Raw genomic sequence first — 72089 nt, 5'->3', positions numbered from 1 at the left:
TTTATCCTACAGTCTCCTCATGTCTGACTTCTCCCGTGACCCCCATCCCGGCGGCACTCCCACTTTTAACTCCTCTTCAGACTCTTTCTCAGAGACTGTAGACACAATACAGTTCTACAGTTTCTGACCCGCCGCTCTCCACTATTTTTTACTGGAGTCGCTGGGCAGCCGATGGGGCCCCCAGGCAAGTGGGGCCCCCGGGCAACTTCCCAGCGTGCCCAATGGAAAAGACAGCCCTGCAGACCGGATCGAAAAGCCCATGTGAAAGGGACCTTAGAGATTCAGCACCATAAAACTAGTGTAGCACTACCTCCGAAGGAGCTGCTGGTTTGATTTGGGTGGCACGTTACCTCTGTCTTCTAGCCGTCTAGGGTACTGGATGAGAGCTGCAATATGGTCAATGTACACACGACAGATGCCTTTTCTGTGCTTTTATCACCCAGTCGGGTAAAAACGATGAACTTCTTTACCACTCTAGCCAGAGTGGGTATAGTGCACCCGGATAGGCCTCTCTCACCAGCCTAGCAGCCAGAGTGTCACTCGGAAACTTCAGGTTAAAGTCTCTGCCACAGACCCTCCTAAAGGTGGAGACAATCTCGGTCCAAAATCCTTATCAGCAGGATTCAGCACCTGGATCTCCTTCAAACAGCTTTAATTGCACTACGGTACTGATAGGCGACCATCGTCCAGCCTCTCAGGTACGAAGTGTCCTTCGATGAGCAGATAGGCCTCTCCTGCGACACCAGCCTCGTGCTCGGTGTCCCCCAGACAGGTTCTCCATCAACCGGCCTACTCCACTTTGGACGGACAGCACAGGACCACTTGTAAATTTGTAGACTCAGTCTGCTTACTGAGCCTACGAGGTAGATCAATGCCCTGGACCAACGTGGTCCCGGAGCCAGGAACACAGCAACACACACACCCCGGCCGGGAGGGCCACACACGGGGGTGGTGGGACGACCTGCCCAGGTGGAAGGCACGGGGCAGCAACGGCCCCAAGCAATGGTGTCTGCCCTTAAATACCCCTCCCCAGCATGCACAGCGATTCGATCAACCCTCCTGATTGGCTGCCGAGGAGAAGTATCCACACGACCCTGATTCCATTGCTGCCACCTACTGTCTGGGGGTGACTGAAGTCCCCAGACAGCAGCATAGGCCTACAGTACAGCCAGGGCTGGAATTTAAATTTAGCCAAATAAACCTGGACAGAGTTAATTAACTCTCTGATCCCCTTCTAAATTCACAACAGCACCTGCTATAAAAGTAGCCAGGCGTTACACTCTCATTATCAGAAGGGGGTCAACAATGGCAGTCTCCATGTTTGAAAAAACAATAAAAGACAGTCAGTGTACCATGTTGCTGAGATCTGAAGTGTGCTGAAGAGGTCCATTGTTGCATACACTTGTTACAAACCATTGGATCACAATCACAGTTAAATAAATCAATCTTTTTGTGACCTACCTTCCACTATATGGTATAGTGGTAGTAGAAATACAAGTCGGAGTGTGCATATTGGGTATTGTAGTTCAATAAAGCTGGTAACTCCCTCTCTGTCCTTATTTTTCGTATTCGTGTGCTTTGAAAAATGAGAAGATAGCATGAGGGCACATGCTTTCAAGATATTTGCCCTGGGCTCACCAGTTTCTTTAAACAGCCCTGCTGACAACTGTTATGTGATTGCTAGAGAACTATGAAACCTTCCTGCACATAACTACTACACTTGACACTCCTCTGCTGGAGACACTATAAAACTGCAATATCCATATTGTGGTCTAAACTGTATCTTTTTAGATGCAGACTAAACTAATTATACCATGCTACTGATACATTTTAACTTTTGCTAATTTTTATTAATAATTGAAGCATAAGACTGTAAGGCCTCTTTCACACAGCAGGCCTGTCCATTTTTTCAGGCGGATCCAAGCAGGGCCCCCCTGGAGCAGAGAACTGGGGGGGGGGGGCTCCTGATGCAGGATAATAAAAAAAAAAACCCGGAGGGGGGCCAGCTGGGCCTGTAAGTGGCTTTGGGACCATCAGGCCCCTTACAGGTGTAATGCCTGTACCCCCCTGATGGCAGCCCTGCTCCTATGGGGAGACAGATGTCTTCGGAGATGTGTCCGCTAACACCCGTCTGCCATCCGATCTGCTAAAATCTGATGTATGGCGATACGTTCGCCATCCGTCTTGGCAGATCGAATCGGCTGAGATCTGATGAATACGGACATGCTGTCCATTTTCATTTGATCCCTCCAAATAAATCAGTGGAGCTCTGACAGGCCCCTCCCCACTCAGTGAGCAGAGATCTCCTGCTGAGCTGGCGGACTCCGCTGAGCGGATTTGCCTTGTGTGAATGAGGCCTAACAAAGTGTATCATTTTGTTTACTAGTACTTATTGTACCTTTAAAATGTGAAGACCAATTTTTAGTTTTGCATAAAATAGAGATGGTTTAAAAGCCCCGTCAGGCTATCTTTGCTGTTTGTGTACTCTTTGGGAAGATTTTCCTTCACTTCCTGTGCCAGAGACAGAAAAGGAAATATGAAAAGTCACCATCAAGAATAGGTACCCTCACATTTACTGTAAAGAATAGGTACCCTCGTTCCAGAGTTGTTCCAGAGGTTGAATGAATGAATGAATGACTTGTATAGCGCAACGCATGCGAACTGAATCGCCTCTGGGCGCTTTTTCCAGCCAGTATCTGCTTCCGAGGTTCCGAGCAGCCGTGTATTTTTGAAACTGGACTGGGGGGGGCATATAATCTGGTCCGCATTAGAGAGGGGGACGAGTGGAAAACGGCCTTCAGAAAACACTTTGGCCACTTTCAATACTAAATACCTTTTGATGCCCTTTGGACTATGCAATGCGCCCACAACATTTCAACACCTGATCAATAATATCTTACGAGAGTATCTTGACTTATTCCTGATTGTCTACCTGGACGATATCCTGATCTTCTCTGCCTCTCTTGAACTCCATGAGACCACGTCAAGAAGGTATTGAATACCCTCAGCAGGCACGGTTTGTACGCCAAAGCGATTTTGAGAAACAATCCAATTAAATTTTTGGGGCTCATAATCTCAGTTGAACTAATTTCCATGGTTCCCCAGAAGGTTTCAGCAATTCTAGACTGACCTTTAGACAGAAAAGGATACCAAAGATTCATAGGCTTAGCCAACTTTTACCGGAGATTTATTAACCGCTTGCTAATTGCCTCGCGTAGATATACTGTACGTCGGCAGAATGGCACCAAAGCAACGTATATATACGTTGCTTTAACCACTTAAGGACCACCTAACGCCAATATACGTCGGCAGAATGGCACGGCTGGGCACAGGCACGTACCTGTACGTCGCCTTTAAGAGCCCAGCCGTGGGTCGTGCGCGCTACCCGGTCCGAAGCTCCATGACCGCGCCCGCCGGTGCCCCGCGATTGGGTCACAGGAGCTGAAGAACGGGGAGAGGTGTGTGTAAACACACCTTCCCCGTTCTTCTCTGTGGCAGTGACACTGATCGTCTGTTCCCTGATATAGGGAACGATGATCAGTGACGTCACCCCTACAGCCAAGCCCCCCTACAGTAAGAATCACTCCCTTAGGGCACACTTAACCCCTTAGCGCCACCTAGTGGCTAACTCCTTCACTGCCATTGTCATTTTCACAGTAATCAGTGCATTTTTATAGCACTTTTCACTGTGAAAATGACAATGGTACCAAAAATGTGTCAAAAGTGTTCAATGTGTTTGCCATAATGTCGCAGTCATGAAAAGAATCACTGATCGCCACCATTACTAGTAAAAAAAATATTAATAAAAATGCCAAAAAACTATCCCCTACTTTGTAAACGCTATAACTTTTGCGCAAACCAATCAATAAATGCTTATTGCAATTTTTTTTTAAACAAAAATAAGTAGAAGAATACTTATCGGCCTAAACTGAGGAAAAATATTTTTTTATATATATTTTTGGGGGGATGTTTATTATAGTAAAACATATAGAATTTTTTCAAAATTGTCGCTCTATTTTTGTTTATAGCGCAAAAAAATAAAAACCACAGAGGTGATGAAATACCACCAAAAGAAAGCTATATTTGTGGGGAAAAAAGGACGCCAATTTTGTTTGGGAGCCACGTTGCACAACCGCGCAATTGTCAGTTAAAGCGACGCAGTGCCGAATCGCAAAAAGTGCTCTGGTCTTTGGCCAGCCAAATGGTCCGGGGCTGAAGTGGTTAAACCTGCCCCCTAGTGGGCACGCCTGCCGCGGTCTCTGTGACCGTGCCCGTGGGACCCGTGGACTCGATGTCTGCGATCGGGCCACAGAACAGCAGATCGGTGGGATGCCTTTGTAAGCAAGGCATCTCCCTGTTCTGCCTGGTGACATGTCACTGATGGTCTGCTCCCTCTCATCGGGAGCAGCGATCAGTGACGTGTCACAGTAAGCCACGCCCCCTAACAATTAGAATCACTCCCTAGGACACACTTAACCCCTTCCTGCCCCCTAGTGGTTAACCCCTTCACTACCAGTCACATTTATACAGTAATCATGCATTTTTATAGCACTGATCGCTGTATAAATGTGAATGGTCCCAAAATAGTGTCAAAAGTGTCCGATGTGTCCGCCATAATGTCGCAGTCACGGAAAAAAAACGCAGCTCGTCGTCATAACAAGCAAAAAATAATAATAAAAATGCCATAAAACTACCCCCTATTTTGTAGACGCTCTAACTTTTGCACAAACTAATCAATATTATTGCGATTTTTTTTTTTTTTACCAAAAATATGTAGAATACGTATCGGCCTAAACTGAGAAAAAAATTGGTCCGGGGCTGAAGTGGTTAAAGGTTTCTCGACCATCATCACCACAATTACTCAACTCACACGACTCTATACTCGTTTCCTCTGAAATCATGGAAGCCCAAGTAGCCTTTGAACAAATCAAAACCTGGTTTACCTATGCTCCAGTGTTGCAAGACGCTTCTGAAGTGGCAACAGGAGCCGTGCTCGCTCAGCGTCTGGGCCCAAAAGCTCTACCTCACCCAGTAGCCTTCTGCTCTAAGAAATTAAACCAGGGCAAAAAAAAACTATGACGTAGTTGACAGAGCTTCTGGCTATTAAAGTGGCCTTTGAATAGTGGAGGTACAGTATCTATTGGAGGGCAGCAATCACCCAATCATGATCTTTAATAACCACAAAGATGTGGAGTATCTAAGGTCCGCCAACTGTCTAAGACCCCGACAGGCTTGATGGGCGTTATTCTTCTCCAGATTCAACTTTCATTTAGCATACAGACCAGAATACAAGAACGTGAAGGCGAATGTTCCCTGAATGTTCCCTGAATCTATGGATAAACAAAAAAGGGAGTGTTCCACACCGGCCGGCGGGGAACCGGAAGACCAAATGAGAGACACCAGAATCAATGAGTGAGAAGTAGAAAAGAGTATAAATTTATTGATGAATAAAAATATATATATAATATTACACAACCCTCTCAATAGGAGAGAGTGAAAAAATGCTTATGATCTGACACTGATGGAGCATAAAAAACAATCTCCACATGTGGCCACTAATATAGTATGGAGCACAAGACAAAACAACATAAAAACAATAATAAAAAACAATCGTCCGGACGCCAAAGGTCTCTATGTGGATGAGCATGTCATGACAAAAGGTCGTATGAATCTTGTTAAATAATGTAGTAAGACATGGACATAAACTGAGAAAAATTTGCTTTTTTTAAAAAAAAATTGGGGATATTTATTATAGCAAAAAGTACAAAATATTGTGGGTTTTTTTTTCAAAATTGTCGCTACTTTTTTGTTTAAAGCACAAAAAAAAAGCAGAGATGATCAAATATAAGGACGTAAATTTTGTTTGGGTGCAGAATCGCACAACCGCGCAATTGTTAGTTAAAGCGACGCAGTGCCGAATCGCAAAAAATGGTCCGGTCATTGAGCAGCCAATTTTTCCAGGGCTGAATCTAAATCTGACATTCCCGTCGAAGAAGCTGGGGCCAAGAAACATTATGCCATTTCCATTCAAACGTGAGGTAAACCAAGTAGCGTTCAAATTATCTCTGCCTGATTCTTATATGATTCACCCTGTTTTTAATGTCTCTCTCCTTAAATCGGCCATTCCTGAGCCATTCCCAGGGAGAGTGGAACCACTTCCGCCACCCGTAGCTTTTGGAGAAGAAACAAAATATGAGGAGGAGTCAGTATTGGATTGCAGAAAGCAAAGCAGGCAAATTCAATATCTGATCAGGTGAAAGGGGTATTCACCCACAGAAAGCTCCTGGGAACTGAAGATCAACATCCATGCCCCTATACTTCTTTGGGAACTCCATGCCAGATATCCAAGAAAGATGGCCCAGTTGGGCATCTGGAGGCTGCCTGTCGGGGGGGGGGCACTGTCAGGGTGTAGCCTCTCTCTTAAATCCTTTCTGCCGCTCTGTGCTGCTTTTGGTTTCTGGGTTCTCTTTTCCCAGGAACTCTGCTATGCTACGGGACCCTTCGGGGTAAGACCGCGTTATATTAAGACACTTCTCAACTCAACTTAATAGCAGGAGGACTCTAGGTGCCAGCATCTGTCAGGGCAGGAGAATGGCTCTAGGACCCAGCACGTCACATGGGCCTTTATAAGGAAGTCAGTCCTTGGCTGAAGTGCTGTTTGATCTTCAGCTGTTACCAACATTCCTGTGTTTCCAGTGACCCTTGATTATGGACCTGGCTTGTTCCAGACCTGTCTCCTGCCTGCTTTCTGACCTTGACCTCAGCTTTTTTAACGGATCTCCTTTGCCTGCTACTTGTCTTGACCACATCTCTTTTGCTACCCACCTGGCACCGAACCTTGGCTTGAACCGACTACCCTCTGTCTCAGTGACCCTAGTTGCCTGCTACATTTCACAAGAACCGTCTGCTTGCAGCAGCCCCGCAGCACATAAGCGGTGTTAAATCTTTTCTGCAAGCAACTCTGCAGGCAACCTGTGCTACTTTGGGCTTGACTGTTCCTGTCTCACCTCCAGGGGAGTTTGGAACTTAGCAGCAAGGAAAGCCCTCTCTCTCCATTGGCCTCCAGCACTTTGGTACCTGATACAATGCCTTCTCAACTACTTGCCGACCAGCCGCCGTCATTTTATTGGCTCCTGGATTCTCTAATGTCACCAGACTTTTTCAGTTGGGCCAACTGCTCCCGAAGATCTTCAAGGTCACTCAGAGGGATCCGCCAAGCTCTCTCTCTAAAACGCTTGTCTTCGCTAAGTAGAATTCGATTGTGTGCACTTTTAGCACAACCTACATCAAAGTCATTCTTAGAGAACATCTCTTCCTATCTGGCTAGCTGAGCTCTAACCCTCTTTTCCCATCTAGGTGAAAAATTGGGATGTTGAATGTGTGGTTCTCTTCTGGGGTCCTCTTGTACCAATCGTCTGCTGTAACAGGAGTAGCCGCACTCACTTTCCCTATCACCATGCAAGGCTTCAGGCTGACTGGTAATGTTTCAAACATTGACAGGGATTCTCCCCCATTCTCCAGCAACATCCTTGTGGGACCAATTCTATCCCAGGTTCTTCCTCCAATGGGTCAGCTTCCAACACCACAAAGGGACCCGGCTGATCCCAAGATAGCTTGAGGGTGGCTTTCAGACATGCTTTCTCTCCTGGTTGCAATGTTCTCTCTCGAGTGCCCAACCTGCACTACAGTGCTGGAAAGCCTGCCTCAGCCGGTGGTGAATTTTCTCCACAATGGATAACTTCACAGCAGTTCTCTCACAGGGTCCGTGTGTGTCCCTATCAACAAGTAATTCTGTCCCGCCCAGGGGGCCGAGAGCAGACAACTGGCAATGTGTCAAAACTTTCTTGCCTCCCAGCCAATGAATGATCAAATGCTATCTTGATAGGGATATATCTATTGTAAAGGAACTTTTGTGTACCAATACCCCAGATTTCTAGCTCTTCTAGCTTACACAATAGGATATGCTTCAAGTGCTTGTCATAGAAATCCCTATACAGCAGCGTCATATGAGCTCCAGTATAGAATAGTGCTTTGGTATAGATCCATTCTACTTGAAGTGAAACTATTGAAAAAGGTCCTACCAATTTTTTCCTCAAGTCTCTCACTTGGGACTCTATAGTCTTCCTTGGCGGTCGTAAAGTCCTGATGAAGATTTGATTGGGAGGGGGTGCATTGACCTCTTGTGTCCTTCTTCCCCTCCCGAGTGGCTAATTTTTGGGTGCAGGCAAAGAAGAAGATGGGCAAGTGAAAAACCTTGCTCGCCACCTCTGCTTTGACTCTTTGCGAACTTTGGAGCTCTGTTTTTCCCTGGGACGCTCAATTGGCACCTTCACTGAGTACCCAAAAGTTTCCCTCCTTCCTGGAGAAAAGTATCTTCTGTAATCTGTAATGCTTTTAACACTTCTTTGAGCAACTCCGGACTGATCCCTGCTTTGGGACACTTAGCCTTGATGTGCCCAGTTTCCTCACATCCAAAGCATCTCCTTTATTTGGTTTGGGGCAACTTCAACCCTCCTGGGTAAAATCTCTGCTTTTGCATCTTCCCTTGAATTTCCATTACTCGCATCAAAGCCTGATAGATTTGAGTTTGAGTCTGCGCAACTTGAGTCATCAATTCCACTGTCTCTGTCTCGATGTCCTCATCTGAAGAGCTAGGTTTGGCTTGGGCAACATGGGCAGACACTTTCTTTTTCTTTCCTTCACTGGCAACCAACTCTTTCATCCCCTGGCTCTTTTCCTCCAATAAGGCTTCTTCCTCCCGTACTTCTCTCATCTGTTCAGGGTAAGTGGGGACTGTTCGTGCCCCCTTCAACAATAACTTCAGAACAATAGGATGGTTTGGACAGGCCCCTTGTAAGACCTGGTCTAAGCGAGCTTGGTCAACACTCTTTTGGTCAATGGCCTTCTCGAGAATAATCTGGTGTAGCATCCTGTCTACTCGAGAAATATACTCTGAGAGCCTCCCCCCTCTTTGTTGGTGAGTGTGATTGAACTTGTACAAGAGATCGGAGGTCTTCTCCACTCTTCCAAATAAAGCGAGAAAATGATACTAATGTACACAATAACAAACAGTAGCAAATTCATTCCTTAAGAAAGCTATTGGTTGCTACAGAGAATACCTCTGCTTAAAGAGAACCCCAGGCTGGCCTATTATACCTTTAATCCTAATGAGAGAGAAAGTATAATAGGTACCAGTAACGCGTCCCCTTTAAGTGCAATAAAATAGCAATTGCAATTATCTTCATAGACAGTTGGAGCTCAAAGAACAAAAATTTCTTAGTGTGACACACTGATGGAAATCAAGGCAAAACAGTTGGTTCAGACTTATAGCTATCCAGATAAAGGTTGTCTATGCAGTGTTCAGAGAGTGATATTAATAGCTGGTAACATTTGGGACATGTTTGGGTAAAATTTGGGTATTGTTTGGGACAGTGCCTCTCTCACCAATCCTAAGAACGTTCAGAAACCTCCTGATGGATGATCAAACGATTCTCCTTACTGCATGCGGGCAGAGATTGCGATCGGTCTGCAGGATCAGTGAGCTTTCTGATTCTGATGCATTCAGCGATACTGTAGGGACAGGGAAGCTGGTCAAAGTTGATGGGAAGATGGATGGAGTCAAATACAGGGCAATCTTAAAAGAAAACCTGTTATGCCTTGTACACACGATCGGATTTTCAGTTGGAATAAACTGAATTCTGTTCAAGCTGTCTTGCATACACACTGTCACACCAAATTCTGACCGTCAAAAACGCGGTGATGTATTATAACACTACGACGAGCCGAGAAAAATTAAGTTCAATGCTTCCGAGCATGCATCGACTTGATTCTGAACATGGATGTTTTTTTCTCTGTCGGAAAAAGTCCGATAGGGCATACACACGGTCGGAATATCCAAAGAAAAAATTCCATCTGACTTTTTTCCTCGGAAATTCCGATCGTGTGTACAAGGCATTAGGCCCCATACACACCATAGAATCCATCCGCAGATAAATCCCAGCAAATGGGTTTCAGCGGATAGATCCTATGGTGTGTACACGCCAGCGGATCTTTTTCCGCGGATATATCTCCCCTGGGATGGATTCCAACAGATCGGATATTTGCTGACATGCACAACATATCCATCTGCTGGAGTCCATCCCAACGGATGGATCCGCTGGTCTGTACAGACTCACCGAATCCATCCGTCCAAAGGGATCCCCCGCATGCGTCGCAATGATTCAACGCATGCGTGGAATTCCTTATATGACAGCGTCGCGCACGTCGCCGCGTCATAATCGCGGCGACGGCGCGACACGTCATCGCCAGAAGGATTTCGGCACGGATTTCAATGCGATGGTGAGTACACTCCATCGCATTAAAATCTGCTGAAATCCTCGAGAGGATTTATCCGCGGAAACGGTCCGCTGGACCGTATCCGCGGATAAATCCTCCCGTGTGTATGGGGGCTTAGAGTCTGCAAAAGACAAAAGAGTCTGCAATCTACTTGCTGTCACCGAAACTTGGCTTCATGAATCCAACACTCCTTCTCCTGCTTCCCTATCCCATGGTGGCCTTCTCTGGACTCACTCCCCTAGACCTAATGGATGCAAGGGAGGTGGAGTGGGATACCTCCTATCCCAACAGAGCACCTTCCAGGTTCTTTACTTTCCTCCCTTTTTGTCCCTCTCCTCACTTGAAGCTCACTGTATGTCTATTCCCTCCAACTTTGTTAAAGAATTGCTGTGATCTACCGGCCTCCTGAATCATTATCAACTTCCATTGATGACTTTTGTGCCTGGCTACCCTACTTTTTCTCTTCTGAAATTCCCACAATCCTTCTCTCCGACTTCAACATCCGTGTTAATACAAAAACTCCTGCTACTTCTAAACGTATTAGTTTAATTTGACCTGAAGCAATGGGTACAGGCTTCTACTCACTCTGATGGCAACACCCTTGAACTTGTATTCTCCTACCTATGCGCTCCATGCAACCTCTCCAACAATCCTTTTCCTCTCTCTGATTACCACTTTATTAGTTTCTGTCTATCCCTGTCTTCCATCACCTTCCCCTCCAGTCGCCTAACCATCACCCGTAGAAACCTTTGCCACTTCAACCCTTCTCTTCTCTATTCTGCTACTGACCACCTCTATGACAAAATCTCACCCCTGTCCTGCCCCAACCTAGCCAATTCTGTCTACAATAAATTCCTGTCCTCAACCCTGGACAAGCTTGCCCCCTCACTACACACAGAATCAGGCCTCAACCCCTACAACCCTGGCAAACAGATAACACCAGAAATCTCAAAAAACGTAGCCAGGCTCTTGAGCGTCTATTGCCTCGTACACACGACCAGTTTTCCCGTCGGATAAAAAAACAATGGTTTTCTCGACGGAATTCCTCTCAAGCCTGCCTTGCATACACACGGTCACACAAAAGTCCAGTGAACTTTTGACTGCCAAGAACGCAATGACGTAAAAGACTACAATGAGCCGACAAAATGAAGTTCTATACTTCCGAGCATGCGTCGAATTGTTTCCGAGCATGCGCATTTTTTCCCGTCGGAAAAGCGTACAGACGAATGGGAAACGGGAAAAAAGAGATCCTGCTCTCTTTTTTTTTCTGGCAGTTTTCCCGTCTGAAAAACTGCGATGGAGCATACACACGGTCGGAATTCCCGGCCAAAAGCTCTCATTGCAATTTTTCCAATGGGAAAACCGGTCGTATGTACGGGGCATATGGCATAAGACTAAGGCTGGGTTCACACTATTGCGAATTGGATGTGAGATCCCTGCATCCAATTCACAATAGCAGGAGACTGATCGGCTGTCATGGACATGCAATAATGTCTGGCAGCTTACCTTCTCCTCATGTGTTCATTAGAGGCCTGACTCTCTTCTGGCTGCCTTTTTATCATGTCTCCTCCCTGTATGGCCCCACCCCAGGCCATCCCAGGAAGTCTATATTAACTGTTGCACTGCAGGTCTGCTTTGCTGTTCGACTTTGTTTGTTAGCTTGTTCTTGTCTGCCGTGTGCTACGTTTACCTTTCTGTGTACCGATTTTGGCTCGTCTCTGACTACTTCTGTTTGCCTGTGACCATGTCCTTTTGGCCTGTCCCTTGGTTACCCTTGTCTGCCTGTTGCCCCGACCTTGGCTTACCCATCACCATCCCTTGTGTCCTCAGTGACTGCCTCCCCTCTCTCCCTACGGAGCGTGACCTGGGGGACCCCAGGGGCCGCGACCTGGGTTCAGTTGCAGCGAAGGCCATCCTCACCACTAGAGGCTCTGGTGAACACCTGCTGGACCTTAGACTCCGCGCCCTGGGGAATCTTGGGTTTACGTTTCCTCCCCATCCGCAGCAGTCTGCTATTGGGTTCACTACCTTGCCGTGCACCCCTGTCTCCATCGGGGTGCATTTGTCACCTGGCCACAGGTGATCTGACATCGGCTCTCTATAGAGCCGGTTCACATATCTCCACATACAATTCTTGCCTCCACACTGCCAAGCAGACCTATTTTATCACTCTCATTAACACCTTGTCATTCAGTCCCTGTCAACTCTTCTCTACCTTTAACTCTCTACATCGTCCTCCACTGCCTCCACCCACTAACTCAATCAATGCCCAAGAGATTGCCAATCACATCAAAAATAAGATTGATACAATTCGTGATCAGGTACAATCAACACTCCCCTTATTCAACCCTACTACTATAGACAAGGTTGCTAAACATATTACTAATGCCCACCTAACAACATGTCCCCTGGATCCTATTCCCTCTCAAATACTATGGACCTCTGAATCTATCCTACACTCTCTAACCCACATCTTCAATCTCTCCCTCTCTTCTGGCATCTTCCCCAACACTCTAAAACATGCACTGGTCACCCCCATACTTAAAAAGCCATCCTTAGACCCTACTAATCTTAACAATCTATGCCATATCTCCTTGCTCCACTTTTCCTCTAAACGCTGAACGCCTGGTCTATAACCAACTGAGTGACCGCCTCATTAGGAATGATCACCTTCAATCTGGAATTCGCTCTCAACACTTCATAGAAACTGCTCTTCTAAAACTCACAAATGACTCACTAACAGCAAAAACCTATGGGCACTGTTCTGTACTCTTACTCCTGGATCTTTTGGCTGCCTTTGATACGGTTGACCATCCCCTCCTCTTCAAACAACTTTACTCCCTTGGTCTTTGTGACTGTGCTCTTCGCTGGCTCTCATTCTACCTATTCCACCACACCTTCAGTGTCACTTACAATTCTACTTCCTCCTCTCTTCTACCTTTCTCCGTTGAGGTCCCCCAAGATTCTGTTCTTGAACCTCTCCTATTTTCAATCCACACCTCCTCTTGGGTCAGCTGATAGCCTCCAATGGCTTTCAAAATAATTTCTATGCTGATGACTCCCAAATCTATCTCCCCCCCCCCCCCCTCAGCTCACTCCATCAGTCTCCTCAGGCATCACCAACTTACTAACAGACATATCTGTCTGGATGTCACACCACTTCCTTAAACCCAACTTGTCCAAAACCAAGCTCATAATAATTTCTCCCCCACATGCCTTTTCCCCTGACTTCTCTGTCAAGAGCAATGGCACAAGCATCCACCCATCCCCACATGCCAGGGTGCTAGGTGTTATCCTGGACTCTGATCTCTCCTTTTGGTCCCACATCCAATCACTTTCCAAAGCTTGCTGCCTCAACCTCCGTAACATCTCCAAAATAAGTCCCTTCCTAACCAATGAAACTACAAAGCTCCTGATTCACTCCCTGGTTATCTCTCGCCTCGACAACTGCAACTTTCTCCTCATTCGCTCACCTTTAACCACTTAAGGACCGGAAGAATTTGCCCACTTTAATGACCAGGCCATTGTTTGCGATACAGCACTGTGTCAATTTAACAGACAATTGCAGGGTCGTGCGACACTGTACCCAAACAAAATGTATTTCCCTTTTTTCACACAAATATAGCTTTCTTTTGGTGGTATTTGATCACCTCTGCTGTTTTTATTTGTTGCTCTTTAAACAGTATAAGAGCAACAATTAAAAAAAAAAAAAATATATATATATATATATATATATATATATATATATATATATATATATATATATATATATATATACAGTACAGACCAAAAGTTTGGACACACCTTCTCAATCAAAGAGTTTTCTTTATTTTCATAACCTTGAAAATTGTAGATTCACACTGAAGGCATCAAAACTATAAATTAACACATGTGGAATTATACATAACAAAAAAGTGTGAAACAACTGAAATATATATTTCATATTCTAGGTTCTTCTAAGTAGCCACCTTTTGCAGCAGACACATCTCTAGAACTGTTAAGAGGAGACTGTGTGAATCAGGCCTTCATGGTAGAATATCTGCTAGGAAACCACTGCTAAAGAAAGGCAACAAGCAGAAGAGACGTGTTTGGGCTAAAAAACACAAGGAATGGACATTAGACCAGTGGAAATCTGTGCTTTGGTCTGATGAGTCCAAACTTGAGATCTTTAGTTCCAACCCCCGTGTCTTTGTGCGACGCAGAAAAGGTGAACGGATGGACTCTACATGCCTGGTTCCCACCGTGAAGCATGGAGGAGGAGGTGTGATAGTGTGGGGGTGCTTTGCTGGTGACACTGTTTAATCAAAATTGAAGGCATACTGAACCAGCATGGCTACCACAGCATCTTGCAGCGGCATGCTATTCCATCTGGTTTGCCTTTAGTTGGACCATCATTTATTTTTCAACAGGACAATGACCCCAAACACACCTCCAGGCTGTGTAAGGGCTATTTGACCAAGAAGGAGAGAGATGGGGTGCTGCGCCAGGTGACTACCTCTTGAAGCTCATCAAGAGAATGCCAAGAGTGTGCAAAGCAGTAATCAAAGCAAAAGGTGGCTACTTTGAAGAACCTAGAATATGAAATAATATTTTATTTATTTTTATATTTAGTTTTGATGCCTTCAGTGTGAATCTACAATTTTCATAGTCATGAAAATAAAGAAAACTCTTTGAATGAGAAGGTGTGTCCAAACATTTGGTCTGTACTGTATATAGCTTAATGTCATATTATCCCAAAATGTGAAATGCAAAAGTAATTTTTTTGTTTTTATGTCCTACGCTGCAGCTGCAGTCATGGCCCCAGTATAATTTTTTTCAGTTGGTGATGCTGAACAATGTAAAAGTGATCCGAAGGGGCGTGGTCTGGACATGCTGCTGTAAGGACGTGTTTGCCTCGAGCTCCGGCGCTGACACAGCTATTTGCTTGAATTTCATCACTTTAGCGAAAATTTACCCTCGATGTCCATGAGGAAGAAAACGGGAAAGTCCCTTCCCAAAGCGGGAGCGCACTCGGGCTCCATTAAACGCTTCCTAGCCACGGAACCGGAGGAAAGCGAGGTCCTGGATGGCCTAGGCCGCTCTCCTCGTGGTGTTGGAGCCAGCGCTGGCTCCACCCCCGCCGCAAGCCGGAACCAAGACAGCATTCGCCGGCCCCGTCGGCTTGTTCGGACGGAGTGAGCAGCCCTTCTCGCCGGTCGGAGATACGGGTTGATGACTTACCCACCAAGGCAGAACTGACTTCTCTGTTCCAAGGAGCTGTCGGCTGTGCGGGCGGACCTTTCTCAGGTGTTGGGCCGTGTAGAAGAGACTGAGCTTTGCTTGGACCGCCACGTGGTCGCCATCAGGAACTTACAGGCCGCTTCCCGCAAACTTACCTTTTCTCACAGGATGGCCCTATACAAGATCGAGGACCAGGAGAACCGTAACCAGAGGAACAACATCCGTATACGGGGCCTCCCAGAAGCAACTGGTGATGACGACCTCTTACCCTCCGTCCGTGGCGTGTTCAATAGTCTCCTGGGCCTGGCGGCAGATAATCCGCTTAAGATTGATCGGGTCCACAGGGCCTTGCGCCCCCGAGCTCTGCCTTCTGACACTCCGAGAGATGTCATCTGCCGGGTGCACTACTACGAAGAAAAAGAGCGCATTATGCACAAGGCCCGAGAACAGCCTGGTATGGACTTTGATGGAGCGTCTCTCTCGTTCTTCCCTGACCTTGCCAAGGAGACTTTGGATCGTCGCAGGGCCCTGCGACCTCTGACGGCTAAACTACGTGAGATGTCTATATCCTACAGATGGGGTTTTCCAGCGGCCCTGATCGCCAACAAGGATGGCAAGTCGGCTGTTCTGCGGTTCCCTGAGGACTTGGACAAGTTCTGCGCCACCCTTAACATCTCTCCTCCGGATCTCCCCGAGTGGCATGACGCTGTTCCCGACCTCCCAGGATCATCAGATCAACACTGGCAGAAAGTAGGCCGCAAGCAGCGCACTGACACCCCGGGATCCTCTCCCTCGACAGGCTGAATTTTCGCGGGTGTCTTGTGTATCAAACCTGTGATGCCTGCGTTTGATGCTAAACTGTTTGTTCACTTTCCCGTTGCACTTTCTACTTTTTTAGTTTTTTACGTTTTGGCTTTGCCGTTTTATGACTGTTCTGTGCATACGGGGGTCCCGTGGAGTCAGTGCTACTCCCATACTCTACGTTCCCGCTACAATATAGGGGCCGCTTCTTCCCTTTGGCGGGCTAGTTGTGGGACTTTAGGCCTTGATGGCGCGTCTTGGAGATAGAGACTTCCGACGGGGATCTCCCATGTTTAATAGCTGAACGTTGAGGGCTTTGTTCTCATGTGCTCCTCTGGCGATATAGTCAAGGGTTTTTCTAATTTCTAATTTTAGAATGTGTTGGAATTTTATTTTTATTTTCTTTCTCACCTCCGTATGTTTGTTTTTTATTTTCTCTTAATGATATGTGCACTGTGTCGGCGCCGCGGCGAAGGGGCAGTGGTCTCGGTCTTTGCCCGACACCCGCTGCCTGATGCGTGCGGAGTGGCGCCCCCCCCTTTTGGGGTGCCGTGGGGACTTGTGTCTCCGCACTGCTACCTCTCCGGAGGTGGTTCGCGTGGGGATGCGGGTTCGCACGTGTACCCCTTCCCAGCACGGCAGGTATATGCGTGCGAATACTTGTTTTCCCCCCACAGGGGGTAATGTGATGGTTGTTGCTATTTTTTTTCTTTGTTTTAACCCTATGTTTTCTTTTATTTTTCTCCCTTCCTCCCTCTACTTCTTTTCCCATGTCCCACCTATCCTCTCTGATCCGCTCCGCCTCCGGACTGCCACCTGGACTTCCTTCCACGGACCCCAATGGCTACGGTGAACCTGGTCTCCTTTAACGTGCGAGGCTTGCACGCCTCAGGTAAGAGGCATCAGTCATATAGGGAATTGGCTCGACTGAAGGGGGACATTGTTCTCCTTCAGGAGACCCATCTCACACACACTACGTCAGTGAAACTCTCCTCTCCACAATACCCTGTATGGTACTATAGCTTGTCTGATGTGCATAAAGCAAAGGGAGTGGCTATTGGGTTTCGCAGGGATGCTTCTTTTGTGTTGGAAGAGATGCAGAGTGATGCCCTGGGCCGTTTCTTGTTCCTCAAAGGCACTTTGGGCACTATGCCCTGTACAATAGCAACCCTTTATGCCCCTAATCGGGATCAGGCTACTTTTATATCATGAAAAAGTATATATAACGTGTTTAAACCAATAAACCAAAAATTATATATAAAACAGCGCTCAAGTGTGTGTGATCCACACTGTGATGAATAATAAATAATAATAATCCAAATATAAATGCAAATGAGTCAAAAGCCCGTGATAAAAGTGTTCATAGAAAAACATAAAGTTCATGGAAGAGCGGAAAGGAAAAACACTTCTTTCTCTCCTTCAAGGTGTAAAATCTTCAAAACATATTCAAAGAAATCTTCCACCACACCCGATGTGAAAAAATAGTGAATCCTCCACCAATAGAAATGGCCACTCACCGGAACTATATGCCTAGCACTCTCGTGTTTTGGCACAGTAGCTTTGTTATAGTTAGTTTACATCAGCAGGCGAGCTTCCGTTCCCAAACAGGTGGACAAGTAAGATCCTCATAAATGAAGAAAGTGTGACATAGTGTAAAACCGTAAAAGTAATTTAATCACAAACCACAAGCAAAATCTTCAAAAGATGCACTCACACAATGCCAAAATTAAAAAGCGTGATAAATACACAGCAAAGATTCCTCTGTATTGTGCGGCTGAAATGCAACGGTCTCGGCGGACCCAGAAAATAAAACCCAGGCAACTCACACCACTCGATCCCCACACTGTGTTGGAAGTGAAATTGAAGCTGGCGTGAACGAAAAACCGAACGCCGGTCACTGGCGAACAAACACGCAACTGGCCTATCTTTGGGAACGGAAGCTCGCCTGCTGATGTAAACTAACTATAACAAAGCTACTGTGCCAAAACACGAGAGTGCTAGGCATATAGTTCGGGTGAGTGGCCATTTCTATTGGTGGAGGATTCACTATTTTTTCACATCGGGTGTGGTGGAAGATTTCTTTGAATATGTTTTGAAGATTTTACACCTTGAAGGAGAGAAAGAAGTGTTTTTCCTTTTCGCTCTTCCATGAACTTTATGTTTTTCTATGAACACTTTTATCACGGGCTTTTGACTCATTTGCATTTATATTTGGATTATTATTATATATTATTCATCACAGTGTGGATCACACACACTTGAGCGCTGTTTTATATATAATTTTTGGTTTATTGGTTTAAACACGTTATATATACTTTTTCATATTGACACTTTTAGAACAGCAGCTGTGATTTCTACTATTGTTGTTGTCCTGAGCGCAGAGGTGTGAATCAATAGGGCGCCATTGTTTGATCACATTTTTTTTTATATCATGTTCCCTTAGAAAGTTGTCTGATTTTGCGCGTGGGTGTGTTACTTTAATGAGACTTTAATGTCCCGCTGGACCCACCCATCGATACGTCGGTGGGGGGTTCCAGCATTCCACGGAAGCGTTTAGCATCTATTCGCAGACGCCTACACGAGTCCCAGTTGATGGACATTTGGAGGATTGCGCATCCACGCGTGAAAGATTACACTCACTTTTCACAAGTCCATTCTTCATACTCTAGTATTGATTTCTTCCTGATAGACCATCATCATCTTTCCCTGGTCAGGAGTGCGACAATTGCGACTTCTCCCCTATCGGACCATGCCCCAATCACACTTTCCCTGAATATTCCCTCTGTGCCCACCCGTCAAGCTAATTGGAAACTTAATGATAATTTGCTTCTAGATGACATTGACAAGAAGATGATTACAGAGGCTTTGGCACAGTATTTTGCTGAGAATGCTGACCCTGAGATTTCACCTGGTACGCTATGGGAAGCCCATAAGGCTTTCATCAGAGGCAAGTTTATTGAGTTGTGCTCCTGGAAAAAAAAAGAACGCACCCAATTGCTAAAAGAAATTGAGGCCCTGGAACGCCAACACAAAGTAGGACTTCAGCCACTGACTTTCCAAACCCTGACCCAGAAGAGAGAGGAACTAAAGGAACTCTTTCACCTGGACCAGAAACAGCGATCCCGTATGGTAGCTCAGAGTTGGCACGAGTGGGGCAACAAGCCAGGTCGGCTGTTGGCTCCCTCACTCCAGCAGAAAAAATCAGCCTCCTTCGTTGCTAAAATCAAGTCCTCCTCGGATGCTCTGGTCTATGAGACGTCTGCTATAGCTAAAGAGTTTAGATCGTTTTACCAAGCTTTATATCAGGTGCAACACACAATAGCAGATAAAGACACTAGGGTGCAACTTATCCAGACTTATTTACAACAAGCCGACCTACCGTCCCTTCCCGCAGACACCCTGGAGGTTCTGGAGGGGGAGTTCACCGCGTCAGAGTTGCGGGTTGCGCTAAAAGATATGGCTAATGGGAAGGCACCTGGCCCTGATGGCTTCACAGTCGCCTACTATAGAGCCTTTTCGGATCTTTTAATTCCTCGGTTGACTAAGTATGCCAACTCGGTTCCTGAAGGTGGCTCCCTCCGCCCAGAAACGCTCCACGCACACATCACGATCATCCCCAAACCAGGGAAGGATTCGTGTTGTTGCGGGAGCTACCCCCCTATCTCCCTCTTACCTCGGACGCTAAATTGTATTCCAAGGTTATAGCAAATAGGCTCCTTCCTCTCGTCCCGAAGTGGGTGTCCAGGGACCAGACCGGTTTTATTCCTGGCAGGGAGGCACGGGATAATTCCCTTCGCACACTGTCCCTAATTGCACATGTTCGGAGATCCTCCCAGCCCACCCTTTTGTTATCGACTGATGCTGAAAAAGCGTTCGATAGGGTGGACTGGGAGTTTCTTATGGCTACACTCTCCCACCTGGGTATTGGCCATTCTCTTAGATCCCGTATCTCAGCTCTTTACAACTCCCCCACAGCCCAATTACGAGTTAATGGTACGCTGAGCGACTCTTTTACTCTCCATAATGGTACACGACAGGGATGCCCTCTTTCGCCCATTTTATTCGCCCTCTCCCTTGAACCCTTTCTGTCTTCGATTAGGCACAACCCGGACATTCACGGGATTACGGTTGGTAAACACGAACATAAATACGCCGCATATGCGGACGACATTTTGTTTTATGTTCAACGCCCGACGCTGACGCTTCCGGTTCTTATGGCCGCATTTGAAGCTTATGGAGCGGTTTCCAATTTTAAAATAAATCTAAGTAAATCCGAAATTTTTTATTTGACGGTTCCTCCCCGGGTTGTGCCTCATCTGAAAACGTCTTTCCCCTTTAGTTGGCAACCCAAAGCAATAAAGTACTTCCTTACACCTAATCCCGCATCCCTATTCCGCACTAACTTTATCCCTTTATTAAATGTAATTAGATCTGATTTACAGAGATGGTCGCAGCTCGCTCATTCATGGCTGGGAAAGATAAGTATTCTTAAAATGAATGTTCTGCCCAGACTGCTGTTTTTGTTTCAAATGATTCCATATAGAATACCTGTGGGGTACTTCACGCTATTAAGATCACTGTTTGGTCGATTTGTCTGGAGCAAGAGACGGCCCAGAGTTGCAAGATCTTTACTGACTAGGCCCAAAAGAGAGGGGGGCTTGGCACTGCCCGACATTAAACGATACTTCCTAGCTACTGTTCTCACTAGAATTTCTGACTGGAAATACCGTGTTCAGTCTAAGTTGTGGGTGTCACTTGAAGCGTATTTGTGCGGGGTGGATCTATATACCCAAATCTGGATTCCACGTAAATTTCGAACTCTGTCTAATACGACTTTACCATTAACACACTCCACTTTGATGATCTGGGATAGGATAGGTAAAACGTTTGGATGGTTGCATAATTCTCTCTTGATGCCATTGTCAGGACATGATTATTTCCCGCCTGGAAACACACAGCCCCCGCAACGCCCATGGTCTCTGGGTTCCGCTATGTTGCTTCACCACGTAATATCTTCCTTGGGCATCATCCCTTTATCAGACCTGATGAACCCATCTCTCGTCACTCCTATGATGCAATGGAAGTATCGTCAGTTAGTGGCTTTTGTCAGCTCCCTACCGAAACCCCTGAGGGGCTTAGATGACCTAAATTTAATAGAATACGCCTTTGTTGAGGATCAGCAAGAGGACAGGCCTCTCTCATTTTTTTACAAGGCACTATATAACATGTCCATAAGGGGTACCCCAAAATTTCTACTTAAATGGGACAAAGAACTGCAGAGGGACCTGTCTCCATCCCAGAGGGACTCCATTTTATTTTTTGCTCATACATCGTCCATCTCATCTAAAACTGCAGAGGTTACTGCAGAGGTTACTCTTTAAGGAACAAATCCGATTTATTTCGGAAAATATGGTCCGGTTGGTTTGCGTTTAAATACACCTCAACATATGCTGACTTAATGTCTCAAAGTGTGTAAAATCTGCAATTATGTCACGTGGGGTTTCACGTTTTACGCTGCCCCCCAATTGACATGCCATATTTATAAGTAGCTTGTGGGTCTGTTTGTCGTTTTTCTTTTGTATTTCTGATACAGGTCGGCAGACGGAGGTGGAGGATTCCCCCCCCCCCCTCATCTTTCCTCTCTTACTCTGTATTCTCTTTCTCCTTTCTCTTTTTTGCTCTTTCTCCTCTCTCTGGTATTTTTTCATTATTTATTTTGATTATTAGTTATCGCGCTTCTCATGAGCGTGTTTGTTTCCATATGCTTGAGAGGCGTGTGTTGAGGATCAGCCGCCCAATCCGCTCAGTTCGTCGCGGAGCTGGGAGCAGCGGGATCCGGGGGCTCTCGGATCCGCTGCCGCTCCCACCTAATATGCTCATTTCTTGAGCGGTATACCTGTTTTGATGTGTGTATCTTTTGATATATGACCTGTGGTCATGCTGATCCTCTTGATTTTTGTCTGTCAATTGTTTTTTCTTCTTTAATAAAAATATATTGAACAAAAAAAAAAAAAAAAAAACCCCAGTGGTGATTAAATACCACAAACAAAAAAAAAAAGTGATCCGAATGGCTATACAACCACTGCATCACTGTTATATGTACTGTTACATGTAGAAGGTACTGAGCTGCCTGAAGGAAAAAAAATATTCATAAATTAGTATTGTTATGAATCACATACTCCTTCCTAGTGATGTGAAAGATAGAGGGCGCTAAACCACCAAAAATTACTGTGATTTGAAATTATCACATAAGGTTTACACCAGAACAAATAGATAAATTACAAATAAAATCAATAAATTTGCAGAAGAATCTGTAACATGAGTGAACACAATCACTTGAAATCACTGGGCCAGATTCAGGTAGATCCACGCAATATTTGCGTGGGCAAAGGGCAACGATTTTTGCTCTGCGCCCACGCAAATATTTTGAAATGCCCGCGATTCACGGAGCAGTAGCTCCGTAAATTGCGCGGGCGATATGCTAAATAGCCCGGCGTAAGGGCGCCTAATGTAAATGATCCCGCCGGGGGCGGGAATCATTTAAATTAAGCGCGCTCCCGCGCCGAGCTAACAGCGCATGCTCCGTCGGGAAACTTTCCCGACGTGCATTGCGGCAAATGACGTCGCAAGGACGTCATTTGCTTCAAAGTGAACGTGAATGGCTTCCAGCGCCATTCACGATTCACTTACGTAAACAACGTGAAATTTAAATTTCACGAGCGGGAAGGGCGGCTATACTTTAGCATTGGCTGCCCCTGCTACAGCAGGAGCAACCTTGCGCTAAAGTCGCCGTACGGAAACTCCGTACCTTGCGTGCGCAGGGCCCGCGCAACTTTTGTGAATCGGTGGTAGTATGCAATTTGCATACTATACGCCGATCACAATGGCCGCGCCCCCTAGCGGCCAACGCAAGAATGCAGCCTGAGATATGAAGGCATAAGGAGGCTTATGTCTGTCATATCCTAGGCTGCAGTCCGCGTAGCGATGTTCCTGAATCAGGGGCATTCGCTACGCGGGAGCAAAACAGCTATTGCGCCGCGCAACCTATGGTTGCGCGGGCGCAATAGCTTCCTAAATCTGGCCCACTGTGTTAAGGAGAAAAAAATGTAATTTTCCCAATAATGTGCATAGATTTGCAGATGGCTCTGCAACATGAGTAAACACAAACACTAGAGTTCACTGTGTTAAGGAGAAAAATAGTCCCAATATTGTGCATAGAAAACAATGAAATCTTCTTAATTTGCCGTGATCTTCCTAAATGAAGAGAAGTAAAGAGTGCCACCACCACACTTGTATCTTCTTTTACACCCAAGGTGTGTTGTAAATAAAATGCTCTTACCAGAACTAGTTGACCACTTTAATTAAAAAGATAGTCACACAAACTTGAGCAGGATTGTGCCTGCACACCTGATGACATGGAAGAAATAAATACACCTCATCTCCAGGCGTTCCAATTGGGGTATATATGCAAAAAAGAACCAGGAAAATCCAATAGCGTAATATTGTTTAATAAAATTTGACAATAAAAACAGGGAAAGCCAAATGGCCTCTTACTTTAAAAGGTGCCTACCCGGCACTGAGGCTGCAGACTTATTCACCGCCAATCCACGGTTCAAATATCGGTTCAGGGAGTAAGATGCCACCGCCGTAGCTCCACCACGAGATCCTTGCTGACAGCTCACAGGACGGGAGGACGTCACGTGACCAGGACCACCTCCGACGTACGTTTCGTTTGGATGAACGTCTTCAGGGAGGCGCTTTTCCACTAGTAGCACTCAACATCACCCCCGCTTCCCTGCTGGCTTGGCACTCACAAGCTTCACCCCTGCGGACATGCTAGGTCCCTGGCTTGACAGTCCCTGTTGCTCCACAAGTGTCACCTCTGCTGTCCCACTGGGTCCCCGACTTGGCACTTTTTCCACTTATTCAACGTCCCCGGTTGGCGAGAAGTCTGCTCTGATACTGGCCTCAGCTTACTCACGGTGGTCTCTGGTAACAAGGTGGATAGTCCCTTTGTGGCGACAGCTTCCCCTCTACCTCTGACCACAACTGGTTCCCCGGCCGACTGAACCGTTACTTCTGGTTGGACTACAAGCACGCGGGCACAACTCTACGCTGCGCTCCTGCTTTTGGATAGGCCCTCAGACAGCCTAGCAGCCAGATATCCCAGGATAGGCATTAGGTTTCTTGTCTAGCCGCCGGGAGCAATACGACACGTCCACCCAGACAGCCATCCAGAGAACCCTGATCACACGGCCATCTAAGAGGCACATGTCAATTTTTTTTACCGCAGTGGATGGTGTCAGTAGGGCAGCAGATGGTGTCAGTCAGTAGAGCAGAGGTTTTTGTCAGTAGGGCGGCAGACAATGTCAGTAGTTCTTCATTTTTAATATTACATGCCCTGGTGGATTGGTATAGAAGTGGAGGTCGGGACTCAACCTTAACTGTCGGAAATGCTGCACAAGGATTAGACCGCTGGTGTCAGTTAAATATTAACTAGTCCTGTTCCTTTCCCTGGCCCCCAGCTTAGCAGCTGGAGCCCACAGCCACATTCGGTGCTAAATAATGTGTCTGGGTTTTAGGCGGACTGAAACCCAGACATATGATTCGAAATCTGAACTGTCCAGGTGGCAACCCTATCCCCAATGAGTTCCTGCATCCTGAAAAAGAGAAACAGTTCTCCCTTCAGGTCAGTGGACATACCGCATCACTACGACTATCAACACAGTAGAACTTCTCCTGTTTTCAATTATGTAATTCTCAGTATCTAATCTTATACTGTATTTACGAACACTGCATGGTTGCACTTCTCTTGCTGGATGTAATTCTTGGGACCTGATCTTATTTTTATGTATGAACAGTGCATAGTAGCACATGCATTTTGGAATTGATTCTAATTCTGTCACTGCACAACTTCCCATGAATACATTATGGTGCAAATTATAAACCTTGACCCCCTAAATGTACCAATGCCCATAGTTTGCACCAACACACTCTGTAAAACTCTTCCTTGTCAACCTGGGGAAAAGTTTATATGGGGTGATATCTCTGTCAAAGTTGTTTAAAAAAAAAAGATCTTAAAGAGACAGTTAATTCACCCCACCCACTGATATTCGCTGCCTCAGTCCTGTTCCTCTGTCATAGTTGGTTGTCCTAACGCACGGTTAACTTATTCCTTACTGCCAATTGGCTGCATCCTAGGAAAAGATCATATGCTCCCTCATACCCAGAAACACTTGGTATTGGTACCCCTCAAGAGGGATCTGATGTAACGGTAAATTAGCACAAAGAAGGTCACAATGAGCAGAGGGGGTTGTTCAAGGGAATATGTCATTTTGCACGCTGCATGCTTGTTCCAGGGCAGGGATGAGGGTGATGGGCCTGGCAGCTGACATATTGTGTCCTGACAGGTCCTCTTTACACTTTAAGTGCATCATGACAGGTTCCCTTTAACGGCTCGTACACACAATCCAAAAATCAGATGACAGACCGTCCATTTTTATTTTTTTTTGCATGCTGGTCGCATATCAAAAATGGCGAGGTTACTAAAGTGATGAAAATTCTCGTACGACAGAATAAAAAATTGGAAGTCATGTCACGTGTTGTAGTGTATTTGTATTGTCTTTTCGCACAACTGTACTGATTAAACAAAAATTGTAGGATCTGGCTATCTTATGAGGAAAATGTTTGTGTTTGTCCGATTGGATAATATCGGATAAACAGTAGTAATTATCTCTCAAAAGCTGTGTACTAACGATCTGATTATCGTACAATCGCTTTGAAAGCAATATTTTTCATCCGCATTTTGGATTGTGTGTAAGGCTGGTATTTTCCCCAGAAATGTACCAACACTGCTCTATACAGATATATAGAGTCTATAGCACATTTTGTCAGCACTGAAAATTACATGGTCGAACATTACTGCCAAAAGGATTTTTCTGACTACTATGAGATGTCTGTGAGATTTCTCCTCACTTCCTATTTCCATGCGTTACTCAGCAAGAAAGCGGTATACATAAAGCGCCTCAACAGAGCCCTATGAATTCTTAGAGCGTTCTTCACTCGCCCCCCTTTGAGGGACAACAATTACGAGTTACTGTCACAGTTTCCGTATCACGTGACAAGGCCCCAACCAAACCATGTGACCGAGACATCAGCCAGCTTTTCCAATGGTCGCCCTGGCAATGGGCATGCGCTATGGTGACCTATGACAAGGGAGACGTGTTACGTCAGTCAGGTGCGGTCCGGTGACGCTGTCAACTCCCGGTCATGTGCTAAAACTGCTCTAGTCAGGTGGTGGGTGAGTCGCCGGTGACGTATTCCGGAAGCTTTCTGCTGCACGCGGAAGTGAGAGAGAACCGGAGGGTGTTGTTGGACGCTTCCTTACCCGGGTTCTGTGAAGTGGGGGGATTCTTAGGGGAGACGTCACACGACACCGGAAGTAGAGATGGCAGGGAACGGGAACAACCTACAGGTAACCGGGGGGGTGGGCACCCTCGCCAGGCTTCGTACGGGGATTAGAGGTCTTCCTTAATGTGTCAGCAGGACCATGGGGGTCTTTTCCTGCCTACCTTCCTCATTAGACTCTACCTAGAGCGCACTGTTTATGGAATGAGGTGACACTCAAAACTGGATGGTGTCATGTTCTCTGATCCCTGGCCTCAGATATTCTTCTAGGTCAGATTTATACACAAGTGTTCCATTTAACCACTTTTACCCCCTTCAGGACCAGGGTGTTTTTTGATATTCAGCACTGCGCTACTGGCAATTGCGCGGTCATACACCCGGGTACCCAAATCACATAATTTGTATTAATTTTTTCACGCACATAGATCTTTCTTGTGTTGGGATTTGATCACCAATTGTTTTTTATATATTTTTTTTATTATTATTATTATAATATACATGAAAAAAGACTGAACGTTTTTGAATTTTTATTTTCCTAAATGTAGGCCAAAATGTATATTGCTACATGTCTAAATCAAAGTGTGTTTTTCAGGACACTGTACTATTGGGGACACTAGTAGAGCTTGACAAACTGTTCGTGCCGAACATTGGTTCTGCCCCAAACAGTGCCTGTTCGGGTGTTTGGACACGCAATTTTGCAGGGTGCTCGGTGGGATTTTCGAGTGCCCCTCAATACGCTGCGTGCTGTACAGTCCATTCTAGGGCCCTGATTGGCTGAAGCAATGCACCTGACTGCTGTTCAGGTGCAAGGCTTTGCCCAGTCAGAGCTGGTTGTTGAGGAGCAGGCCGGTGTTCTATCAAAAAATGCCTTTGATGGTTCAGCGCATGTGCAGTACCAAACATCACTCCAGCTGATATGTTGAACAGCGGGCGTGAAGTCGAGACTGTGCATGCGCAGATCACCGGAGGCATTATTCGACGCTATGCAAACAGCGGAGGGAGAACGTACTTGCCAGATTCTGCCCATGGGTGGACTGACAACTCATGGGGACCCCGGGCAATAGATTATGGGGCCACCCAGTATATATATAATTACACACACACACACACACTGAAAAGGTACTGGAGAGGCGGGCAGCTATAATCTGTGTTTTTTTAAAAATAAAAAATAAAAGATTTTTACATACTGTCCCTGGTTTTACTGAGACTGGCAACGCTGATGGGGCCCTCGGGCAGTGCCTGAGTGCCCGAATAGTCAGTCTGCCCCTGATTCTGCCTCGCTGTTGCAACCTGCCACAGTCACAGGGCAAAACCCACCATTCAACACACAAAACCGGCCTCGCAACAGTGAGGCAGAATCTGACAAGTATGTTCTCCCTCCGTTGTTTGCATAACTTTGAATAATGTTTCAGACGATCTGCGAATACGCTATGTTGACGTTCCCTTCCAATCCATACCAGGCCCTTTGGGTCTGCTATAGATTTTAAGGGATAACCCAAGCCAACAAAAAAAAACGGTGTGGGGTCCCCCACCCCCCAAATCTATGCCAGACCCTTATCCGAGCATGCAGCTCTGCCCCCACCCCAAAGTACACCAAGGGCTTCTTCCCCACAGCCCTGGGCAGTGTCTGTCTGTGGGCAGGGGGCTTATTGGAAAAGGATTGTATGGATTTTTCTTTTCCCTTTTATTGGTTGGACTAGTCTCTTTTTCAACCAAACAATGTAATCTGGAAGCCTCCCGTGTGAATGAGTACATTGTACGCTGTTTTTTTTTTCTTCACATTTTTGTCTTGCCGACAATTTTTTTTTATTATTTTTTTTCATTCATCAGTCAGCGGGGAAGCACATGCACTAAATTGTTGCCTCATCATACAGACTGGCTCACCAAGCTGTTGTTTACAAAATAAAAAAAAATCACACAGGCCTTCCGTTTGCTTCATCAGTTCAGTCATGTTTTTTCAAAGAAAAAAACAGATCAGTGTAGAGAATAAATTTGGGGTAGTTCTAAATTTTTCTGTTGCATGATATTAGCATAACAGTTTATAAAATGCAAAATATCAGTAAAAGAAAATGTAATACAATTTTAGGGTACACAAACACAATAGTTTACCCATTTTTTTTTTTTTTTTGTAAAATATAAAAAATGAAGTTGCACCAAGTAAATAAATACCCAACATGTCGAGCATTAATTCTGTATACCTGTGAAACAGCGAAAAAATAACTTCAATACCCTATATTTTCTATAGGTGATGCTTTGAAAGCCCCTACAGGTCATCAGTTTAGTTTTACCCATTAGTGCTAAAATTAATCATCTTTCTGGAGTGTGCAGTGACATGTACCATGTGTAGCACAATTGCTGTTTTGTTTGCTTGTTTTTTATATATAGGCATCCAAGCGATTGCATTTGTGTATTTTTATTTTTTACTTTTATTGCTATCACACAGGGGACCGATAGTCCCCTATGTGATACCAGATACATGACAGGTCCTCTTGGGAGAAGTGGAGTGGGGGGTCCAGCAGTGTGTTCAAGGAGAAAGGCAGGAGAGGAGTATACTCAGTGAGGGGGCAGTCTGTACAGGATGGGTCCCTCGCTTGCCGATGCTGACTGTCATTGTTGGCTTTTATATGTAATTGGTGGCTTTTTTTTTCTATACTTTATAGCGAGAGAAGGCGCTGTCATTCGGTCCCCCCACTAAATGAAACAAAGAGGCAGGGTCAACGGGTGATGTCACTGGGTGACCCCGCCCCTTTGTTTCATTTTGTGGTGGGTCCGAATGACAGCACCTTCTCGGCGCTATAAAGTAACGAAAAAAAGATACGACAATTGCATTTAACCACTTGCTTACTGGGCACTTAAACCCCCCCCCGGCCCAGACCAATTTTCAGCTTTCAGCGCTGACGCACGTTGAATGACAATTGCGCGTCATACAACACTGTACCCAAATGACAAAAAAAAAAAAAAAATCCACAAATAGAGCTTTTTCTTGGTGGTATTTAATCACCTCTGCGGTTTTTTATTTTTTGTTATAATTTAAAATCTATATTTTTATTTTTGTATTTTTTTTTATATTTTGTTATACAATTTTGCAAACGGGTCATTTTTCTCCTTCATTGATGTACACTGATGAGACGGCACTGATAGGGTGGCACTGGTGGGCACCGATAGGGCAGCACAGCTAGATGGCACTGATTGGCACCACTGGTGGGCATTGATAGGTGGCACTCGTAGGCACTGATAGGTGGCACTGGCCGTACAGAGGAGGCAGATGTGCCTCCTTCCTCTTTGGGACCGATGTCCCATTTACATAAGCCGGTGATCGGCTTTTTTTTTTCTCCTCGCGCTGTCAGCGTGAGGAGGAAAAGAACCGATTACCAGCTTTTTGTTTACATCACGTGATCAGCTGTCATTGGCTGACAGCTGATCACGTGGTAAGGGGCTGGCCCCTTACTCGGATCTGTGATAACCCTAGTCTCAGTGACTCGGGTGATCACAGCGCGCGACGTCCTCCCAGCATTTGGGGTCTACGCTGTAGCCATCATTCGGCTATAACGCGGGCAACAAGTGGTTAAAAGCCATCAATGACAGCTTTGGCAAAAGAGGGAGCCTATCTGCCCCCCTCCCCTCACTGTGTATACTGCTTTTCTCCTCTCCTGCCTTTGGCTGCCACAAATGACGGCTACATAATCTAAAAAAAAAAAAAAAGCCAGCAATTACATTTAAAAGCTGACAATGACGGTCAGTGCTGGCAAGTAAGAGAGCCTGTCTGTACAGACTGCCCCCTCACTGTGTATACTGCTCTTCTCCTCTCCTGCCTTTGTCCACCACAAATAGGGCTTTCATCCATTAAAAAAAAAAAAACATGTTCACGGAAGTGGATGAAAATGTATGTAAATGGATGATCATCCATTTACATTCGTCTTTCCATAGAGATGCATTGATGTATGTTTTTCATCCATCAACGGATGGATGAAAAATGGGCAAAAGGCTGTATGTGTGAAAGGGGCCTAAATGTCTTTTTTTCTTTTCTTTTTCTTTTTTTTATCTTTTATAGATGACAGTTTTGCTGCAGCGGGTTCTATACATGGTACAGATGCACCACGTTACAGGCAGACTAAGGGGACCCCCCAGGCACTATATTGATCCGTACAGACACTGTACTAGTAATGGCGGTGATCAGCGATTTTTTAAATATAAAATAATAAATCTTGCACTGCACAGAGAATAAACAACTATATATGTGCATAAATATCCAGCACAGTAATTAATTGTCCAAATATAATGTGACGTAATGTTATACCATGTGCAAATGTGATCCTGCTTCACTGTCGATATTTCTAGTGACACTTCACCATGTGATATTGCCACTCCTTGTGACAATATGCCACCACTAGCAGCTAATCTCCTCAGAGTTGACCTTTTAAACCTTTGGTCAAGATCGCATCTGTCCCTTTAACCACTTACCCCCCGGACCATATTGCTGCCCAAAGACCAGAGTACTTTTTGCGATTCGGGACTGCGTCGCTTTAACAGACAATTGCGCGGTCGTGCGACGTGGCTCCCAAACAAAATTGGCGTCCTTTTTTTCCCACAAATAGAGCTTTCTTTTGGTGGTATTTGATCACCTCTGCGTTTTTTATTTTTTGCGCTATAAACAAAAATAGAACGACAATTTTGAAAAAAATGAATATTTTTTACTTTTTGCTGTAATAAATATCCCCCAAAAATATATAGAAAAACATTTTTTTTCCTCAGTTTAGGCCGATACGTATTCTTCTACATATTTTTCGTAAAAAAAAATCGCAATAAGCGTTTATTGATTGGTTTGCGCAAAAGTTATAGCGTTTACAAAATAGGGGGTATTTTTATGGCATTTTTATTAACATTTTTTTTACTAGTAATGGCGGCGCTCAGCGATTTTTTTTTTTTCGGTATTGCGACATTATGGCGGACACTTCGGACATTTTTGACACATTTTTGGGACCATTGGCATTTTTATAGCGATCAGTGCTATAAAAATGCATTAGATTACTATAAAAATGCCACTGGCAGTGAAGGGGTTAACACTAGGGGGCGGGGAAGGGGTTAAGTATGCCTGGGTGTGTTCTTACTGTGGGGGGGGGGGGGTGGCCTCACTAGGGGAAACACTGATCCTCTGTTCATACATTGTATGAACAGAAAATCAGCATTTCCCCTGCTGACAGGAACGAGAGCTGTGTGTTTACACACACAGCTCCCGTTCCCCGCTCTGTACCGAGCGATCGCGTGTGCCCGGCGGCGATCGCGCCCGCCGGGCACACGCACGGGAGTCGGGGGCGAGCGGGGGGCGCGCGCGCGCCTCCGGCGGCGCGCGTGCGCCCCTAGTGGCGGCTAATAGGCAGGACGTCCATTTACGTGGTCTCGCCTAGGAGAGCCACCTTGTGGACGTATTTCGGCGGTGCAGCGACGGCAAGTGGTTAAGGAAAATGTTGGAACCGATACAGTAGATGTCATCTCCCCAGGCCCTTAATATCCTGAGACCAATTCTAAAATATAATTTAAAACTATCATAGTGTTTTCTGTAAAGAATTACTATTTATTAAAATGCAAACAAGCAATACATTTTAATCGTGCCCTATGCTTGGTGCACTGCAGAGTAACAGGCTACTTAACACAATGTTGTAGGATGTACTTTTATAAAGGCCGCAGTTTGTGTTCATCAACCACTATAATGCAGACAGGCACTGTCATCCAGTTCCCCTTGGCAAACTCCTCATACCACAAGCTACTTCCCCAAAAACCTCTCCTCTGCTGTGTGTCATGTGGCTTTTCCCACTTATGTCACCGCCACCAGCCCCTTAAGTTTTACGCTACAGATGTGACTTCCTCAGAAGGATTCGAGCAGGGTTATGTATGGCAACTTATAGTATGGCTGTGATAGTGTGGCAAGCATCTGATGCTTAACTGATACTGGTTGGGAGGGTCAATAACTGACACTAATACAGTGATCAGGCTGTACTGATACTGGTTGGGAAGGGGTAACATCAAGTGGTTAACTGTGTGCCTAACTGTGTGCCTAACAAGTGATGTGTGCTGCTTTTACTCACAGTTCTGCCTGCTTTTTCTCCCTGAACTTAGAATTCATTTCAGGGAGAAGAAACAGACCGTTGTCTGTGTACAGAGTCAACACAGAACTCTGTGATTTGGCCACAGCTGATCAGCAGGTTTTGGCAAAAATCATTGGCTGAAATTTGTGTCCAACCACAGTACTAGTCAGATGGGGTAACCAGGAATCACTCCGTGATCTATGGGTACATCGTTGTGCCTGGCTGTGTTGCCCACTTGCAGTATATCTACTGTGAGCGGCCTGGCAAACAGTTAAAGTGTATCTAATGCTGCGTTTACACTAGTGCAACTTGGGGCTGCAAAATCGCATGACAACTTGTACCCCATGATTTCCAATGAATACCGTTCATATCTGTGCGACTTCAAAGTAGTCCCTGCACTGCTTTGGTCCAACTTTGATGCCATGGTATATAGACCTCAATAATACACAGGACATTGCCTCAAGTCTCATTAAAATTGCGCAGCTTTCGGGTCGCAATACTGGAAACCTAGCCTAAAGCCCAAATCTTCAAAATCCTTTTATTAGTGAGAAATTATAAAATAACCCCCTGTTTATCTAGGTCAGTGGTTCTCAACCTGGGGGTCAAATGATAATTTGCCAGGGGTCACCGATCCTGGACTGTTCCTGAACTTGCACCGGTCTCCCAGCCTTTTTGCAACCGCCCAGCAGGGCTGTCCCAGGAGCCTGTGGCCAACCAGCTGGGCTGTTCCTGGAGCCCACGGCCGCCCACTCAGCTGGGGGGCAGAGACAAGAGGTCAGCTAACTGGTGAGGAATGTGAAGTGGGAGGGGCTGGAGGAGACCTCAGATTTCTGGACACCACAAAGTCATTGACACAGTGAAGCCGGAGACACAGTGGGTAACACTACCTGTGATAGTTGCCATTAAAAGTCCCCACTACAGTTCTTAGATCAGCAAATGACCTTGATCAAGAGCACCTAATTTAGCTCATCCCAACTCCCCGCCAGCACTGCCACTCATCCCAACTCCCCACCAGCACTGCCACTCTTCCCATTCCACACCCCCCCCCCCCCCACCAAGGAGTAACAGAAGGAAAAAAAATATGAGAATACATGGAAGGGGGAGGAACACAAAGAGAGACAGCTAGAGAGAGGGATGGGGGGGGGGCAAGAAATTATGATAGAGGGAGATAAAGGGAAAGAAAGGAGAACAGAGAATAAAATGGTACATCCTAGAATATACCATATGGGGTTTTAATATCGTACGAGTGGAATGGACAACCCACACTACGAAAATAATTTGACTGTTAGTGGTCCCCACAACTTGAGAACCACTGATCTAGGTGGTACAAACACAGCATAATTACATAGTGAAAGTATAAAGGTAAAAATCCAAACCTTTTTGAGTTGTCGTCGGAACAGGAATGGAGAGAAAATGAACTGATTAAAATGATTGGAACTGTTTGTGATCCTAGTTTGGCAGTTACATTGATAGGTTTAGTTCCACTTTAGCTGAAGTAAATGAAGTGCAATGTCACTTAAGGGGAGGGGGTGCTGTGATGGTGCAGTTCTGGCTGCGCTGCTATTGCCACAAGCTTTAAAAGCGTGGGGGGAAAATTGCTTGCCTCCCATCATAGAATCTCATGAAGAGAAATTGGAAGTGTTGAACCCAGACTGAAACCTGCAAGCAGTGAGTGCTTCCTATGTGGCCCTGCTTAGTGTCGTGGTTGCACTGGGGGTAATTGGCAAGGTCTGGATGTTACATGGTGGTGGTCTGGAGGTGGGAGGGAGGGTGGGTCCTTGCACTTACCTTCCTGATATCTTATTTTAGTGGGCTGCAGTTGGCTTCTGTCTGCTTTTTTATTTCACAGATGGTTGGTAAGAAATCTCAATCTCTAAGCTAATATGTCTTTACTTTGCGAGTTCTAAGCACTATGGCTATTGTAAAACCATATCATGCTCTTCTATGGATCCTTTTTGTACTCGGCAAAACGTTGGGTATATTTGAGACTTCTGCCTTAAAGGATTTTTTTGGACATCACGAGATCGAAGATGGTTTCCACCTTTTCAGTTTTTTTTTTTTTTTGTGTCCTTTCGTATTACTTGCCTTCCACATCTCATCTCAATCTGGACTGTCTGCCTTCGGATGCCAATTCCTCAGTTATGGTCCCTTCTTCAGGGTCAGCTTTCATGGCTAGAAATGTTTTCTTGCTTGAACACAGCTCACAGCCCTTAGCCGGGGTGCCACAGCTGAGTCACTGCTGGATCCTTTGGCGGTAGTGGGGAAACTGTGGCCTCTACCTAGCAGACATAGCAGTGGAGTTCATTAAGGCTTCTGCTAGGTCTGCAGCATTATTCAATTCAGCCAGAAGGGCCAGGCTTAGAAGGCAAAAAGTCAGAAGTTGCCGGACAAGAGGGTGCAAGTACCCCCCCCCCCCCCTTTTAAGGACCACCAAGCTCTACTCGGCTGAGACTTTGGCACAGATACCAAGTGGTTCCATAAGTGTGGCACTGGGGGAAGGCTGTCCCCTTCCCCGACAAATTATTTTTTTAATGAGACTGCCCAAAAATCCAGAGAATGCCCTGATGGGACTGCATTCAGATTCAGTCCTTTGCCCATCAAGACATGATTGTTCCTGTTCTGGGAGATCAGCCTTTTCATGGATTTCTAGTTCCGAAGCCATCAGGGAAATACAAGGATGATCATAAACGTGAGGAAGCTGAACAGGTATCTGCAGGACAGAAAATTCAGAATGGAAAACATTTTCTTGGTCAGTAAGACCCTTCTATAAGAGGTGTTTATGATCACACTCATTCTAAAGGATGCATTTTTGCATGTCCTAATCCATCCCACTTATTAGTGTTTTCTTAGTTTTGCATTTTTTTAGATCAAAAGATTTTTTGGCAGCTCCAAGGATTCTCATAAAGATCATACAAGGCTCATCAGACTCCAGAATACTTTTTTTTTAATCCCTTACCTGATTGATATTCTGCTTTATGCCCCAATAAAACAGAATGTGTTGGAAGTTCTCCTTCTCCCTATTCATCGACCAGCTTTTCTAACATGAGAAGTCTTTGCTGAGTCCAACCCAGAACACTATCTCAAAGCTTCTTGCCATGACCAACCAGGTGGCATTGGTAATCTCTTTGAGAGACATAGGACTTTTAGATTTGATGAATTCCATGGTTCCAGCCCTACCTTGGACCTTGCTCTAGAAATCTGCCAGTCATTGAAATAGGGGATGTGTCTGCTAATGTTGGAAAGCGGCATGAGTTGGTCCAAACGGTGCCCAATAAACATCTCAACAGATGCCAGCTCATGTGCTGGAATATCATCAATGATTCCGTGTCCAGATCTAGTCCAGTCCTCTTCCAACCTGAGAGAGCTAGTGTAATTATAGCGAACTTTTCAGTAATTTTTAAACCTTTCTGTCAAGCTTTTCTGCCAGTGAATACCTTATATAGCCCACTTCCTCTTTGTCTGGTAATAAGCCCTAGACAAATGTTTTGAAAGATGTCCCCCTACCTCTTGTTTGGGGACAACGTTAAAATGTTGGATTTCCGTTAATTGTTTTATCTTGGTCACAATAAAGGAGGGAATCTCCTAATGGGGCCCTTTAATAGCAATACAACTTGGCAGAGGGTCTAACCCTTCCCTACGCTATCCAAAAAAAAATGCCTTTACATACACTTCAATTGTGACAAAAAACTCATGCCATTAATTTACATACACCCTGTTCCAAATTATAATGAAAATTCGATTTCAGTGTCACAAAGATTCAATATTTAGTTTTTCAGTTTAACTCATGGATGGCATTGTATCTCAGGGATCTTTTGATCACTAAAAACAATCTCAGACACCTGTGATAAGTAGATTTCCAGGTGAGCCCAATTAAAGGGAAAAACTACTAAAGGAGGGTGTTCCACATTATTAAGCAGAGCACCATTTTCAAGCAATATGGGGAAGAGTGAAATAGTTCAGTGCCTTGGACGAGGTATGAAAACATTAGTTATATATATTTTGTGAAAACTTAAAGTGGTTGTAAACACTTGAGGAAAAAAAAAACACCTGCAAGACAAAGACATGGTGAACTAGCATACTAGCTCATTATGCATTACTTACCTTAGAATCAAAGCCGTCCTTGTCTCCCCCTCTGGCCGCAGACATCTCTTCAAGGTTACTTCCGGGTATCGCCACTCTGGCGCTGTGATTGGCCGGAGCGACGATGACGTCACTCCCACGCGGGCGGGAGCCGTCAAATATGGCATTGCCGGTTTTATGAATGTGGTTTTTACTGCGCCGTACACAACGGTGTAAACCTATTGGCAAATATCTCCTAAACCGTGTAGGTGTAACTTCTGGGTGGGGGTTTACAACCACTTTAAGCGTGATTATTGCGCTATTAAGAGATTTGTGGCTGATTTAGAGCACATACGGGTTTTGTGCAGTTGAAGGCACATTGAGGAAGATTTCTGCCAGATCCATGCGTCGGATCAAGAGCATCTGCGAAAACCCCATTACATGGCAGCAAACAGATATTTGAAGCTGCTGGTGCCTCTGGAGTCCCACGGACATCAAGGTGTAAAGTCCTCCAGAGTCTTGCAGCTGTGCATAAACCTTCCATTCGGCCACCACTAACCAATGCTCACAAGCAGAAACGGCTGCATTGGGCAGAAAAATACGTAAATACAATCATATGACGTCCACCCAGAACAGGGTCTGCCTCCCGGCGTCATTTGACGGCGGGCGGTGGATAAAAGGCTAAAGGGGGTTATAAAGGAATTTTTTTTTTCCCTAAATAGCTTCCTTTACCTTAGTGCAATCCTCCTTCACTTACCTCATCCTTCGATTTTTGCTTTTAAATGTCCTTATTTCTTCTGAGAAATACTCACTTCCTGTTCTTCTGTCTGTAACTCCACACAGTAATACAAAGCTTTCTTCCTGGTGTGGAGAAAGCCTCTTGAGGGGGCAAGCAGGAGTGTCAGGAAGCCCACTAACACACAGCTCCTTTCTCTATCTGCAAAGTAGAGAGCGTCCTGACCCTCCTGCTCGCCCCCTCATGAGGCTTTTTCCACACCAGGAAAAAAGCCTTGCATTACTGTGTGAAGTTACAGACAGAAGAACAGGAAGTGAGTATTTCTCAGAAGAAATAAGGACATTTAAAAGCAAAATGGAAAGATGAGGTAAGTGAAGGAGGACTGCACTAAGGTAAAGGAAGCTATTTAGGGATTTTTTTTTTCCCCTCTACAACCCCTTTAAAGAGCAAATTATAGTCTTGCCCGTTTCATTTCTGTTTGCATATGGAACTTGGTGGAAAACTCTGCCGCTATAACATTTTTCTCCGCTTCCTTCATCCTACTGTGTACCTCCCCCCCTTTTTTTTTTTTTTTTTTTTTTTTTTTTTTTTTTTTTAAGGACTTTGCAGCAGGTGCAATTCCCGTCTAGTGTTGCCCAGCCTCCCACCGGACCCACAGTGTCATGTTTATGCCCCTTGAGCTACTGTTGGGTTTTGTAGTGCATATGACTTCAATAAAGCCAGCAATATCTGGGTGAAAGAAGGCCTGCCCATGCACTCTTATAGAACCCTTGTGCAGCCAAAATTCAAGCTGGGTGGCCCTGCAAGCATGATCTGGCTTTTGAAACGGGTCAGTTTAAAAATGAACCAAGATTAGTAAATTGGATGCAATCACTGTTTGGCAGCGCCACTGTTTCTGTGAATGTTCCTCATGAGTATGACAGCCATGGAACAGTGATGACAGTGTTTGGAGGTAGCATAACCTTGTAGAGAATGGGGAACCCAGAATGGTAGAGAAACTAGAGCAATGAAGTGGTGACAAGGCAGTAGCACAGTGGGCCTGAAGTAAGGTGGCATACAAAGTACAGGGGATCGCTGTGTATGTAGTGCTGAATGCAGACGTCTGTACTGTGGGGAGGAAATGATCAGAGAAGGTAGCATGTCTGGGGGGGGGGGGGGGGGGGCACCAGAGAAAGTATTGCCTCTGATAGAGGGGCAGCAGAGCATGTGGCACCCAGCTGGTTGAGTTGCAGCAGAGCAGGTTGTTGTTGGGACGGCTAAAGTGCAACCGAGCAGGTTGCAGTCTGGTTTGTTGAGGAGCACCAGGGATAGTAGAGCTCCCAGAGAGGGGAAGGGCACAATATAGTAGCGTGTAGGTACAAAAGAACGGTTGCATGCCTGAAGGGTAGATTAATGCCAGAGATTCAGAGAATGTAGTAATTATGGACTTTGACCTTTCCTGGTTCGTTCATTTCTGATGGAACTTATAGCACATGTTGGGAAGCGCTGGAACCCTTATATCACGCCTGGATTGGGCTAAGAATCCTCATGTTCTGTGAGCAGCTGGTTAGGACCGATCACTCAAATCTTGGCTTTGCACCTTGTTTTTAGTAAACTGGATTCAAGTGGCCAAAACCCATGTTCTCCAGTCCTTTAAAAATACACACATGAATGGTACAATTTATTTGAATAAGCACTAATTGCATACTATTTTTTATTTTCTATTTCTAACAGAAAGCTATTGACCTCGCCAGCAAAGCCTCTCAGGAAGACAAAGCAAAGAACTACGAGGAGGCCCTTCGTTTATATCAGTGTGCTGTACAGTATTTTTTGCATGTGGTGAAATGTAAGTGTTTTAAAGGAAACATGACAGATACAGAAATGCATATTGAAGAACTCGATACAAAAGTGAAAACACAGCTTTGAATGAAAGCCTCTATAGTACCTAGGCAGAATCTGGGTGGAACATAAAGGCATAGTGTGTATACCTACCAGTTCTTGGTATTTCCAGTGTGTGGGCTGACAGGTGATGTCTCTACAAGTGTTAAACCTAAGGTTAAGGGCACACGACAGGGATGTCAGCGGTAGGGGTGCAACGGATCAAAAAACTCACGGATCGGATCGATCCTCGGATCAGGAGTCACGGATCGGATCATTTTCGGATCAGCAAAAAAAAAAAAAGGGTCCGTTTTTTCATTGGTCCAAAAAAAATAAAATGTATATATATATATGTGTGTGTGTGTATATATATATATATATATATATATATATATATATATATATATATATATATATATATATATATATATATATATATATATATATATATATAAAATAATATATTTTTTTTTTTGGACCAATTAAAAAAAAGGAACCTTTTTTTTTTTTTTTTTTTTTTTTTTTTTTTTTTTGCTGATCCGAAAAAAGAGCACAATAGCAATTCACAGGGGTGGATTAAAGAGGAAGCAGGTGAGGCTGTTTGGGACTTAAAGTACAATCTTGATGTTTTTACAGCTATATATATATATATATATATATATTTTTTTTTTGCTGTAAAAACATCAAGATTGTACTTTAAGTCGCAAACAGCCTCACCTGCTTCCTCTTTAATCCACCCCTGTGAATTGCTATTGTGCTCTTTTTTCCCCCTTTCCCCCCCCTCCTCTCACACCAGTGCTTCACTGCTAACATTCCCATTCAGCTTGCTAGAGCCCAGTGCACAGCGTGACACGCCTCCCCGGGGAGGCGGGGAGGCGTGTCACGCTGGGCTCTGGCAAGCAGACTGGCCGCCGCTCCGGAGCTAGGCCGAAGCCGGGGACTTTCCTAGGCCTAGGCTCCGGAGCGCTCCGCGGATCGCGGGGTGTGCCGATCCGAACGGGGTGGCCCGTTCGGATCACGGATCGGTGACGATCCGTTACACCCCTAGTCAGCGGTGACATGTTGGCTGACACCCGCTGCTATCTGATCCTGTCTGTGATATCCAGATGGATAGTGACCCCTATTTTCCATCCGTCTATCGGATCGGATGAAAACGGACAGGATTTCCATTTTCATCCGATCTCCCTATAGAGGAAAGCGGGGCTCTGACAGGTCCTTCTCTGCATAGTGAGCGGAGACTGACCTGTCATTTCCCTCCACTGAGCAAAGCTGAGTCCGCCAGACGAACCGCCCGTGTGAAAGTACCCAAAGGGGTGTGTGATTTTTTTTTTATTTTTTTTTTCCTTGGGGATATGGACTTCCAAACAATGACGTTTTGCTGTCGCCAAGAAATAACATGGTTTAACCACTTAAGGACCGCCTCCTGCAGATATACGTCGGCAGAATGGCACGGCTGGGCACAAACACGTACCTGTACGTCCTCTTTAAGTGCCCAGCCGTGGGTCGCGGGCACGCGCCCACGACCTGAAGCTCCGGGGCCGCGGGACCCGATCGGCGCCGGAGTCCCGCGATCAGTCCCCGGAGCTGAAGAACGGGGAGAGCGGTGTGTAAACACAGCTTCCCCTTGCTTCATTGATCGTGTATAGGGTAACACGATCAGTGACGTCACACGTCCAGCCCCGCCCCCCTACAGTTAGAAAAACATATGAGGTCACACAACCCCTACAGCGCCCCCTAGTGGTTAACTCTCAAACTGGAATTGTCATTTTCACAGTAATCAATGTATTTTTATAGCATTTTTTGCTGTGAAAATTACAATGGTCCCAAAAATGTGTCAAAATTGTCCGATGTGTCCGCCATAATGTCGCAGTCACGAAAAAAATCACTGATCGCCGCCATTAGTAGTAAAACATTTTTTTTTATAAAAATGCAATAGAACTATCTCCTATTTTTTTGTAAACGCTATAAATTTTGCGCAAACCAATCGATAAATGCTTATTGCATGTTGTTTTTTTTTTTTTGCCAAAAATAGGTAGAAGAATACGTATCGGACTAAACTGAGGGATATTTATTATAGCAAAAAGTAAAAAAAATGGCCAGGTCCTTTACCTGCATAAAGGTCCGGGTCTTAAGTGGTTAAAGTGTAAAGACATTAAATGGTGTCATAACTGATCACATGTGCAGCATCATGGCAGTTGCAGTTCAAACAGAGGCTAAGATGGCAGCCTCCTTGGCTGAAAAAGATAGTTTTTAGTTCCACCTTAAGCATCTGTTGCACTTTCAGATTGTATCAGCTTGCTGGTCTATAAGTGAACTATGTAGCTAAAGATCTGGTTAAAGGATAGGTTCATCTTTATTAACCACTTAAGACCCGGACCAAAATGCAGCTAAAGGACCTTGCCCCTTTTTGCGATTCGGCACTTCGTTGCTTTAACTGACAATTGCGCGGTCGTGCGACGTGGCTCCCAAACAAAATTGGCGTCCTTCTTTTTTTTTTTTTTTTTATAAACAAAAATAGAGCGACAATTTTGAAAAAAATTCAATATTTTTTACTTTTTGCTATAATATCCCCTAAAAATATATAAAAAAATTTTTTTTTCAGTTTAGGCCGATACGTATTCTTCTATATATTTTTGGTAAAAAAAATCGCAATAAGCGTTTATCGGTTGGTTTGCGCAAATATTATAGCGTTTACAAAATAGGGGATAGTTTTATTACATTTTTATTATTTTTTTTTTTTTTTTACTATTAATGGCAGCAATTTTTTTTTCGTGACTGCGACATTATGGCGGACACTTTGGACAATTTTGACACATTTTTGGGAAAATTCTTCGCTGGGAAAATTGTCATTTTCACAGCGAAGAATGCTTTTAAAATGCATTGTTTATTGTGGAAATTACAGTTGCAGTTTGGGAGTTAACCACTAGGGGGCGCTGTTGGGGTTATGTGTTCCCTGAAGTGTGTTTACAACTGTAGGGGAGTGTGGCTGTAGGAGTGACATCATCGATTGTGTCCCCCTATAACAGGGAACACACGATCGATGCAGACGCCACAGTGAAGAACGAGGAAGTCGTGTTTACACACGGCTCTCCCCGTTCTTCAGCTCCGGGGACCGATCGCTGCACTCCAGCGGCGATCGCGTCAGCGGGACCCTCGGTCCCGGAGCTTCCTGTACGTACATATGCCCAGCCGTGCCATTCTGCTGACGTACATATGCAGGAGGCGGTCCTTAAGTGGTTAACATGTTACACCCATATTTCTGCCCATGTTACTAACTAAGCAGCCCCTGCACCTAATAAAAATAATATTAAATGCACTTTTTGCAGGTAACAACATTTTTATTTTTATCAAATTTATTTTAATAACATGCTTTTGGTGTAAAAATCTATCTAAAGGTGGTTTTCTATTTAAGATGCATTAATAATTTAGTTTAGTCAGCATGAAATGGAGCTTAGTTGTGTTGCATGAGGTTGTATTTTCTGCAAAATTAAATTTTTTGGTAAACTCATTCAATGAATGCAAGCTGAGGGTAGAGAACACTACAGGGGGGGGGGACTTGATACTTGATATGGGGGAGGGGGCAGAGGACACTATGGGAGTGGTGTGAAGGGGGGAGGGACCCTCTTCTCCCCTGGGGACAAGAACCCTATCTCCAGACCATACTGGCTGGCGTCGGCCACCCTTCGGTGCCAGGATCAGGAAGGGGGCAGTAAAATCTAAATCCCTAGCCACATGCTCCCTCAGGGTGAACTGGCTTTGTATTAGTGAAGCACTTTAAAGTGCGGTAAACCTGTACTGTTATTACTGTACTATGTTTGGATTATTATTCACTTCATTTATTAGCAGGTGAATGCGACCCTCCATGCATTCACAAATTCACATACATTGCATCCGGCAAAAGGTTGCTGAAAGTGAACTACAGTATTGTGCTTTTTGGCCAAATCCCTAAGACCCGGTTCACACTGGGGCGACACGACAGGCGGCTCGGCCGCCTGACGTGTCGCGTCCCATTCAATGCTATGGAACTGTTCCAATAGGAGTGACGCAAGTCGCTCCGACTTAGAAAAAGGTTCCTGTACGACTTCAGCAGCGGCTCGGGGCGACCTGCATTGACTTCTATGCCGAAGTCGTTTTGCAAATCGCCTCCGAAGTCGTCCTTAGGACGACTTGCAGTGTCGCCCCTGAAGTCGTGCCGCTGCTATGTGAACCGACTCTTAAAGTGAACCTGTGGTTTACCGATGCAGGGCAAAGTAACAGGTTCACTTCCACCTTCCAGCAGCACAACGCTACCTTTTATACCCAGATAGCTCCATTTAGTCTCCAAAAGCATGGTATGCTTGTGTAAGCTTAATATTGTTCTAGTCATATCCTACACTGGGCTGACAATGGTCTCCCTCCCCTATGTGGCAATGATGGGCCAAACACCAGTTGAATGCTTCTGTATACCAGGGGCCCATTCACACAGGGGCTACTCGTCAGGGGCGATAGCCGCCTGACAAGTCGCATTTTGCTTTGTTCAATGGAACCGTCCTCATAGGAGCAACGCAAGTCGCTCCGACTTATAAAAAGGTTCTTGTACGACTTTGGGGGCGACTCGAGGCAACTTGCATTGACTTCTATACAGAAGTAATTTTGCAAGTCGCCTCTGAAGTCGTCTTCAGGTCGCCTTGCCGAGTCGCCCCCAAAGTCGTGCCGCCCCTGTGTGAATGGGCTCTAAACCTCACGATACTCTCTCGATTTTTCACGGCATAATTTTATACCAAAAATTGGGCTAACTTTACTTGTGTTTGAAAGATCACTGCACAAATACAGTGATGTAGAATATTTCAACAATCTCCATTGAATTCTCTAGGGTCCCTGCTAGATAGATGGATGGATGGTTTAAGGGTTATAAGCAGTGTGGATTTGATTTAAATCACTAGCAAAAATGCTAGATTGAAATAGACTTTATTTTAATGATGGCTGGTGATGCAGCAGTGACCTAACAAAGTGAGGGATGTGGCGGCGGCAGGTGAGTGGATGTCCGCTAACAGGCACTGCCATGATGGATCTGAAATGACAGGTGCTCTTTAAATGTAAGGACTCTTTCTTGCTGGTAGTTAAAATCTTTAATATTTTCAAACAAAATGAAGGTTTCCTACTTAGAATAATAATCTGTCAGGTTAGTAAAACAGTGATATCAGAATGAATTCAATCATACAGTTTGTAGTGTACATAGATCTGCAAAACCATGGGATAAAGGAATATTCCTGAACTTTGTTTTATCTCATTACTATGAAATTGTGTGAATTCATCAATGCAGTGCATGTTATCTCAGCTTGCAATCATTGAATGAGGTTACCAAACATGTAAATATTGCAAAATATACAGCCTCATGCTATAACTAAGCTCCATTTCATGCTGAATAAACTAAATTATGAATGTATCTTAAATGGTAAACTCTCTTCAGATAGATTATTACTCCAAAAGCATTTTATTTAAATAAATTTGATAATCTGATTTAAAGTAGTAAAAAAAAAAAATGATTACCGTAATCATTAATAATCAAAATCGCGATCTCTTTCCCTTCCTGATCTTCAAAACAGCATGTCATGATCTTTCTAACAAGTGCAGAGAGTTCTCACAGTTGGAAATAAAAAAAAAAAATCCAGGCAGCCTGACAAGTTTTACTGCAATATGGGAATAAGTGGAAACAAATCTTTCTGTATCTTTTTGTTCTTTTATCAAAGGAAAGAACTCCAGCGTGTAGGATGAAAGAAGTTTAACCATTTAAAGACCAATTCTTTCTGACATTTATGTAAAAAAACATTATTTTCTGCTAGAAAATTACTTGGAACATCCAAACATGATATAGATATATATTTTAGCAGAGACCCTAGAGAATAAAATGGTGGTTGTTGCAATATTTTATGGCGCACCGTATTTGCGCAGCAGTTTTTCAAACGCTATATTTGTATTTATTTTTTTAAATACACTTTTAATGAATTAAAAAAAAAATAAACGGCAAAGTTGGACCAATTTTTTTTTTGTATAATGTGAAAGATGTTGCACCAGGAGAATCGTGATCTTTATTCTAAGTAAAAAAAAAATGGGATTCTCATTTTAGCCAGAATCATGCAGCTCTACTTTTACATGTTGGGTAACTATCAACTTGGCACAGCTTCATCCTTTATATTATTAAAACATTGGGTAATATAGAGCATATGTGTTCCCAAAAGATTAACTTTAGTGTATTTTTCACAGAAATAATTGCATTTAATTAAACTTGTGTGAATAGCATAAAACTGGAACTACCACTATTTTATTCTCCAGGGTGTCTACTTTGAGAAAATATATGTTGGGGGTTTTAACTAATCTTCAGGCCCAAAAATATTTTTTGAACCTCTGCAAAATAACACAAAATTGTTCTTGTTTAAATGTAAAAATGTGTTTAAATGTGCATTCAGGAGCAGATTGTATAATGTGTCTCCTCCTTAGAATGTTACTGAGCACATTTCGTGTGAATAGGTTTTGTCAGTTAACATTAACAAGATGATGCATCATTTTGCAGATACAGGATTAAGACCCCTTTCCTTTCACACTGAGTCAGTTTTTAGGCGTTTATATGCTGTAAAGCGCCTGAAAACTTCCTCTCATACCTCCCCAGTGTGAAAGCCCGAGTCCTTTCACACTGGGGCAGGATGGGAAAAGTCCTGCAAGCAGCATCTATGGAGCAGTGTAGAAGCACTGTATATAGCGCTCCTACACTGACTCTGCCCATTGGAATGAATGAAAAGCGCTTCAGAAGCATCCCAGGCTCTTTTAATCACTTAACCCCTTCTTCTAGCGGCCAAAGGAATGTTGCATTTAATCTTTGTATGTTTTTTTTTTTTTATTTGTATTTTTTATTTTAGATGACGCTCAGGGTGACAAAGCAAAGCAGAGTATTCGAGCAAAGTGTATAGAGTACCTTGACAGAGCAGAACAGCTTAAAGAATATTTAAAGAAAAAGGAGAAAACCCCAGCAAAACCTGTAAAGGAAGGAGCCCCTCGAGCTGCCGAAGATAAAGGGTATGTGTCTCTAAGGGCAACTTTTTGCACCATGTGCATCCACTTCAGTGCTTTGTGCAGACAGCCCATAGAGTTGTATGGAGATGCTGCACAAACAGTGAAAATTTGCCATGTGGGAAGGAGTGGGAGCACAGATCCAAGCGCATACACAAATTTTGACATGCGACTGTGTGCAGCTGCTGTGTTTGCATCCACTTCTATGGGCGTCCTGCGTGCAGTTTTGAGATGGATACACATACAGCAAAAAGTCACTCAGCATGGAGGGCCAGTATAGCGTGCTTCTGAATGAGTCCTTAACCACTTCCATACCAGGCACTTACGCCCCTTCCTGCCCAAGCCAATTTTCAACTTTCTGCACTGTCGCTGTTTTAAATGACAATTGCATTGTCATGCTACACTGTAACCAAACGGAATATTTTTTTTTTACCAGAAATAGAGCTTTGTTTTGGTGGTATTTGATCACCTCTGTGGTTTTTATTTTTTGCTATACAAATAAAAAAAGTTTTTTTTTTTTTTCTTTCCCTCCACTGATGGGCACCGAAAGGCTGCAATGATGGGTACTTATGGGTGGAACTGATAGGCGGCACTGATGGGCATTGATCCATGGTACTGGGCACTAATGAGCACTGACATGCGGCACTGATAGGTATTCCTGGTGGCACTGGCAGGATTTTTGGGTGGGCACTGGTTGGCAGCTGCCTGGGCATTGATTGTTGGCTGCATTGGCACATATTGGTGGTCTAGGGGGGCATACCTGGTGGTCCAGTGTGGATGCCCATTCCTGGTGGACCTGCACTGGTAAACTATAAGCACAGAACCCCGCCTGTCGGGAGAGCAGCCGATCAGCTCTCCTCTACTCACGTCCGTCAGATGCGAATGAGGAAAAGCCGATCAGCAACTCTTCCTGTTTACATTGTGATCAGCCATGATTGGACATGGCTGATCACATGGTAAAGAGCCTCTGCCGGAGGCTCTTTACCGAGATCGGTGTAGCCGTGTGTCAGAGTGACACACCACACCACCGATCGCCACGATGTGCGCCCCCACAGGCGCGCAGCGGCTGGTATCCTGCTGAACGTCATATGATGTCCGGTCAGGATAACTCAACCACTTCCCGGACGTCAATTTGCTATTGACCGGGCGGGAAGTGGTTAAAGTGCATTTGTTACATTTAATCTGGGTGTAAGCCTTGTCGGTGGGAAGAGGAACAAAAGTTCCTCCACTGTGTGGACTGTACCCTCTTTCAGTAAACCAGTTTTGGCTTTTGTAGTTATTAACAGTGGGCTAGATTCAGATAGAGATACGACGGCGTATCTCCTGATATGCCGTCGTATCTCGGAGTTCCGTCGGTCGGATCTATGCGGCTGATTCATAGAATCAGGTTCCGCATAGATCTCCCTAAGATCCGACAGGTGTAAGTGACTTACACCGTCGGATCTTAGGCTGCAATTCCAGGCCGGGCCGCTAGGTGGCGTTTCGTTTTTTTTTTTTACGCGACGAATATGCAAATGAGGATTTCTGCCGATTCAGAAACGAACGACCGCCTGGCGCATTTTTTTTACGTTGCTTGCGTTCGGCTTTTTCTAGCGTATAGTTACCCCTGCTATGTGAGGGGTATCCTATGTTTAGTATGGCCTTTGTTCCTGCGCCGAGTTACGCTCACGCCAAAACCAATGACGTCCTAGCGACGTCATTTGGAGCAATGCACGCTGGGAAAATTTGCGGATGGCGCATGCGCTGTTTGATCGGCGCGGGGACGCGCCTGATTTAAATTGTAGACGACCCCTAGCCGCGGAATTTGAATTCCGCCGGGGGATTTGCGATACGCCGCCGCAAGTTTAGAGGCAAGTGCTTTCTGAATTGAGCACTTGCCTCAAAAACTTGCGGCGGCGGATCGTAAATCAGATAGGTTACGCGGATCTTTAGATCCGCGTAACCTATCTGAATCTAGCCCAGTGTGTTATAGCTTTTGTGAATTTTCCCTTACTCTAAATATCTTTTATGATAGTTTGACTATTTTTATGAATGTTTGTCTATGCTTTGCATTTGGTAATTTTGATAACCGAACAAGAATATGATGCTTAATCACCACAAATAGCCCTTTAGGTACAGTACATGTAATCTGCTAGCTGACCCATACTTTTTAAATGCGTTTCATTCTGCAGCAGTTGAATTTTTTTTTTTTTTTTTTTTTTTAGAAATGAAAGTGATGATGGGGAGTCAGAAGACCCAGAAAAAAAGAAGATGCAAAGCCAGCTTCAAGGTACCGTTCCCCCCCCCCCCCTCCTATATAGTATAAATATTTTGTTTTTATATTAATTTTTTGTGTACTTTTGATGTGTGTGTGTGTGTGTGTGTGTTTTTTCCCCCTTGGTTTTTAATGTGAAATGCTATCTGACTATAAATAGAACATTTATACATAACCGACTCAAATTTTCCAGATTTGTACTTTTTAAGTCTATTTCACACTTTGATGCGTTACTGCATGTTGCATTGAGCATGTCCAACATTTTTAATAATGTACCCTTAAAATGTACAAAGTCTAATTAAACCATTTAAACAGGTTAAACCAAAAAAAAAGTCCCCTCCCAGACTTATGTCATAATGTGCTAGTATGCATTGCATACTAGCACATTATGACAGACTTGCTTTTTAAATATGCATGTGAAACCACTCTGCCATTTGCAAAGTGTATTCTATAACTCGCATTTTTTTATTCTTCTACTTTCTACTACTTCCACATTTATTCTACTTTATCCAAAACAGTAATAATTGGGTTGGATTTTCACTTTAAATTATTGTTAATTTGCAGGTGCCATTGTCATGGAAAAACCAAATGTAAAATGGAGTGATGTTGCTGGCCTGGAAGGGGCCAAAGAGGCACTGAAAGAAGCTGTGATTTTACCAATTAAATTTCCTCATCTCTTTACAGGTAGGTATTTACACTTTTTGTTCTCTTGTGAATATTTTACTTGTTTTACAGGGGAACTTAAGTATTGCTCTAAAACACTGAACAGGCAGGCTTTTATTGCAGAAAGAGACATGCAATGCCTCTTCTGCAATAAAATTCCACCACCTGCCTGCTCACTGTCTCCTCTAGGACTGTTAATGCAAAGCTTGGCTTACAATACCAGGCCAGTCTCAGAGTGGCGGAATGACCGCCTCCTGCTCATGTGCAGGAGTTGCGTCATCCACGGCCGGCCAATGACTAGGTATGAAGACCGGCACTCGGGAGAAGATGCCGGCGCAAGACTGTTGGATGGGAAAGTATGGAGACTTTAGTTACACTTTAACTGTGGGGGATATGTTAAAAATAAAAAGGATCTGTAAACCAACTATCTTCTGAACAGTTAAGGTGAACATTGGAAAATGCCACTTTGCCCTAACACATCACTGACTTGTGTCTCCAAAGCTGGATTGTTGCTTTATGACTAGTAGTCATGGCTGTATAAGGAATTGCCATGTTGGTTATGTATACCAGTACCCTGCATTTCAGAATCACTTTAGTCTCTCCTTATGTTTTCAAAAATGTACAGTACTTGGTGTTACTAAACCCACACCAGTAAAATCAGTCTGTATATGCAGCATAGCATGCTTGTTGTGGAACTTATGGGGTTAATCCTCTGCATTGTGTAAAAAGGCTGTTTTATCCTGTATTCACAGATCCTCCCCCCTCCTGCACTGTCTATCTGGGGAAGGTCAGCTGACACAGGCAGGGTAGTTGACCTGCACAATGCTCAGTTGTGTCTTTTTTATACTGGAGAGAACATTTACTTGTTCTCAGAGATAGCCAGGTCACATGATGTTGACATCACACATGTGGGCGTGTATATACAGGCTGTAGTGGAAATCTCCTGCCTGATCTCTCAGCACTGGAGAAATTGTGTAGTTTATCGTGTAACTGTGGTATACAGATCATCCAAAAAGGTATATAGTGGCAGTATTTTAATGCAAAAAGATGATTTATAAGCTGTGGGCACTGTGGAGGGGCGGATGAACTATTTTCATATTACTGGGTTTACACATTATGAAGATCTGTGAGCATCAGTTGGAAGCACTGCACAATCATGATAGTTTTTGCAGTATAAATGGAAAAGTTGATAATCTTGGGGAAAAAAAGCATCTTCCTGATCAGAGTTGCTTAAGGATTTACTTGGTTCTTATAGTTTGGTTGATATGGGAGGGGGAATTGTGGGAAGGTAGGTGAACGAGAAGTTGGCAACATAACCCTGAGCAGAATAAATAAAAGCACAGGGCCATTTGAATGATTGATGTACAAGACACGGACTGGATCCTGCCTGGGTGCTTCTCTTCTAATGGAGTGCAACAAGTTGTGTACAGGCCCATTTGAATGATTTTTTTTTTTTTTGTTTTTTTTTGTGAAGTCCATGCAGATTATTATTATTATTATTATTTTTTTTAATGTGTGTGTTGTTTAATATTTATTTTGGTGGTTAAAAGGGCACCAATACAATATAGTGACCATTACACAATATTGAACATAAATTGTCTCGCCAGAATTGCAGTACTTTTTTATATAGAGGTAACACATGGAGAAATATAGAAATAGTTGCTTTGTATTGGGAATTTGAGAATGTATAGAGTATGCAAATTCTCTTCAAGTTTGTCGTAGTCAGAGTGTGTGTGTGTGTGTGTGTGTGTGTGTGTGTGTGTGTGTGTGTAAAGTGTAATATTTTATCTTATTTGCTTCCTTTTGGTCTGTTAAATATAACATTGAGAGCATTTTATTTATAGCTGTCTGACAAATGGCAAAAAAGTCATTAAATTTAAACAGCCATAAATCTTGTGAGCTGATAATTTCCTGTACTCCATGGACTACCTGTTATGGAGAAAAGAAGGTGTTATGTAGTCTAAGGGTCAACAAACTTTTATAGGGTTTTGTTTAGGGATGTCCCGATACCAATACCAAGCATTTCCCCGGGTATTTGTACTCGGGGGGGGGGGGGGGGGGGGGGTCCGATACCTGGGCATTCAGGGTGATCGGTGTGGCAGGGGATATGCAAGCACTGATCTGCCCCCTTTTCAGCTGCTTTAGTTAAAGTTATACAGCGGTGATTAGTGCTTGTAACTTCCCCCCCCCCCCCCCCCCCCAAAGCTGCACCGATCACCGCTGTTGCTGTATCCTCCTCCGTGCTGTGTGTCCCCCTCCGGGTCCTTGTCCCCCCTTCTTGCTGCAGTCCGTGCTCCGTGTCCTCCCCCATTCCCTCTCTATGCTGCTCTCCCCCCTCAATGTCCTCCTCCACCCCCTTGATCTGTCAAGATGGAGAGCGGAGGTAGGAGCCGCTAAATCCAACTCCTACCTTTTCCGATTGAACAGTGTCAGTGATCACTGACTCTGTTCATTCACATAACTGAGCATCGTAACCTGTGTTTACGATGCTTTCGTTTATGAATGGAGACAAGCTTCTCTCCATTCATTTTAGCTGAGGCTGCAGAGAAAGGGACTGGGGAATCTGTGTTCTTAGTCCCTCTCTCTGTCTCAAAGGGGAGCTGTCCGGGGTTAAGACCCCTAATATCTCACCAAAGACCCCCTTAAAATACTGCCCCTGTCACATGACATTTAAAAAAAGTATCGGTAATCTGTATCGGCGAGTACTTGGGGTTGGGGGGGGGGGGGGGCGCGCGTATCGGTACTTGTACTTGGTCTCAAAAAAGTGGTATTGGGACAACCCTAGTTTTGTTCATTAATCAAGAGTTTTAAACCAAATGGGTCCAGAGTTCCTAAAACATTGGTGTGTTGCTCAATGATATCAAAGTATTTAAACCGAGAACTGCTCGGTCGATGGGATATTTATGCTGTTGAGGAGATCTTTTAGTAGGGGAAGGGGTTTTGTTTTGAAGAAGGCAGAAGTCATTTAATCACCCAAAAATAAATATCGCTATGAAGCACACTCTATGTATATACAATTGTTTCAGAGCATGTCCATTTCTTCCTTGTAGGTAAAAGAACCCCCTGGCGAGGGATCCTACTTTTTGGACCTCCAGGAACAGGGAAGTCCTATTTAGCCAAGGCTGTAGCTACAGAAGCAAACAACTCCACCTTCTTCTCTATTTCGTCTTCAGACCTTGTGTCAAAGTGGCTGGGAGAAAGTGAAAAGTGAGTACACTTGATTTAGTAGAATTATATTTACAAATGTTGGATAAACTTAGGTTTCACTTGCATGTGATTGAGCCGTATTTTTCTTCCCCCCTTTAAAGCAGTGTTAAACCCAAAAATGTAATGTATTGCAGCTTGCCAATCCATCAAATATGGTGGCTGTATTAGTCGTCTTTTTCTAGGCTTTTTTTCACCTGGTGATCTGGTCAGTAACACAACTCCTGTATCAAGCTTGGCATACATTATTCACTCATATTGTACAATCTCCCTGTATTTCCCAAAAGTATTTTGCACAAAGTATGGCCAGCCTTAGAGTGCCTACACTCTGTATGAAGGCGCACAGCCACTTTTGGATAGCAGCATTGTTTGTCTGTCTGGGGGTAGCGAGGATTGCACTGGTATTAAAAGCACTAGCGGATTTAAATACAACAACAAATTTAAGTCTAACTCTAGGTAACACTTTTTAAGCAGTTTCAATTTTTTCCTTTTGGGATAAATGTTTTACGTAAAAGCTGATCATCGTAGGCACCCCTGTCGGTGTTAAAAACAAATGCAGCCATCACATCTAAAAATTGCAAAGCTTCAATATGTTTCCTTTTGGGTGTTAATACCACTTTTAAAGCGGAGGTCCCACGAAAAAAAAAAAAATATTAAAAGCCAGCAGCTACAAATACAGCAACTGCTGACTTTTACTATATGGTCACTCACCTGTCCAGGGCACCCGCGATGTCGGCAGCCGAAGCCGATCTGTCGCTTGAGGATTGGCTGCTGCCGCCGCCATTCTCGTTAAGGGAATCAGGAAGTGAAGCCTTTGCTGCTTCACTTCCTGGTTCCCTACTGCGCATGCGTGCGCCGCGCTGCGCATCCTCACTGGTCTCTGCTGTCTTCTGGACAGAATCGACACCAGAAGTGGTGTAGGCCACCTTGGGGATCTATGCCAAGAGGTGGGAGCAAATACCTGTATTACACAGGTATTTGCTCCCTCCTCCCCCTGAAAGGTGCCAAATGTGACACCGGAGGGGGGCAGGAATCCAAAAAACGGAAGTTAAATTTTTGGGTGGAACGCTACTTTAAGTTGCAACGGTACTGATGGGTGTGCACAGCCACGGCAGTGACTCTGTGCATCCCAGCGACTGCAAATATTCTCCTTGTTGCATCCAACGTGCAGTCCTGCTATCGATTGTGACCCATTTAAGCAATTCATACTTCATATTCCCATCGCACACATTCCTGGTTGAGCTGTCAAATTTGGGTGATGCAGCAACAACCACCTGGATACTGGTTCAAGTCCCAATGAAGATATTTGCCAGCACCCCATGGAACGATGTGAATAGAGTCCAAACGGATAATTTATTGCATGATCACAACACAAGGAGAGTGCAATGTTTTGGAGTCACGCAGGACCCCTTTCTTCAGGCATGTGAGGCAATTTAAGCAATTGAGGCCACCCTGCTTTCTCCCCCATAGACATGTGCCATGCACATGGTTGCACTGTGGCGGTGTGGGATTTACCGGATTAAAATGGGTATGAGGAGGCAACCTATCGCCACCTGTCAAATGCCTTCAAAAGTGATCTGACCGCAAATCACTTTTGCAGAGGTGTGGCAGCTGCATGTGTAAAACGTATCCTTAGTGTGTTGTGTATTGATTTTTCATGCAGTGTATTTGCTGGCTATTTTGTCCAGTTTGACAACCTTATTTAAATGCTTTCTGAAACTATATATTACTTGTGTTTCAGGTTGGTGAAGAATTTATTTCAGCTTGCCAGGGAACATAAGCCCTCAATCATCTTTATTGATGAGATTGATTCACTGTGCGGGTCAAGAAGTGAGAATGAAAGTGAGGCTGCTCGCAGAATTAAAACGGAGTTCCTGGTACAAATGCAAGGCAAGATATGACTCTTCTAACACCTAATCTTGAGCATTTATGGGCTTGACATGTCATTCAAAATTTTATTTTATTTTTTTATGTTGAAAACAGGTGTTGGAGTTGACAATGAAGGCATCTTGGTTCTTGGAGCGACAAATATACCATGGGTATTAGACTCTGCAATCCGGAGGCGGTAAGTACGTTTTGTTACAGGTGTTTTTGTTTGTTCCCTGATGATGGAGCATTTATTTTATTTTTTTATTTTATTATTACATTTTCTTACAAGTGTTACAGAAAGCATATGTCACCATTTTTCATCATACATGAATGAATTAAATAGTTCAGCTTTAGAGTGTTTTGTTGGTCCATACAATAATCATTTATATAGATCAGGGCTCGAAAAATCCCAGACGCTAGGTCGCAATTGCGACTAGAAATTGCACCCTGGTGCCTGGGCTTTTGTCGGGCCATTCACTGTTGGCCGCTGCAGACATAGGGTACCCAACCGCGCACAGTCCCAGATCCCACAGGGAATAGAGCGTGCACAACAGCACACTTTATCACTCCCTCTGACCTTCTAGTCATGTGCACCCTGAGCTATCACCGCCTACACTGGTGGCTCCCGCCGGGGACACTTGCTCAGTCCACAGAAGTGAAGCTCGGCCTGACGTGATCGACGGCTCCTTCGCAAAGTTTGGTAGCTATACAGCCTGCACATTCCATAAAGCAATTGGATGATAGTTGGAAAAGTGACAGCGATGTGATTGGTTGGCATGAGGCGTGGAATGCAGTCCTGATGCTGTTATTGGACAATAGTTTTCATGGGGTGGAGAGTCAGCGTCCTGGTTGTGGCAAAGCTGAGGGGCGAGCAGAGGGCTGGTGGAATTGTCTATTTTGGAGTGAGTTCTACAGCTTTGGGGCTTGAATTGCGTGCGTTCGTGCGTGCGCTAGAGCTAGGACATTCTGCTGGCAGCCATGCATGTGTCCATATACTTCGCACAATCTACAACTTCTCTGCCTTAAAGAGAACCAGTCAGGACTGAGCTTGTGGAAGAATTGTTATATGTTCAGACTTTAAAGGGTTTGTTCACCTTTTATAATAAAATTTGCAGTACAGCCAAGGAGGCCCAGAAGTTTACAAATCATCTCCTTGCATCACCCTGCAGACCCCAGGACTAGCGTGTACTTTTTACTTCAAGGGTCAGTCCACTTTACAAAAAAATCTGTCATGTAGATAAAAATAAACTGTGTTCCTATGAACAATATTAAATTATGTACCCCTCCATAGCTGAATTCCATGGCCTTCCCTAGGACATTTCTCTGAGGGACTAGTCACTTCCGCCCTCACATTCAAACACTGCACATGCACTTTCTTCCCTGTTGCCATGGTGATGAACTCGGCATCATGGCACTGGGGTAGGTGGTGCACATCGCGTGTGTGGCGTTTGAATCTGAGAGTTTGAGAGAGAGAGCATCAGTGGCTGGAGTGCCACGGCAACATCTCTCCTGGATTCAGATGCAAGTGTGCCATCTACTGTGTTGTCATGGCATTGTGCTGGGCATCTTAGAAATTGGAGGGAATCTATTCATGGCATTTAAATCAGAGAGCGTGTACTGTTGTTGTGGCAGAAGGGAGTACCCTATGTCGTGCATCTGTAAAGATGCACATCAGGGCTACATAAGAGAAGGGGATTTGTCGTTGAAAATAAAGCTTTGTTAGTTTAAAAAAAAAAAACTGGCTCCTAGATTAAATAGCATATTTGTCAAGCACTGATATAGATATTTCTCTTTCGTTCATAGACGGACACAGCCTTCATTGACCTTAGGGTTATGCTTCTTCCTACCAGGAGATTTAGGCAGAATTCTACAGCACTTAAGGTGTTAAAAACTTTCCCTCATGCTGCTCCTCCCAGGGGGCGTGGCTCCCCCAGGCATAACCCACACCCTGCTTTAGCAGCCTCAGTTTGTTTTCTGCCTAACGACAGGAGGTCAAGGCTATCTCTGGAGTTCCTGGACTCTGGAGTTTTTTTCTGGCGATTTTTCTCGCTTTTTTTATTATTTTGTTCCTGCATTTTTGAATCCTGCGATTCTTCTATCAACAGCCGACTGGGTGACAGGCTGGGTCCTCGACTCTTGTAGTCCCCCCATGTTCGGCCTTCGAGCGTGTGCCGGCCCTCAGCTCAGCTTTGGGACGTCCACGACAGGCCCCATTGCTCCAGGGGCGGCCGGGGAACTTTGGTTCTAGGGCACACATATGACCGGTCTCTATGGCTTTGTCACAGTGTGTCTGGCCGACAGCCATGCCGTTTACGGACGTTGGTTCTGTCTGGAATACCTCCAGCCGGGTAGTCGCAGGACAGGTAAGTAGTGGCCCCTTACTCAGGTAAGTGGTCTGGCTGGTGGTTTCCCTGGGGAGGTCGACTGAGGGTCCGCCCTGCTTTCCTCTCTTCCCTTCCTCTCCCTCCTTCCCCTGACTGGGTAGTGGCTGTGAAGGGGGGCCTCCTGGGTTTCTTTGTTACCACCGGGGCCCGTGTGTTGTTAGGGGGACTGTGTTGTTACTCTGGGGGGTGCTGCTGTGTGCTGCTGTGTTCTATGAGGTAATTTTTACCTCAGACAGCGGCCGTCTTGGAAATCTCCTTGGTAACGCTGTGATTCTTTTCTGAGGTAACAGACAAAGCAGTCAGTGCTGCTGTGTTCTATGAGGTAATTTTTACCTCAGACAGCGGCCGTCTTGGAAATCTCCTTGGTAACGCTGTGATTCTTTTCTGAGGTAACAAAGCAGTCAGTGCTGCTGTGTTCTATGAGGTAATTTTTACCTCAGATGGTGGCCATCTTGGAAATCTCCTTGGTAACACTGTGATTCTTTTCTGAGGTAACAGACAAAGCAGTCAGTGCTGCTGTGTTCTATGAGGTAATTTTTACCTCAGATGGTGGCCATCTTGGAAATCTCCTTGGTAACGATGTGATTCTTCCCTGAGACACAGCCTCTGGTCAGTTTTAGTGCTGTTACAGTTTTAGTGCTGTGAATCTTCCATGAGGTGAATACACATCACAGTCAGCACATCAGAGCACACCTGAGGTTTTTCAGCTCCCTCTGCAGCTGGGTGGGGTGGTGAATACCGGGGGCCCCCATGCTCTGCAATAGCAGCAAGGAGGTGACCAGTGGGTTTTTTTGTCCTGCCTTGCAGGGTGGGTGACTCAGCGCTGACACTATGGAACTCAAGCTATGCCTGAGTTAACCCTTAATGCCCCTCCCCCTGCCACATCTGTTATGTTGGCTGTCCTGGGTTTCTTGCCAGGTTTGAAGCAGCTAGTGCCCGGATGGGGGGTAAAAAAGCGCCCCCTCCCTGAAGCCTGCTTCTGGGGATGACACAGAATCGCTGTTTTTTTCTGGTTCTGTTATGTCAGAGGCTGCGGGTTTTAACCCTTATGGATAGTGAGGATGACTCTGCTGCAGTCAGTTGCTGGCAAGAATTTGTTGGAGCTCTTGTTTCTGCGGTGCGTGAGGCTCTAAAAATTGAGGATGTGGCGGAGACACCTCCGTGTCAGTACCAGCAGACTACCACGCATCGCTGAAGTGTTTCCTTGTGTTCCTTATTTGGACTATATGTTATACAAGGAATGGAATGCATCGCAAAAAGTTTGTCAAAAAACTTTGCAACCCGTTACCCCCTTGAGGGGGGCTTTAAAAAAAAAAAAAAAAAAGTAGGTCTCTCCTCCGCCAGTGGACCCCCCTGTGTCCAGACTGCGCAAGGCCACCACATTGCCTGTGGAAGGGGCTCCTGCATTTCAGGATCCCGCTGATAGGAGAGTGGAGGCCGTGGCCCGCTCCCTATTCACGGTGGTGGGTTCGACGGTGAGGCCGGCTCTGGCCGGGGCCCTGGCAGGCCCCGACTAAAAGGGCGAAGCTCCTGCTGCAGGAGCTGGAAGAAGGACCTCTAAGGTGGCCTTGGTGATCACCGTTAAGGGTGAACGGTCCTTTTGGGTCTTCCCTGACTGGCATCATTGAGGATGCCACAGGTGGTAAGCGCATGCTGTTCCCACGGTTTGGGAAGGGCTAGGGACCTCGCCCTGTGCAAGGACCCTCCTTGCCTACCTCCGAGCGTTTTTTCGCTCGCCCTGTGCGGTGGGGGTAGGTCTACATGGTGCTTGAATCCCCGCTGCGGGGTAGCAGCGCACCGGATACCGCATGCCTAACAAGTCTGCGGACATACCTGCTTCCGCCTGAAGGTCTGCTCCCGCCCGTGTCTCGGGTGGGAGACTGGCTTCGCATTGCGAAGTGTTTTCCTTGGGGTACAAGATTGAGTTTCTCTCTTGTCTGCCAAACAGGTTTTTTCCCTCCGGCTTCTGGCCTCCTCCGGTTCGCCGGTTGACTCCGTCAGGGGCTGTCCAGGATCTTCTGGTCAGGGGAGTGATTGTGCCGGTTCCCTCGTTGGAACGGTCTCGGGGTTTTACTCCATTCTGTTTGTGTCCCCATGGAGGATGGGGCCCGGTCGATCCTGGGCCTCAAGTCCCTCGTTTTGTTTTGTCAGGTTTTTCTGGCATCCTTGGATGTCATGAACGTGTACCTGCATATCCTCAAACCACCAGAGATTCTGTGCTTTGCGGTCGGGGGGGACCATTTTCAATGGTGTCCTTCCCATTCGGCGGGTTTTCGCCAAGGTGCTCGTACCGATACTGGCCCGGCTGTGACAGCGGGGGTTTGTTATCATGGGATGTCTGGACGACATTCTCCTACGAGCTTCTTCGAGCTCTGCATTGGTGGAGCCGTGTCTATCACGTGTCAGGCTCTCCGAGTGTTCGGCTGGTTTCTGGATTGTCCTGAAATCAGGGTTGATTCCGTCTCAGGGATACCTGAGACTGGTCCTGGATTCCTCCGGGGCGGGAGTGTTTTTCTCCTAGCGGAAAAACTTCAGACTCTGCTATCTGCTGTGCAGCAGTTGCCGACCCAGAAGCGGTCATCTCTGCGATTCTGCAGGAAGGTTCTGGGTCAGTTGGTAGCCTCTTTCGAGGCGGTTCCGTATGCCCAATTCCACGCCAGGGTACTACGGAGGGAACTGCTGTCACGATGGGACTAGCTTCCGTCATCTCTGGATTACCAGATTCAGTTGAGTCATCTGATCATGTCTCCCCTGGTATGGTGGCTGGCGTTTCCGGTGCTTCGGGCCGGAAAGTCATTTTTCTGCAGGCCACTGGACAGTGGTCACGACGGATGCCAGCCTCTCCGGTTGGGGAGGGGCGCTTGGGGCACCCAGTCAGCCCAGGGGCACTGGACTCAGGTGGAGTCCTGCCTACTGATCAACGTTCTGGAGCTCCGAGCAATCAAGCTTTGCCTTACCAGGTGGTCCCTGGATCTACAGGGCCGACCGGTCAGGATCCTGTCCGATAACACCACGTCCGTGGCGTAGGTTGATCATCAGGGATGCACACGGAGTTCTGTTGCAGCGACGGGGGTCGCGCGCATCCTTTCGGTGGGCTGAAGGGTCCGTTCCGGCTCTATCGGCCGGGTACATTCCGGGAATACGGAATTGGCTAGCCGACTACCTAAGTCGCACTGCACTGGGCCAAGGAGAGTGGTCTCTCCACCCGCAGGTGTTTCGGGGTCTGTGCCGAAAGTGGGGCACTCCGGACGTGGACCTTCTAGCGTTCCGTCTCTATATCGGTAGGTGCCACGGTTCGTGGCCAGGTTTAAGGACCCGTGGGCGGACGCGTCAGGCGCGTTGGTGGCTCCTTGGGGTCGCTGTCGCCTACTTTACACCTTCCCTCCTCGGAAGCTTCTTCCTCGCCTGCTGCGCAGAGTAGAAGCTGTAGGGATTCTATCGGTCCTGATTGCCCCAGATTGGCCGCGTCGCTTCTGGTACGCGGACCAGGTGCGTCTGCTGGCAGACGCCCCCTAGCGTCTTCCCCTGGGAATTGATTTTCTGTTACAGGGTGCAATCTTCCACCCTGTTTCACAGCCACCGGCCTTAGCGGCGTGGCTGTTGAGAGCCAGGGGCTTAAGGACCGAGGCCTATTGGGCTCGGTGGTCTCTACCGTGCTGCCTGCACGGAGGTCTACCTCACGTAGGTTTTTTCCTCATACATGGAAGGCCTACTTCTCTGTGTGTGGGGAGATGAACTGGCACTCTCGTACATGCGTTGTGTACAGGATTCTGCTGTCTTTGCAGCAGGGAGTGGTTCAGGCTCTCGCCTTACGTACGGTTAGGAGCCAGATTTCTGCTCTGGCTGTTTTTTACTTGCAGCGACCCTTGGCATAGCACTCCTGGGTGCGTGCGTTGGGTCACGGGGTCTGGCAGGTGGCCCCTCCGGTGCGCCCTCCATTACCCCCATGGGACTTGAATTTAGTCCTTTCAGTGCTTCGGGATGCTCCCTTTGAGGACATTCGGGAGGTTTTTTGTTTTATTGTCACAAAAGGTGATTTTATTTCTGGTAGCAATTACCTCGATCAGACGGGTGTCTGTCTGTTCTGGTGGCCTTGTCTTGCAAGGCTCCCTGCTTGGTCATCCGTAAGGATGAGGTGGTGCTGCGGCCGCAGCCGTTTTTCTCCCTAAGGTCGTTTCGGCTTTTCACTTGGATGTGGACATTGTTCTTCCATCCTTGTGTCCTCAGCCGAAGAACCCGAAGGAGGCCACTTTACATTCTTTGGATGTGGTTCGGGCCCTTCGAGTTTACTTGTCGGCGACAGCTCCGTTCCGGATGTCGGACTCGCTGTTCGTGTCTGTGTCCGGTCCCAGTAAGGGCCTGGCAGTTTCGTCGGCCACCATTTCCAGGTGGATCCGACGGATTGTGCTTCAGGCCTATGCCCTGAAGGGCGGGCGCCCCCCTTTCGGGTCATGGCGCATTCGACCAGGGCGATCGGGGCCTCTTGGGCTTTCCGACACCAAGCCTCTGTGTTACTGGTGTGTAAGGCTGCGACCTGGTCGTCGGTCCACGCTTTTTCAAAGTTTTATATGGTGGATGTGAGTGCATCTTCGGATGCCTCCATTGGCCGCAGGGTGTTACAGGCGGCAGTTTAAGGTTGGAGTTCCTCCGTTGAGTAACTCCGGTTTTTGTTTGGGGTGTAACCTGTTTTTGCTGTGTTATTTTTCCCACCCCTCGAATTTTTTTGACACTGCTTGGGGACGTCCCTAAGGTCAATGAAGGCTGTGTCCGTCTATGAACGAAAGAGAAAAAAGGATTTTTGTACTCACCGTAAAATCCATTTCTCTGAGTTCATAGACGGACACAGCACCCACCCCTCCTTTGTTTGTACTGCTTGTTACGAACTGAGGCTGCTAAAGCAGGGTGTGGGTTATGCCTGGGGGAGCCACGCCCCCTGGGAGGAGCAGCATGAAGGAAAGTTTTTAACACCTTAAGTGCTGTAGAATTCTGCCTAAATCTCCTGGTAGGAAGAAGCATAACCCTAAGGTCAATGAAGGCTGTGTCCGTCTATGAACTCAGAGAAATGGATTTTACGGTGAGTACAAAAATCCTTTTTTTTTTTACTATATATATATATATATATATATATATATATATATATATATATATATATATATATATATATATATATATATATATATATATATATATAATATTTTGGTGGCTCTTGATGCACTGACTCCAGCCTCAGTCCACTCCACTTTTTAGAGTTTCACCAGTATATTTATCCTGACACCTTCCTCTTCACAAGCAATCAAGAAAATCCTTCTATTTAACATTCAGAAATGTTTGATCTGCATTTACATACAGCTAGTGTTGCTTTGTGATGCAAATGCCATTATGTTGTATATTCATTGTATAATCTGAAACTTCATGTTTGCATCTTATGTTTTTTTTTGTTTTTGTTTTCTTAACATTTTCTTAACATTTTGTCAATTCTTCTGTGTTGGTCACGTGCTGCACAGCATTTAGTCACAAGTTTTAATCTTATTTTTTCAGATTTGAAAAGCGAATTTACATTCCTCTTCCAGAAGCACACGCCCGAACAGATATGTTTAAACTTCATCTTGGAACTACAGCTCACAACCTCACAGATGCAGATTTTCGAGACCTGGGGAATAAAACAAATGGTTACTCTGGTGCTGATATCAGCGTAATTGTGCGAGACGCCTTAATGCAGCCTGTCAGGAAAGTTCAGTCTGCAACGCACTTTAAAAAGGTACTTTACCATTTCCCACTTTGCTAAGTGCTGATTATTCCTTTTGTAGGTTGTATTTACATATCTGTAGTAGTTCAGCCTGAAGACATAAGGGGGTGACAGCTTAACTAATTTTTCTATAGAAATATACACTTTTGTAGTTCACCTCAAAATCGATTTTATCATATGTAATACCCGTGTCTTAAATGGTAACCCTACACTGGTTGCACACGATTTTAGTGTTTAACAGTGAAATAGTTGGCGTATGTACAACTGAGATTTGGCAAGGTGACTGAACTGTGCAGACAGCTTTATAAAATGTCTTCTGTACTGGGTACAGATATTTTATTCTTTTTAGGCCCATTTCTCGTAATTAAATGTGTGGATGGGTTTTATACCAGCTTAACCTTTGCTGCCTACAGATATTTGGTACAGTGTTTACAACAAAACAGTCTTGCTTGTTTTATACATATTTATTACATTGAAGGACACCTACAGTGGGGGAAAAAAAGTATTTGATCCCCTGCAGATTTTTTAGGTTTGTGCACTTGCAAAGAAATTAAGGGTCTGTAAATTCTACTATAGGTTTATTTTAAATTATAGAGATCATCAACCAGAAATCCAGACAAAACACATGATACAAATGTTATAAATTGAATTGCCGTTCAGTGAGTAAAATAAGTATTTGATCCCTTGCCAACCAACAGTAATTCTGGCTCCCACAGACTGGCTACAGTATGTGCTTATGTGGCACACGATTAGTGCTGTCAATTTAAGAAGGTGCTTCTAGCGACAACTCATGTGTATAAAAGAAACCCGATCACAGAATCTTTCTTTCATTCAAACTGATCATGGGCAATACCAAAGAGCTGTCAAAGGACATCGGGACAAGATTGTAGATCTGCACAAGGCTGGAATGGGCTACAAGACCATCAGCAAGAAGCTTGATGAGAAGGAGACAACTGTTGCAGAGATTTATTCGCAAATGAAAGAAATGCAAAATAACCAATCCCCCTCGGTCTGGAGCTCCGTGCGAGATTTCACCTCATGGTGTAGGGATGATCATGAGAAAAGTTAGGAATTGGCTCAGAACTACACGGGAGGAGCTTGTAAATCTCAAGGCAGTTGGGACCACAGTCGCCAAACAAACCACTGGTAACACAATACGCCACAAGGGATTGAAATCCTGCAGCACCCACAATGTCCGCCTCAAGAAGGCACATGTACAGGCTTGCCAATGAATATCTAAATGATTCAGAGAAGGATTGGGAGAAAGTGCTGTGGTGAGATGAGACCAAAATTGATCTCTTTGGCATTAACTCGACTCGCCGTGTTTGGAGGAAGAAAATTGCTGATTTTGACCCTAAGAACCCCATCTCTACAATCAAGCATGAAGGTGGAAACTAGGGTTGTCCCGATACCACTTTTTTAGGACCGAGTACAAGTACCGATACTTTTTTTCAAGTAGTCGCCGATACCGAATACCGATACTTTTTTTAAATGTGTCCCCAAATGCAGCCATGTCCCTCACATATGCAGCAATGTCCCTCTAGCCATGTCCCTCACATATGCAGCCATGTCCCTCCAGCCATGTCCCTCCATACCTTTGCCGCCGAAAGCCGCCGCATGGAGAAAATCACAGCATTCATTTGAATAGCTGTTTTGCCCGCGTGTATAGACACTCCCCCTTGCTCGGGATTGGACAGATCACGATCACCCATCCAATCCCGAGCAAGGGGGAGTGTCTATACGTGCGGGAACACTACAGCTATTCAAATGAAAGCTGTGATGTTCCCGCACGGCGTTTAACCCATGCGACGGCTTTCGATTCGGCGATGCGGCGGCTTTCGATGGGGCGGCAGCGGCGGGGGGGGGGGGGCTAAGTATTCTATTTAGGTATCGGGGGTATTTGCACGAGTACGAGTACTCCCGCAAATACTCGGTATCGGTACCGATACCGATACTGGTATCGGTATCTGGACAACCCTAGTGGAAACATTTATGCTTTGGGGGTTTCTCTGCTAAAGGTACAGGCCACAGACTTTGCCACATTAAGGTGCCGATGGAGGGGGCCATGTATTGTAAAATCTTGGATAAGAACCTTTTTTCTCTCAGCCAGAACACTGAAGATGGGTCTTCCAGCATGACCATGACCCAAAGCATACTGCCAAGGCAACAAAGGAGTGGCTCAAGAAGCACATTAAGGTCATGGAGTGACCTAGCCAGTCTCCAGATCTTAATCCTATAAAAAAATGTAAGGAAGGAGCTGGAACTTCGAGTTGCTAAGCGAAAACCTTAAGGATTTAAAGAAGATCTGTGAAGAGTGGACCAGAATCCCCCCTGAGATGTGTGTAAACCTGGTAACTAACTACAAGAAACCTCCTTACCTCTGTGCTTGCCAACAAGGGTCTCTCCACCAAATACTAATGCCGCGTACACACGGTTGTTTTTTGTGATGAAATAAAACAACGTTTTTATCATGAAACAAAACGTTTTTCAAACTTCATTTTAAAAAACAACGTTGCCTACACACCATCGTTTTTTCAAAATGCTCTAGCAAAGCGCGGTTACGTTCAGCACGTACGACGGCACTCTGTTCCATTCAAGCTTGTGTCATAACTTGCTTCTGAGCATGCGCGGGTTTAAAAACGTTGTTTTAAACGTCGTTTTACCCACACACTATCATTTTAAATGACACAAAAAATGACATTTTGAAAAACAACATAAAAAATTGAAGCATGTTCGAATTTTTTTTTTTGTCGTTTTTCAGAAGACATAAAATGAAGTTTTCCCCACACACGTTTTTTCATCACAAAAAACGACCATGTGTACGCGGCATAAGTCATGTTTTGCTTGGGCATCAAATACTTATTTTACTCGCTGAACTGCAACTCTCCATTTTAAAATTATACCTATGATAAAAAAAAATCATAAACCCTTCATTTCTTTGAAAGTGGGCAAACTTACAAAATCTGCAGGAATCCAACAAAATGTATTGCTTTTTTTCCCTGTGCAATAAATCTTTTTAGTTTTATTTCAATAATCCTAAAGTTTGTAAATTAAATACAATGGATAGTAAAGCATTACTTGTCTTTTAGTTGTTTGTATAATATTACTTTATTTGCTCAATTGAATAAGATGCCAGAACAGTAACCGAAGTGTGTTGATTTTCTAGGTACGAGCGAAATCTCCTCTGAGTCCAAATGAGATCTGTGATGATATGCTTACTCCCTGTTCTCCTGGAGATCCGAATGCCGTTGAAATGACATGGGTGGATGTACCTGGAGATAAGTTATTGGAACCTATCGTAGGCGCAGTAAGTCAGAGCTTATGCAAATTCAAAAATCCCGCAAACAATTTTCAGTTCTTTTGCTTTAATTTAAGGGGAACTAAAACCATTTTGTTTCCTTGTAGTTGGAGTACTTCTTACTTTTATTTTGTATATTACTTCAATGCTGCAGTATTGTTTTGGACATGTTCTGCTTGTCATTGTTTATAATTTCTTCAGAGTGAGTCATGCGAGTCACAAGGTTTCATTATTCTCCAAGCAGCAATTACATTATTACAGCAGTGACTTCACTATGTTAAGTCCGTCAAGCTGATTATGGTCATCTAGAAAATACAATGCAGTGCATCAGAATTGGTGTTACTGTACAGATGACATTCTGAGCAAGATCTCACAAAAGTGAGTACACCCCTTACATTTTTGTAAATATTTTATTATATATTTTCATGTGACAACACTGAAGAAATTTCACTTTGCTACAATGTAAAGTAGTGAGTGTACAGCTTTATAACAGTGCCAATTTGCTATGAAAGGGTCTGGTATGGCATTATGCTGAACATCTGTGTTTTCAGGAGACCCAGGAAATGGTCGGCTCCACGCTGACTAGCTTTAAACCGCGGAAGCGAAAATGACGTCACCAGCACGGGGCGGGAGGAAGGGGTCAGGACTGTCTCTGTGAATGGGAGGCTTCGCGCTCGGAACTCGCAGCTCCTTCTACTGGCCACTTTAAATGGCAGACTAAGGACATGATTACTGGAACCATGTCCTGTAGTCTGAGACCAAGATAAACTTATTTGGTTCAGATGTCAAGCGTGTGGCGACAACTAGGTGAGGAGTACAAAGACAAGTGTGTCTTGCCTACCGCCAAGCATGGTGGTGGGCATGTCACGGTCTGGGGCTGCATGGGTGCTGCCAGCACTGGGGAGCAACAGTTCATTGAGGGAACCATCAGAGCATAATCTCCTCCCTTTCGAAGACTGGGCTGCAGAGCAGTATTCCAACATAACGACCACAAACACACCTCCAAGACGACCACTGCCTTGCTAAAGAAGCTGAGGGTAAAGGTGATGGACTGACCAAGCATGTCTCCAGACCTAAACCCCTCTTGAGCATCTGTGGGGCATCCTCAAACGGAATGTGGAGGAGCGCAAGGTCTCTAAACTCCACCAGCTCTGTGATGTGATCATGGAGGAGTGGAAGAGGACTCCAGTGGCAATCTGTGAAGCTCTGGTGAACTCCATGCCCAAGCAGGTTAAGGCAGTGCTGGAAAATAATGGCAGCTACACAAAATATTGACACTTTGACCCCAATTTGGAAATTTTCACTTAGGGGTGTACTCACTCACATGGCTGTGTGTTGAGTTATTTTGAGGGGACAGAACATTTACCCTGTTATACAAGTTGTACACTCACTACTTTACATTGTAGCTAAGTGTCATTTCTTTAGTGTTGTCACATGACAAGATATCAAATTATTTACAAAAATGTGAGGGGTGTACTCACTTTTGTGAGCTACTGTATGTTCTTAAGAACTGGCTCTTGACGACAAGTTGTCTGTGTTTCCTAGAAATGTGCAGTATGGAATAAAGGTATGAAATATTAGCCATGTAAGATTAAACATGAATTTTAACACTAGAATTATTCAATATTCAATAAGAATATTCATTAGCAACTTGCAGAAGCGTCAGGAATAATATCCTGATGGGTGTAACTCACTTGACCACAGAAGGTACAACTGGGTGCATTATGTAATTCACTGGGATTACATAAAATGTGAAAGTGTATGTAAACTCTAAACATAAACTGCTTTAACCACTACGCTACCTCCCACCGTCAAATGACGACAGGACAAAAAGCCTCTCGTTCTGGGAGGACGTCATACGACGTCCTCGCCTTCCCGAGCCACTAGGGGGCGTGCACCCACCACCGGGCACCCGTGATTGCCCAGTAACTAAGCAGGACCGTGGATCTCTGTGTGTAAACACTGAGATATACGTCCTGTCGGGGTGAGGAGACCGACGGTGGGTCGCTTGTACATGGGGGCACCAATTGGTCGCCTCCTCTCTGCTACTGGCCCGGCGACAGGGGGAGCAGGAGGGAGCCCCACGGTGACGTCATGGGCCGCGGACTTCCGGAAGTGATAACAGGTGGCAATTGTGGCACCGTAGGGGGAGGGGGGGGACAAATGAGCGCAAGATCCACTTTTGCGTGGAACTCTGCTTTAAGCACCAAAGTTTGGCGCCATTCCACAAGTGTGCAAATTTTTTAAAGCGCGACATTTATACAAAAAAATTAAGCTAATTTTACGTTTTATTTTTTTTATTTTTTTAATTCATGAATTTTTTTATTTTTTCCCCAAAAAAACATTTATAAAATTGCTGCGCAAATACAGTGTGACGTAAAAAGTTGCAACGACCGCCATTTAATTCCTTAGAATTTTTCATGTATGTTTGGAGGTTGAGTAAGTCATTTTCTAGCAAAATTATTTTTTTAGATTTTTACATGTAGGAAAGGAGTCCAGAATAGGCCCGGTATGGAAGTGGTTAAAGCCGCTGTCAAAAAAGGTCACCCGTGTTAAAGGTTTTTTTTTTTTTTTTTCCCCACACATATATTTTATATATTGAAAAACATTCCCCAGCTGCTGCAAGTATTCTGCCATCAGAAGAGTCCAATACGTGATCTGTCCTCAGGCCACTGTAGTTGCTCCTGCCAGCTTGTATGGCCTGTAGTGACAAGCAGCACGTGTGATTGGGGCGCAGTAAGACTTTGTAGTTGAGCCCTTTTTTTTTTTTTTTTTACCATCCCCATTATACTGCGGGGGTGTACACATGCCATGGTCGTGACAGGAATTCTACCCTCTGTTGCGCTCAGCTGGTGCCACGCTGCAACTTCCCCACACAACGCGGCAATACAATGCCTCACTGCCTGTCCAATCCTCTCTGAAGAGTGAACCGCCTTCGGGTAACACGCTTCAGAAAGCAAAGCAAGTGTAAGGCCCCATACACACGAGAGGATTTATCCGCGAATACGGTCCAGCGGACCGTTTCCGCGGATTTCCATGCGATGGAGTGTACTCACCATCGCATTGAAATCCGCGCCGAATTCCTCTGGCGATGACATGTCCCGCCGTCGCCGCGATTATGACGCGGCGACGTGCGCGACGCTGTCATATAAGGAATTCCACGCATGCGTCGAATCATTACGACGCATGCAGGGGATCCCTTCGGACGGATGGATCCAGTGAGTCTATACAGACCAGCGGATCCATCCGTTGGGATGGATTCCAGCGGATAGATTTGATAGCATGTCATCAAATATTTATCTGCTGGAAATCCATCCCAGGGGATAAATATCCGCGGAAACAGATCCGCTGGAGTGTACACACCATAGGATCTATCCGCTGAAACCCATTCGCTGGAATTTTTCAGCGGATGGATTCTATCGTGTGTATGGGGCCTTAGAATACTTGCAGCTGCTGGAGATCAGGGAGACGGTGGCATTTCAATATGCAAGCCACTGGAAAGGTAAGTAGATAAAAATGTATTATACAGGTAATTTTTGTAAAAGTGACCCTTTGGTGAGTGGTCTACAAATTAACTGTAAAATTCTTTCCATTTCAGCCTGATATGCATAGATCATTGGCTAGCACCAAGCCTACTGTGAACGATCAGGATCTGGAGAAATTAAAGAAATTCACAGAAGACTTTGGACAAGAAGGATAAATGGGCATGCAAACAGAAACAAGGTCATTTTTTGAAGCCTTTTTTTTCCTTATATTTTCTTGCAACAATATATATGGCATACCAAATATTTGCCTGTAAAACTGATTCTTCAAGTCGCGTGGACGTGATTTTCAATCCTACCAATAACTTTCTGAGCTGTATAATATACCAGAATCTGCTGTAAAGTCTGTATTAAAAAAAAAAAAAAAAATCCTGTAATGGCTTAGAGATCAACATAGACACTACTATGCGTCAAGAAGAAGCCTGTGGGACCACTGAGCAAGCATCCAAGGCCATATTATTTGTACTAGTATGTGTAAAATGATACAAGAACTTTATTGCTTGACCATGAGTTCAAATTATTAGCACTTCTAAAATGTATGTTCATAAAGAAGAAAGTTTTGCTTTGAAATAAAGTCAGGCAATTCATAAATATGTGCAATCAGTCCTTTAGCCCACCACTGAAGGACACTAGGTAAAATTATTCAATTAAAAACTAGTTTTAATAAAATATTTCTAAAGCCTACAGGATTAATGTAACTTTTTCCCTTTTTTCAGTTTTCGTTTTCAGCAAAAGTATAAGATAATACGGATGTACACCTTTTTTATGTGGTGGTGTGTTATTATTTTTATTTTATTTTTTCCTTCTTCATTTTTTGTTTTGTTCTAGAAAAATGTAACTGTTTAGATTATTATGCAACATATTCTGTATATATCTATTTTTTTACATTTCCAGGTGCATAGATTTGTCAATCGCATGCCAAATTATTACAGCAGGACTAAAAGGAATTTATTGCAAGCATGTACTTTATCTTCCAAGTCCAAATTTCAGACTTTAATAACAAAACAGTCGCAATCCTGTTACAGCCCAGAGGATTCTAATGTCCTGGGAACAAAAATTTCCCTTTCTTCACAGATGCCTTGGTTAAATGAGAGCAAAAATACATACTGTATATCTGTGACCTCGGAGTATAGCTGAATGTATTTTGCTACAACCTTTACAGGTTTGACCCAAGTAGTGCCTTGTAAGGTAGGCTGTTTAGATTTAGTTTTTGTTTAGAAGTCAGTACAATCCATGGGGCTAGATTGTTTTAGCCATATGTATGTAGTAATTCCATCAAGCTCGCTGTTTATGGATTTTTCCATTTCTGCAGTTATTCCTAATGACATTCTTGTCAATGGTTTGGTTTTGGGCTTATGTACTGTATGTGTGAAATCATAGAACTGTTAAATCATCTGTTTACTTCAATAAACTTCTATTCACTACAAGTAAAATGTGATCTTATATTTTTCTTTTCTTTTTAATATTTTGTTCTGATAGATGGAAAAATCAGATGTGTGGAGGTGCACTAGAAGCATCTGGCAAATTTTGCCTTTCATCAATTTAGAATGGTCCGAAAATTGCAAAGATGTTGGTTACTTACAGTTCCTTTTTATTGTATTGGACTACATTGTACATTGCAGATTTAAAACTGATATTTTCTATAGCCCATAGTAACAGACAAGATTGCAGTGTTCATCATTTTAAAGGAAGCATGTTAAAATTAAATATGGTGGCTATGTCTGCTTATATTAAATGCTAGTTGCCTGGCTGTCATGCGAGTCCCTTGTTTTAAAACTTCAAAAGAGCTGTATGGGAATATTTTTTATTTTGGAATCCTATTTACATAGGTGGATGCAGCATCGATCTTCTGCCGACTCTAAGGCTAAGAACCGAGCTCGGTTCTCAGAGCTCCCTTAGCAGGGAGCTGGGGACTGACATTCACCACTGTCTGATCTGCCCCTCCAGCGTCGCTGGAGTGCTGGGCTGTGGAGGGTGCGGTAGTGGCCAGCTCAGCCTCTCAGTGGCTTGCTGAGGGACTGAGCCGGGTGCCAGTCCAGGCATGTGGGTGGATTCTGATCATATGGTCACGATCTTTCCCAAACCTGGACCAGCTATGTGACCTCAGCCGGCAGCGGACTTTAGCCCGGGGTCTGCTAAAAACTTCTGTGATCCACAAGAGAAGTACAGCCAAACAAGCTTTGTCTGTTCTCCTCCTTTGTAAGTGAAAGACCTGAAACAAGTGTGCCAATTAGGCTTCCTTACTTTTCTTTGATTTTTCTAATTGTCTTTTTTTCCAGGTCATTGATTAAATATATTGATGGAAAATGCAAAACTGCCTGGCAGCTAGCATTTTCAGAAGGAGAGGTACACAATGGCTGCCCTCCTGTTTATCTCATGGCACGTTTTCTCTAACCCTTTCGTTGCCAATGACGTATACGACACTTCATGGCATTAAAATAACCTCCTTTTTTTTTTTTATCAGTCAGCCCCTGGTTTCATTGCAGAAGTGATAAGGGTGACTTTAAAGCTGTCATATTACTTATACAGGCTCTGGAGTGGTGTGTATATATATATATATATATATATATATATATATATATATATA

General features: G+C 44.7%; 1 protein-coding gene across 3 annotated transcripts; it reads left to right on the top strand.

The window, feature by feature from the left end:
- The first annotated feature begins 26585 nt into the window (after positions 1-26585).
- On the top strand, positions 26586-71242 carry VPS4B (vacuolar protein sorting 4 homolog B). Of its 3 annotated transcripts, none has more exons than XM_040353610.1 (12): positions 26586-26830; positions 39355-39466; positions 46392-46548; positions 48747-48811; positions 49361-49480; positions 52510-52666; positions 54405-54553; positions 54647-54728; positions 62455-62674; positions 65829-65969; positions 69559-69683; positions 70982-71242. In XM_040353610.1, exons 1-11 carry the CDS (start codon positions 26804-26806, stop codon positions 69658-69660), a joined length of 1332 nt encoding a protein of 443 aa, XP_040209544.1. In that variant the 5' UTR covers positions 26586-26803; the 3' UTR covers positions 69661-69683; positions 70982-71242. The 3 variants fall into 3 exon arrangements, with proteins under 3 accessions (XP_040209544.1, XP_040209543.1, XP_040209542.1); XM_040353609.1 differs by lacking the exon at positions 70982-71242 and adding an exon at positions 70397-70935; XM_040353608.1 differs by lacking the exon at positions 70982-71242 and having other exon boundaries at positions 26587-26830; positions 69559-70935.
- The last annotated feature ends 847 nt before the right edge of the window (positions 71243-72089 follow it).

The sequence above is a fragment of the Rana temporaria genome, chromosome 5 (genome assembly GCF_905171775.1).
Source record: "Rana temporaria chromosome 5, aRanTem1.1, whole genome shotgun sequence".
NCBI lineage: Eukaryota > Metazoa > Chordata > Amphibia > Anura > Ranidae > Rana > Rana temporaria.
This window is presented reverse-complemented; position numbering and strand designations above follow the sequence as displayed.

Excerpts from the sequence above, each read along its gene's own strand:
- VPS4B (XM_040353610.1), top strand. The coding sequence starts at position 26,804 with ATGGCAGGGAACGGGAACAACCTACAG. Across the intron at positions 39,467-46,391 it reads TTTTTTGCATGTGGTGAAAT|ATGACGCTCAGGGTGACAAA; the intron begins GTAAGTGTTTTA and ends TTTTTATTTTAG. Across the intron at positions 54,729-62,454 it reads GACTCTGCAATCCGGAGGCG|ATTTGAAAAGCGAATTTACA; the intron begins GTAAGTACGTTT and ends TTATTTTTTCAG.